The 72,089-nt window shown below is 43.0% G+C and overlaps 3 protein-coding genes across 3 annotated transcripts in view; all 3 read left to right on the forward strand.

Annotated features, from left to right (window-relative positions):
- The first annotated feature begins 4,642 nt into the window (after positions 1-4,642).
- On the forward strand, positions 4,643-40,721 carry LOC110520461 (follistatin-related protein 1). The gene is made up of 11 exons (XM_036975016.1): positions 4,643-4,801; positions 4,936-4,992; positions 22,243-22,344; positions 26,751-26,880; positions 27,462-27,494; positions 28,202-28,332; positions 34,150-34,268; positions 37,653-37,765; positions 38,467-38,577; positions 38,727-38,821; positions 39,320-40,721. Exons 2-11 carry the CDS (start codon positions 4,936-4,938, stop codon positions 39,359-39,361), a joined length of 933 nt encoding a protein of 310 aa, XP_036830911.1. The 5' UTR covers positions 4,643-4,801; the 3' UTR covers positions 39,362-40,721.
- Positions 40,722-42,095: 1,374 nt separating this feature from the next.
- Positions 42,096-49,706, forward strand: lrrc58b (leucine rich repeat containing 58b). Its single transcript, XM_021597797.2, has 4 exons — positions 42,096-42,834; positions 47,666-47,794; positions 48,042-48,319; positions 48,460-49,706. Exons 1-4 carry the CDS (start codon positions 42,374-42,376, stop codon positions 48,651-48,653), a joined length of 1,062 nt encoding a protein of 353 aa, XP_021453472.1. The 5' UTR covers positions 42,096-42,373; the 3' UTR covers positions 48,654-49,706.
- A 12,363-nt stretch (positions 49,707-62,069) lies between these two features.
- LOC110520463 (probable G-protein coupled receptor 156) overlaps positions 62,070-72,089 on the forward strand; it is a 35,652-nt gene continuing 25,632 nt past the window's right edge. Inside the window, exon 1 of the mRNA XM_021597798.2 lies at positions 62,070-62,339. The gene's annotated coding sequence lies outside the window, so the exon portion shown is untranslated. The remainder of the gene's footprint in view (positions 62,340-72,089) is intronic.

A 72,089-nucleotide genomic window follows, 5' to 3' on the forward strand; every position in this document is an offset into this window, starting at 1 on the left:
TCCTTTCTAATCACTATTTCATTTGTTTAAGCTTGAAGGACGCACTGAGGCTTCGTTATCTTGGATTATTTTAAAAACATGTAGGCATACATTTCTGAACACTTCCATTTCAGCAAGGGGTCCAATCTCATCCTAAGGGTGGAGGAAGGATGGAAAGCGAGAGAGTAGATTAGAAAGAACGCCACAGATAAAACCACTTTTTTGAAAATCACTGGTTATGAAAGTGATGTTTGTAGCTTCTTCTGGTAAAGACACACTTCTGGTAAAGACAACCTATGCAGAAATCGCTCCACCATTTCCTGGGTGCAAAAATGTGAATAGTTGGAAAAACAAGCAAGTATAGCGTAGAGAATCATTGTAACATCTAAACCACTGTGAAATATGTTTTACATAAGCAACATTATTGTATTTTCAGCTGTTTGAAGTTGGTGTACAAAACTGAAAGTAAAAATGAAACTTAAGACTGGGAAGCATAGAAATAGCACATATTGAACAGATCTACCACTTCTTAGATTTGCTTTTTATTTTTTTATTTTATTTCACCTTTATTTAACCAGGTTGGCCAGTTGAGAACACCTTTATTTAACCAGGTAGGCCAGTTGAGAACACCTTTATTTAACCAGGTTGGCCAGTTGAGAACACCTTTATTTAACCAGGTAGGCCAGTTGAGAACACCTTTATTTAACCAGGTTGGCCAGTTGAGAACACCTTTATTTAACCAGGTAGGCCAGTTGAGAACAAGTTCTCATTGACAACTGTGACCTGGCCAAGATAAAGCAAAGCAGTGCGACAAAAACAACACAGAGTTACACATAAACAAATGTACAGTCAATAACACAATAGAAAAAGTATATGTATAGTGTGTGTAAATGTAGTAAGATTAGAGAGGTAAGGCAATAAATAGGCCACAGTGAAATAATTACAATTTAGCATTTACACTGGAGTGATAGATGTGCAGATGATGATGTGCAAGTAGAGATACTGGGGTGCTGTCACGCCCTGGCCATAGCGAGGCTTTTATTTTCTATTTTGAGTAGGCCAGGGTGTGACTAGGGTGGGCATTCTAGTTTCTTTATTTCTATGTTTTCTGTTTTTATGTTTTGGCCGGGTGTGGTTCTCAATCAGGGACAGCTGTCTATCGTTGTCTCTGATTGGGAATCATACAGCCTTTTTTCCTTTGTATTTTGTGGGTAGTTATCTTTGTTAGTGGCACTATAGCCCTAGTAAGCTTCACGGCCGTTTCTGTGTTTCTTGTTTTGTTGACGACATTTATATAAATAAAGGAAAATGTACGCTCACCACGCCGCACCTTGGTCCAGTCATTTCCACGACGACGCCCGTGACAGAACTACCCACCACCAAAGGATCAAGCAGCGTGGCCAGAAGAGGCAGCCTCAAAAATTGTTAGGGAGGGGCCCACGGGACGGTCGGCGGAGCTGAGGTTGGAACCAGAGCCAGTCGGGGAGAAAAAGGTGAACTTGGAGGGGAGTGAAGGGAATGAAGCAGAGACAGTTAAGGAGTTGATTGGGAGATTGGAGGAGAGAGTTAGAAGAGAGCTGTTGTGTTGGTGCATGAGGCACGACATTCGCCCTACGGAGTGTGTCCTCAGTTTAATGTCACCTGAGTCAGCTCTCCATACTCGTCCTGAGGTGCGTGCTAGCCGTCTGGTGAAGACTGCGCCAGCCCCACGCACCACGCCTCCTGTGCGCCTCCCCAGCCCTGCACGTCTTGTGCCAGCTCTACGCTCCAGACCTCCAGTGCTCCTCCACAGACCGGTGAGTCCTGCGCCGGCTCTGCGCACTGTGTCTCTGGTGCGCTGTGACAGCCCGGTTCGTCCTATGCCTGCGCTCCGTACGTGCCGGGCTAAAGTGGGCATTCAGCCAAGAGGAACTGTGCAAGGTCTAAGCACCAGATCTCCAGTGCTCCCCCACAGCCCGGTTCGACCTGTGCCTGCACTCTGGAGGTGCCAGGCTAAAGTGGGCATTCAGCCTGGAAGAGTGGTGTAAAGGATACGCACCAGATCTCCAGTGCTCCCCCACAGCCTGGTTCGTCCTGTGCCTCCTCCAAGGACCAGGCCTTCAGTAGGTCTCCCCAGCCTGGTGAGTCCTCTGCCTGCTCCACGGACCCCATAAGCAGTCCCGGGCCCGCAATGAGGGTCCCCAGTCCGGGGCCGGCAGCGAGGGTCCCCAGTCCGGGGCCGGCAGAGAGGGTCCCCAGTCCGGCAGCGAGGGCCTCCAGTCCGGGGCCGGCAGCGAGGGCCTCCAGTCCGGGGCCGGCAGCGAGGGCCTCCAGTCCGGGGGGCAGCGAGGGCCTCCAGTTCGGGGCCGGCAGCGAGGGTCCCCAGTCTGGGGCCGGCAGAGAGGGTCCCCTGTCCGGGGCCGCCTGCTAGGGCCTCCAGTCCGGGGCCGGCAGCGAGGGTCCCCAGTCCGGGGCCGGCAGCGAGGGTCCCCAGTCCGGGGCCGGCAGAGAGGGTCCCCAGTCCGGGGCCGGCAGAGAGGGTCCCCAGTCCGGGGCCGGCAGAGAGGGTCCCCAGTCCGGGGCCGGCAGCAAGGGTCCCCAGTCCGGGGCCGGCAGCGAGGGTCCCCAGTCCGGGGCCCACCAAAGTGGGGGGAGCCAGAGGCGGAGGGGGACCTACGTCCCGCACCAGAGCCACCGCCATAAGGGATGCCCACCCGGACCCTCCCCTTTACAGTCATGTTTTGTGGCCGGAGTACGCACCTTTGGGGGGGGGGTCTCTTCCCAGTACTGTCACGCCCTGGCCATAGAGAGGCTTTAATTCTCTATTTTAGGTAGGCCAGGGTGTGACTAGGGTGGGCATTCTAGTTTCTTTATTTCTATATTTTCTGTTTCTATGTTTTGGCCGGGTATGGTTCTCAATCAGGGACAGCTGTCTATCGTTGTCTCTGATTGGGAATCATACTTAGGCAGCCTTTTTTCCTTTGTATTTTGTGGGTAGTTATCTTTGTTAGTGGCACTATAGCCCTAGTAAGCTTCACGGTCTTTTCTGTGTTTCTTGTTTTGTTGGCTACATTTACATAAATAAAGGAAAATGTACGCTCACCACGCTGCACCTTGGTCCGGTCATTTCCACGACGGCGACCCTGACAGGTGCAAAAGAGCAAAAAAATCAATAACAATATGGGGATGAGGTAGTTGGGTGTGCTATTTACAGATGGGATGTGTACAGGTACAGTGATCGGTAAGCTGCTTTGACAGCTGATGCTTAACATTAGAGAGTCTTCAGCTTTAGGGATTTTGGGAATTTGTTCCAGTCATTGGCAGCAGAGAACTGGAAGGAAAGGCGGCCAAAGGGGGAGTTGGCTTTGTGGATGACCAGTGAAATATACCTGCTGGAGCGCGTGCTACGGGTGGGTGTTGTTATGACAGAGTCGAAAGCCTTGGCCAGGTCGATGAAGACGGCTGCACAGTACTGTCTTTTATCGATGGCGGTTATGATATTGTTTAGGGCCTTGAGCGTGGCTGAGGTGCACCCATGACCAGCTTGGAAACCAGATTGCCTAGTGGAGAAGGTGCGGTGGGATGCATGGCCAGCCGTAGAAAAATGCTTACTGAAATGATTGTTGATTTATCGGTGGTGACAGTGTTTCCTATCCTCAGTGCAGTGGGCAGCTGGGAGGAGGTTCTCTTATTCTCCATGGACTTTAGTGTCCCAAAACATTTTGGAATTAGTGCTACAGGAAAAAGAAAAAAAAGTTGCATATCGGGGGGCTATTCGATGCTAATGCAGTACGCAACAGGATGTTTTTGTGCTGGTCAAGGGCAGTCAAGTCTGGGGTGAACCAAGGGCTATATCTGTTCTTAGTTCTATTATTTTTGAACGGCGCACGCTTATTTAAGATGGTGAGGAAAGCACGTTTAAAGAGCATCCAGGCATCCTTTACTGACTGTATGAGGTCAATATCCTACCAGGATACCCGGGCCAGGTTGATTAGAAAAGCCTGCTTGCTGAAATGTTTTAGGGAGTGTTTGACAGTGATGAGGGGTGGTCGTTTGTACGCGGACCCATTACGGACGCAGGCAATGAGGCAGTGATCACTGAGATCCTGGTTGAAGACAGCAGAGGTGTAGTTAGAGGGCAAGTTGGTCAGGATGATATCTCTGAGGGTGTCCATGTTTACAGATGTAGGGTTGTACTGTTCACTGAGAATGACAGATATAACTTACTATAACTATGTGAATTTGGTCAGGATGCCAAAAAAGTTACATATTGCAGTTAAGTAAACTGTTTTAGGTAACCATACCAAACATAACATGTCATAGTAATTTGAGGATGTAAAAAAATCGTTTACTATGTTATGTCTAGTCGATGAGACCAGGCTGCAATTATACATGCTGCAAACACTTTGTAATGTCTGCACAGCTATTTGCTCACCCGACAAACGGACAATAACCCGCAACCTTAAACCAGATAGTTCTAACTGTGAGGAAGTTCTCTCCTGTTCTCAAAAAAAGTAATGTACAGTATAATGAAGCGAATCCAGGTTTTAGAACATATGAACAAACTGCCATATTCTCTATTGCCATTACTGCCAACAGGGGTGAATTATTCGGGACCGCAAAATGTGCTTGTCCCCCTTGGATTGGGAATGTTCTGTCGGTAAACATTCCAGGGCTCAGGACATTTATTTTCAGTGGCCACGTCATAGCGGGGGGAGACTGTAGACCACGAATTCCTCAGCGCTCCTGAAATCACAGACCTCTCTCTCGCCTCTGTTACCGGCACACATTCATCGAACTCCTCCTCGCAGCAGCTGTTTGAACGAAGCCGCTTTCCAGAAGGGTATAGCATAATTGGCATAACAATATATGAAATATTGCTCTTTATTTCTTGATTATTTAACCATTTTACCTGGCATTAACCTATAACATTATTTCATTTTCCTTTCTCTCTTCCTTGCCTTTTTCTCTTCCCAGATGTTGCGAAGTGTCCCCTTCCTTGTACTGCTGGCCGTAGCGCTCTGTCAAACCGAGGTAAAAGTTGGACTCCAGATTGTTTTGTTAACTTGTGATCAATGCAAAACTTTATGTAATATTACGATTGTCATAGGTGAGGCTACTCCGATATTAAACAGGAAAGGCTGTGTTCCCTTTACGGGCTTTATGGTTTGGGGCGTTTATGCTATTCAGTCACATGACGGCACAGCTGAAGCACTTGAAATGTAGGCTAGTCTAGTTGTGTTTGTGATAAACGCAATAATTATAGTCTTTATAGATGTATTTTAGATGCACTACAGCACCAAAAGTATGTGGACACCCCTTCAAATGAGTGGATTCTGCTATTTCATCTACACCCGTTGCTGACAGGTTTATAAAATCGCGCACATTGCCATGCGATCTCTATAGACAAACATTGGCAGTAAAATGGCCTTACTGAAGAGCTCAGTGACTTTCAAAGTGGCACTGTCATAGGATGCCATCTTTCCAACAAGTCAGTTTGTCAAATTTCCACCCTGCTATAGCTGCCCAGGTCAACTGTAAGTGCTGTTATTGTGAAGTGGAAACATCTAGAAACAATAACTGCTCAGCTGCGAAGTGGTAGTCCACACAAGATCACAGAATGGGACCGCAGAGTGCTGTAGTGTGTACAAATAATTTGTCCTCAGTTGTGATACTCACTACGGAGTTCCAAACTGCCTCTGGAAGCAAAGTCAGCACAAGAACTGTTCGTCGGGAGCTTCATGAAATGGAGCCTAAGATCACCATGCGCAATGCCAAGCGCCGGCTGGAGTGCTGTAAAGCTCGCCACCATTGGACTCTGGAGCAGTGGAAACACCATTCTCTGGAGTGATGAATCATGCTTCACCATCTGGTAGTCCGACAGACAAATCTGGGTTTGAGAACTAATGTATAGTGCCAACTGTAAAGTTTGGTGGAGGAGAAACAATGCTCTGGAACTAGGCCCATTAGTTCCAGTGATAGGAAATCTTAACTCTACAGCATACAATTACATTCTAGACAATTCTGTGCTTCCAACTTTGTTGCACCAGTTTGGGGAAGGCCCTTTCCTGTTTCAGTATGACAATGCCCCGTGCACAAAGCGAGGACTTGCCTGGCCTGCACATAGCCCTGACCTCAATCCCTTCGAACACCTTTGGGATGAATTGGAACGCCGAATGCGAGCCAGGCCTAATCGCCCAACATCAGTGCCCGGCCTCACAAATGCTCCTGTGGCTGAATGGAAGCAAACAATGTTCCAACATCTAATATAAAACCTTCCCAGAAGAGTAGAGGCTGTTATAGCAGCAAAGGGGAGACCAACTCCATATTAATGCCATTGATTTTGGAAGGAGATGTTCGACAAGCGGTGTCCATACTTTTGGTCATGTAGTGTATATTCTTCATGATGGTTCAAAGGTTTTTTTTTTAATGGGAGAATTAAACGTGGCATTATCCAGGGCACATTTCACATTATGAGACTTAATTAGGGAGACAATTAGTCCTAGCCAGTTCAATTAAACTACAACAGGGACCATTACATTTGAATTGCAAGAGCATCTTCCAAATCCGTTTGTAGATTATGATGCCCACACAGCACATTATTTTATCATCATGATTTTTAGGCCAACTAAAACAAGCAGAGATATTTATCTTTGCTGATGTAGTTTAGCTATGTTCGTGTCTTCTATATTCCATGAATTTCCCCTCTCAGTGTTTGTTAAGTTGATTAAATGATAGTGTTGCATGTAGATGAGGATGCTCATTGTTTTCTTTGTCGCCATGGGTAACAAGCAGAGTTAATAGACAGCTGGGGTGTGTGTGTGTGTGTGTGTGTGTGTGTGTGTGTGTGTGTAATAACGCTCTCCCGGGTGGGTCTCACACACTGGTGCTAAGTAAACACTGAACTAAAGTGATGGGAGATGAGGTGTCTTGAAACTGCACACTGTTAGTACTGTCACACACAGGCATGCGCGCACACACACACACACACACACACCACAAACACACACCGGGTGTATGGGTCAGCACCGTACCTCATTTGGCAGCTTTTGAGCACCTGGTTTGATGTAATGTATTTGGGACGTTCTCATGTTGACCTGTTTTAAGTGGGTCTAGATGTCACGTGTCAGTAATGTATTTGTCAGTTGCTGTGTAAAGTAGGGCTAGGATTGGGTTGCATGTCATTGCAGATTATGGGGTTAGATTGTGGAAAAGACAGATTTTCAGGAGTTAGGCTATTCAGGATTACCATAGTGTTTGGAGTGAGATTATGGGGTTAGATTGTGGAAAAGACAGATTTTCAGGAGTTAGGCTACTTTGTCATTTATTTGCTCTTCAGGATTACCATAGTGTTTGGAGTGAGATTATGGGTCATGGTTTGGAAGGGGTTTGTTTTGGAGGTGATGTTTTTCAGGGTTGTAGTACTCTGTCTAGACCTTGGAGGTAGACTGCAGGGTTAAGTAAGTGAGCCTCTACTCTACATTGTCCTTACATGTCCAGACAGTCATCATCACTATCAGTACCACTGTCTGCCACATTACTCACAGTGGAAACTCTACCTCCAGGCCCTCTGCTGACCTCCTAGTGCTGCCCCTGTCATTGCCTGCTGAAATATGTCCTTTTGTGTGAGTCTTTATTGGATCTGTGACTTCTCTCATTGGTGAGCTCTCTCAGTGATGTGCTCTCTGATTGGTGAGCGCTCTCATTGATGTGCACTCTCATTGGTGTGCTCTCTCATTGATGTGCTCTCTCATTGATGTGCTCTCTCATTGGTGTGCTCTCTCATTGATGTGCTCTCTCATTGATGTGCTCTCTCATTGATGTGCTCTCTCATTGGTGTGCTCTCTCATTGATGTGCTCTCTCATTGGTGTGCTCTCATTGGTGTGCTCTCTCATTGGTGAGCTCTGGCATTGAGAAGACTGAGTACAAGCCAGAGTGTGTAGAATGTGGTTGTGGAGTATGCGGGGGAGGCATTATAAAGACATCTATTGTTTAAAGGTAATTGCCCTGGTAATATGCAGCCTGTTGACAGACCTCGGTGGGGAATGTTAAGGTGGGCCGCTAGTACACTGTTTTAAGGCGGTCTAGGGGATTGTTTAGTTATACAGTGTATTGGTATGGTGGTCTTCGGTGATCATTTCAAGTCTCAGTCCCTATTGTGTACTTAGTGGAGCAGCGTAGCAGCAGATACTGTACCTCAGGGTGTATGTGTGTATGTTTGTGTGTGTCTGCATGTGTGTGTGTGCGCCTGTGTGTGTGGCAGGGGACTGTGTGAGTGCTGTTGTTTGATGGCTTTTTATATTGCTGGCATGAGAATGCTAAGTTATTCAAATGTAGATGCGGACTTTAGATTTATTATGAAGGAGAGAATGCCCGGGTGCTTTCTGTGGCGAGACATTGCTGTGTTTGCAGATAAAAGGCTCAGAGACAGTACTTCTGAGCTCACAGCTATTCTCTGCATCTGTGTGGAGACTGAGGAGAGATATGCATCTGGTAAAAAAAATGTTGACGTATCCCCCCAAACGTTGACAGTGAGATGCCAAGGCTGTGTGGAAACACATAGGCACGCACACACATTTACAAAGCCAGATCCATAACACCCACACACTTCACCTTTCTCTTCTCCAGGCATCCTGTGTTAATGCGTTAACCATGGTGGCCGGTGTAATGACACAATAGATAATTCAGTCATCACAACCACGGCTGGATCTGGCTTTGAAAATATCAGGCTTCAGGAGAGAAACAGAATAATGGCCCTCAAGGACACAGTGTACAACCCCCCCCCCCCCCCCCCCCCCTCTCTACTCACACACAGTGGATAGATACTCTCTACTCACACACAGTGGATAGATACGCTCTACTCACACACAGTGGATAGATACGCTCTACTCACACACAGTGGATAGATACGCTCTACTCACACACAGTGGATAGATACTCTCTACTCACACACAGTGGATAGATACTCTCTACTCACACACAGTGGATAGATACTCTACTCACACACAGTGGATAGATACTCTCTACTCACACACAGTGGATAGATACGCTCTACTCACACACAGTGGATAGATACTCTCTACTCACACACAGTGGATAGATACTCTCTACTCACACACAGTGGATAGATACTCTCTACTCACACACAGTGGATAGATACTCTCTACTCACACACAGTGGATAGATACTCTCTACTCACACACAGTGGATAGATACTCTCTACTCACACACAGTGGATAGATACTCTCTACTCACACACAGTGGATAGATACTCTCTACTCACACACAGTGGATAGATACACTCTACTCACACACAGTGGATAGATACTCTCTACTCACACACAGTGGATAGATACTCTCTACTCACACACAGTGGATAGATACTCTCTACTCACACACAGTGGATAGATACTCTCTACTCACACACAGTGGATAGATACTCTCTACTCACACACAGTGGATAGATACTCTCTACTCACACACAGTGGATAGATACTCTCTACTCACACACAGTGGATAGATACTCTCTACTCACACACAGTGGATAGATACTCTCTACTCACACACAGTGGATAGATACTCTCTACTCACACACAGTGGATAGATACTCTCTACTCACACACAGTGGATAGATACTCTCTACTCACACACAGTGGATAGATACTCTCTACTCACACACAGTGGATAGATACTCTCTACTCACACACAGTGGATAGATACTCTCTACTCACACACAGTGGATAGATACGCTCTACTCACACACAGTGGATAGATACTCTCTACTCACACACAGTGGATGGAAACGCTCTGTGCTGAAGGAGATGAGGACGTAGGATTAAAATGTTAGAATCCTGACTGTTTGCAATTAGTTTTACACTTGTTCTACAGTGTAGCCAAATACAAATTCTTGCGTCTACACGTTTAACTATTGTTTGTAGAATGACAACCCTAATGTTGGCGAGTAACATTTTTAGCAATGTACAAAACTACATTTAGCAGACTACTTTAGAGTCCTTGTAGAGGAGCTGCCTCCCAGGCTGAGGTATATTAGCTGACTAGAGCTGACAGTGACAGAGTTGCTGTCTCCCAGGAACCATGCTCTGTAGCTGTTGATGACTGTTCTCTCATTGGTAGGTGCTGCCTGGCTATAAATACCAAACCCAGGTGGAGTGAATAGAGCAGGACCATGGGGGATTGAACAGCCTGTCCCCTGTCTCTATTAGTCAGGACTGTTCTAATTTTTCTAGCTCTAGACACACAAACACAGAGAGAGACAGGAGAGATAGCATAGATGTCTTCTAGGGTTGTTTTATAACACCATCCTCTCTCTTTCTAGCCTCTATTTTCTGTAGCTAACAACGTTAGCTCCATCTCTCATCATCTTGTGTGTGTTTATTTGTGTGTGTGTCAGGGGAATGGACCAGGCACAGAGATAGCACTTGGCAGCATGCCCAAACATCAGGCCAAAAATGTCAGGCAGTTAATACCAAGCAGATACACACACACACACACACACAGCCTAATTTCAGTGCAGCTTCAATACGAAACGGTTTATGACTCACAGTAATTGAATGTGGACAATAGGACATGGTTGTTTATGCCAGATGAAATGTCACGGACATATCTAACTCAGCAGAATACTTGAATTGACACCTTGATGATAAATGTGTTCTCCAACAATCATCTGAGCATTCCACTCCCTAAAATGGCTGTCCATTCTAAACATTACATCATATATTGTAGAGGTCTGCAAACAGGCACACTTCCTTCTCCAAACACACTTCCAGCCATTAGCCCTGACTATGGCCCCATGGAGGGAGTAGTCTGGGGCAGGGAAGCTACCCATTCCCTGGCCTGGGCCCTCCTACCCAGAGAGACTGAAGCACTGCCCAGAACAGGCTGGAAGAGAAGTGAGGGAGAGAGGATAGAAAGAGAAAGGAGTGAGAAAATAGGAAGAGAGGGATTGAGAAGGGAGATTAAGGGAGCGAGGGACCGGGTTTGGAGTTGAGAACAAGAGAGAAAATTGATCATTTACAACAGAATGAAAAGATTTAGGCACAATAAAGGAGACAATAAAGGGGAGGATATGGATATTGAAAGTGGGACAGCACGAGGGAGAGAGAGAGAGGGAAGCCTCCTCAGATTAAACAATGGAAGTGGGGGGACAGGGGTGTCATTGTCCTGCCTGTGAGACTGTGCCGTGTGCCCACAGGAGTAGAAAGGATGGCAGTGACACTCTGTTTTAGGTACTTTATTTTCTCAGTGACATTTTAACTTATAAGCTAACTTCCTGACTAATACCTTTCTTTGTCTCTCCATCTCTCTTTGTCTGTTTGTCTGTTGCATTTCGACACGTTCTTGAATCTCAAGGGCTTATGGAATATAAAATGTGGCAATGACATCACACTAACTGTCTTCCATTCCATACACGTATAAGAAAACAAAGTCTGGGTCCAAATACCCATACTTACATTTTAAATAGGCTTTTTCAGTAGGATAAATATAAACGTTTTATAGTACAAGGAATTTTGAAAATGAAGTATCCTTTAAATGCCAGGATGTCATACTCATTTCGGCTTTTCATCTAGTAGAATTCGCAGTGGAAGAGAATCGTCTTTTCGCACCTATGCTGAGGCATGAGAGCCTGACGAACCGGGGGAGGCAGGGGAGCCTGGAGATCTGTCTCAGGCATGAGAACCTGTAGCCGCTGACGTCATTCCCACCGAAACAAAAAAAAAAACACTCCCTGATGCTTCCCTTGGGTGAGGCGTCATTCTCTAGCGCTGCGAGTCGGGAAGCAAGTTCAGGGAGTGTTTTAATAAATAAACACAACATAATACAAAACAAGAAACACTAACAGCACACAGACAAGAAACAATAACACCTGGGGAAGGATCCAAAGGGAGTGAGAGATAGGGAAGGTAATCAGGGAAGTGATGGAGTCCAGGTGAGTCTGATGACACACAGGTGCGCGTAACGATGGTGGCATGTGTGCGCCATAACGAGCAGCCTGGTGACCTAGAGGCCGGAGAGCGAGCACACGTGACACAGATACCAGAGCATATACCACCAGAGAGTTTGTATATATGGATATTATATTTCTCTGTAACTCTCATATCCCTCTGACACTTCCTCCAGACTTACAGCCACGTTCACTCCTATCTCAATCTCACTCCAATAGAAATGCTTGGGACATGATCCAGGCATTTCAACAATGTTATGCTCTAGTCTGTAGACCTTATAGTGTGGTGTCTAATGCTCAGCAGGGGCTCCCTCCCCAACTCCTTTAACTGTAACTCAGTGGAGTGGAGTCTTTATCTTGAAAGCTCAGATTGCACTGTCTTGAAAGTGTGAGGATACATAAACAGTAGGATACTGGATATTTAAAAGTAGGAATTTAGAAATGGTGGTGCTGGCAACAGAAATGTTTAAACTCTAAAACTTTCTCTGGTTAACAGCAGTGATTCACTATACAGATAGCCACGCTAGCTTCACCCTCATGTTGGTGCTAGCAAGCAGGCTAGGTAGTGCTAGGTATCAACAGCCAATCCAGCAGGGGCTGGAAACTATAGTGAGCTTTGATTGGTCAATATACTGTATGTACTTTTATTTCCCTCTCTTTTTCACTTTGCCTCCCCTCTTGTCCTCCCTCCCCTTCTTTCCTCCCTCCCCTGTTGGAGCTTAATAAGAAATGTGTGTCTGAGAGCTATGAGGGGACCGTCTTCTCTCTGACTGTTTAATTGGGAGGGGGAGTATAGGCATGATGTCATCAATGGTGAGATGCAGAGCATCTGTGAGTCATTTGTTTAAAACTCCCCTTACACACTTCTATAGAGGGGTGTATGTGTATGGGCATTGGTCTGTTCATTCATAGTAGCACGGATTAACACTAATCTCACTGACCTTTCATTGTGGTTGTTGTTAGAAAAACTGTGGTCACAAAGGTAGCTACAGATTCTGCTGCAGGTGAAAAGAGAGGGAGCAGATTAAGTGATAGGAGTGAGGGATGGGTTTCATCCTTGCCTTTAATTGGCTACCTTGTGGGGCATTATCAGTCAATGCGTTGCGTCGCCATGTTAGCGTGTTTGTTTACTATCTCTAAATCAATGTTCTATATGCTAATGAGTTCAGTGGTACACTCTGGGAAGGGACTAATGGTGGTTGTAAAGTGACCCCTCAGCAGGAAGCATTGATCCAGCTGCTGACTCAGTGGATCACCACACACACACACACAGTTCTCATTTGACAGATTTAGCCCGGTGCTAAGGATGTGAAGGGGACTCTTATCGGCAGTGGAAAATGAATGAGGGATTTTCAGAGAAAGGCAGGAAAGAACAGAGCACCTTTTAACTCCAATCTGCTTCAGCATGAGGTCAATAAACCTGCGGCAGGAGTAAAATTGAGTTCAGACCTCCCTCCACCCATCCCCCCTTTTCTTACAGTCTGACTCATTTTCTGCAGCTCAATTCCTATCACTTCTCTCTCTCTCTCGGTCTCTGTCTTCTCCTGCCATCCCCCTTTTCTTGCAATCTCTGACTCTCACTACCCTTTTTCCCTCTTCTCCACTCTCCTCCTCTTCTTTCTCTATCACTTAGTGACTCTCTTCCCTTCTCTCTCTCTCCTCCAGGCAGCATTGCATGGCTGGCCTCAATTCACAGGGACATCTTACCCAGCCCTACATTTAAACAAGGAGAAGAAGAATAGAGACAGAAAGCAAGTTGTTGAGGACAGAGAAATAAGATGCGAGAGAAAGAAATGGGAAAGGGAGGTATAAATGAGTGACAGATACTTTTTTTAGATAAGCTGTGATGTCTGTCTTTCTTGGAACACCTGTTATTTTCCCATAATACACCTCTACCACCTGTAAAGGGAGAGAGAGAGAAGGATGGAGAGAGTATGAGATCACTGACTCACCAAGTTCCAGGCAAGAAGCAACTCTCCAGGGATTTTTCAATGTTTCCAGTCACAATTTTCATTTATACCTCATAGAATGACTTCCATCATATTAATAAAATGAAGCCTGGTTTGTTATAAGGTCACTTTAATACAGTAGCTAGTGTAAGCCTATAGGAGCTCCTATCTAGCTATGGTTCAGCTAAACAGTTTCTCTAGCTAGCTTTTAAATTTGAGATTCTTCGAAGTAGCCACCCTTTGCCTTGATGACAGCTTTGTACACTCTTGGCATTCTCTCAACCAGCCTCATGAGGTAGTCACCTGGAATGCATTTCAATTAACAGGTGTGCCTTGTTAAAAGTTAATTTGTGGAATTTCTTTCCTTAATGCGTTTGAGCCAATCAGTTGTGTTGTGACAAGGTAGGGGTGGTATACAGAATATTTGGTAAAATACCAAGTCCATATTATGGAAAGAACAGCTCAAATAAGCAAAGAGAAATGGCAGTCCATCATTACTGTAAGACATAAAGGTCATTCACTCTTGAAAATTTCAAGAACTTTCTTCAAGTGCATGTGCAAAAACCATCAAGCGCTATAATGAAACTGACTCTCATGAGGACCCCCACAGGAAAGGAAGAACCAGAGTTACCTCTGCTGCAGAAGATACGTTCATTAGAGTTACCAGCCTCAGAAATTGCAGCCCAAATAAATGCTTCACAGAGTTCAAGTAACAGACACATCTCAACATCAACTGTTGAGAGGAGACTGCGTCAATCAGGCCTTCATGTTTGAATTGCTGCAAAGATACCACTAACACCAATAAGAAGAAGAGACTTGCTTGGGCCAAGAAACACGAGCAATGGACATTAGACCATTAAATCTGTCCTTTGATCTGAAGAATCCCAATTTGAGATTTTTGGTTCCAACCACCGTGTCTTTGTGAGATGCAGAGTAGGTGAACGGATTATCTCCGCATGTGTGGTTCCCACCGTGGAGGAGGACTGTGGTGTGGGGGTGCTTTGCTAGCGACACTGTCAGGGATTTATTTAGAAATCAAGGCACACTTAACCAGCATGTCTACCACAGCATTCTGCAGCGATACGCCATCCCATTTCGTTTAAGCTTGGTGGGAAAATAATTGGTTTTCAACAGGACAATGACACAACACACCTCCAGGCTGTGTAAGGGCTATTTGACCAAGAAGGAGGGAGATGGAGTGCTGCATCAGATGACCTGGCCTCCACAATCACCCAACCTCAACCCAGTTGAGATGGTTTGTGATGAGTTGGACCGCAGAGTGAAGGAAAAGCAGCCAACAAGTGCTCAGTTTTGCAGGGCTTGCCACATACGACAAGAGTCAGAGCTGGTTTAGTACGACTTGATCTTAGTCCTGTATTGATGCTTTTGCCTGTTTGATGGTCCGTCAGAGGGCATAGTGGGATTTCTTGTAAGCTTCCAGGTTAGAGTCCTGCTCCTTGAAAGCAGCAGCTCTATCTTAGCTCAGTGCGGATGCTGCCTGTAATCCATGGCTTCTGGTTGGGGTATGTACGTACGGTCACTGTGGGGACGACGTCATCGATGCACTTATTGATGAAGCCAGTGACAGATGTGGTGTACTCCTCAATGCCATTTGAGGAATCCCGGAACATATTCCAATCTGTGCTAGCAAAACAGTCCTGTAGCTTAGCATCTGCTTCATCTGACCACTTTTTAATTTATTTGGTCACTGGTGCTTCCTGCTTTCATTTTTGCTTGTATGCAGGAATCAGGAGGATAGACTTATGGTCAGATTTGCCAAATGGAGTGCGAGGTAGAGCTTTGTATGCATCTCTGTGTGTGGAATATAGGTTGTCCAGAGTTCTTTTCCCTCTGCTTGCACATTTAACATGCTGATAGTAATTTGGTAAAACGGATTTAAGTTTCCCTGCATTAAAGCGTTTTCTTGTTTGCTTTTGGCGGGATACAGCTCATTCAATGCTGTCTTTAGTGCCAGCCTCTGACAGTGGTGGTATGTAAACATCTACAAAGAATATAGATGAGAACTCTCTCTGTAGGTAATGTGGTCTGCATCTTATCATGAGAAACTCTACCTCAGGTGAGCAATAGCTCGAGACTTCTTTAGATAGCTCGAGACTTCATTAGATTTCGTGCACCAGCTGTTGTTTACAAAAATACATCATCCTCCGCCCCTTGTCTTACCAGACGCCGCTGTTCTATCCTGCCGTATTACCAGCCATCTGTATGTTGATATTGTCGTCGTTTAGCCACGACTCCGTGAAGCATAAGATGTTTCAGTATTTAATGTCCCGTTGGTAGTTTAATCTTCACAATAACTCGCCCATTTTATTGTCCAAAGATTTCATGTTTGCTAGTAGAATTGAGGGGAGTGGCGGTTTATTTGATCGCCTCCGACTCCTCAGAAGGCAGCCCGCCCTCCAGCCTCTCTTTCTCCGCCACCTCTTCACGCAGATTACTTGGGTTGGGTTCCCAAGTGAGCCGTATATCCTCCGCCTCGGGCTCGTCAGAGTCGTGAAAGGAGAAAAAGGATTCTGCTTGTCCGTGGTGAGTAATCGCAGTCCTGATGTCTAGAAGTTATTTTCGGTCATAAGAGGCGGTAGCGACAACATTATGTACAAAACATTGACTCGCTACTTGTACCCCGTGTATATAGCCAAGTTATCGTTACGTATTGTGTATTTATTCCTTGTGTTATTACCTTTCTATTATTTGAAAATGTTTCTCTCTGCGTTGTTGAAAAGGGCCCATAAGTCCACTGTTAGTCTACATCTGTTGTTTACGAAGCATGTGACAAATACAATTTGATTTGATAAAAAGGACACTATGATAACGCTACTGTACTTTTATATTTATATGGGAGGAATAAACATTCATTGTTGAAATGCTAACATTACTTGATCATGAAGCATATTGTTAGTTAGCTAGCTAGCAAGAAAATAAACCCTTTAATTGTCTACACATGAGTGTAATATAGTTTGGTTGCTTTATTCAATACTGTAATATGTTTTAGAAAAAAGTTGCTATGATTGTTAAATAGTTTGTGCTTACTAGCTAGTGGCTACTGGGATATTTACGGTCAATTTGAGCTGCCAAGAACATCGCGTTGCCAGCCACAATGAAAGGGAAGGATGTAATGTGAATTGAATGGTAGAAATCTCTTTCACCACTCCACTCCTCATGCTCCCCTTCATGTCTCGTAGTGGAAATAGGATCTAAGCTGATTGATACCCATTCATAAGCCAATCATTAATCACACCCAGACAACTCTGAATCGCTATTGGCTCAGATGGGACAGAATGTGTTTTATCTTTTTGATTCAAATGAACAAAGATCATTACTTTACCAAAGATTTTAAGAGCCTCTGTGTGTTGTGTTGTGTGTGCGCGTGTGTGCAGTGGCATACTGCCATTTAACCAGGACTCTTGCTAGGTCTGAGCAATCCCCCCCACATGTCTCTCACTCTGAGCCTTGCATCTCCTGTCACCATAGCAACTCCACATTTGGAGCCGGGTGGAACATAAACTGCTCTCTCACTCTGAGCACTCATTAGCTAAATGTCAGGGTGGTTCTGCAGGCTTTAATTGGAGAGATGGTGCAGTGGCGCTGGAGCTAAGCTAAACTAAGGATAGCTAAGCTAAACTAAACTAAGCTTAGGGGGGGGGGGGGGGGGGGCTTTGAAGATGGATTACAGTATGACTCAAGCAATGGTGTGTGGGGTTGGGGGGTGTTAGTGTGTGTTTGTTTGTGCTTGTCTTTGTTTTTCTTCCACCAAACAAGGTTGTTTGTTAGTTTGTGTGTAGGGTGCATTTTAGTTTTTCCACCAAGCAGGGTTGTGTTTGTGTATATTTGTGTGTGGGTGGGTGTGTGTTTGCTTTTCAACCAAAATAACAAACTTGTAGTCTGGTTGGCAATGACATTCACCCAGGTTTCTTGCTCTATGTCCCCTTCCTCCTCTATCTCTCTAGTTAGTACAGTACAATATGCTGTGTAACCATGACCTCCATGGTAGCCTGGCATTAGATTCCTGAAAACTGATTGGACAGAGGGCAGGTCACAGGAGCCTCCAGGGAGTTCCAGTTGTGATCAGTGTGGGGAAGAGTTTTACTACATCTAGCAATCTGACTATACACCAGAGAACACACACAGGAGAGAGATGATTTAGTTAGAATCAATGTTGGAAGACATTCTGTTGTGTGTGTGCGCGTGTGTGTGTGCGCGTGTGTGTGCGCGTGTGTGTGTGCGCGCGCATGTGTGTGTGTGTGTGTGTGTGTGTGTTTAAAACAGGGTGTATCCACATCTGGAGTCTGAGCTGTATTTTCCTTTGAGCCTATTCACATGGTCTGTGTGATTCTCATTCCCTGCTGCTTTCTTTGCTTGCCTTCACTCTGCTCTGCTTTCCTCGCTTGTGTGTGTGTACATCTGTGAGTCATGGAATGTGGTGGTACCTGTTTGGTGGAAAAGCTAACACGGAACCCAAACCGGCTGCGCGCATGCGCCATCGTGCATACATTTATTTTATCTCCCTACACCAAACGCGATCACGACACGCAGGTTAAAATATCAAAACAAACTCTGAACCAATGACATTAAGGAGTTCTATTTTAGCCCTTGGCATCGCAGACGCTCGTTGGCGCGTGAGCAGTGTGGGTACAATAATTGAATAACATGGATTTCTACATTTATTTTTCGACACTCGCGCATGCGATGTGTCCGGTCTGGTCAGCATGTAAGACACTCCTACACAAGCAAATACACACTAACAAACAACCCTGTTTGGTGAAAGGCTAAGACACACCAACACAAACAAATACACACTAACAAACAACTCTGTTTGGTGGACAAGTAAAACATACACACACGCAAACACACACAGTTAGAACGAGAAGGGGTAGTTGGGAGGGCTGTGAAGCTACTCTCAGAGCTATGCTTGGCAGCTGGTAATTGGCTGGCCTGTTGCTCATGTGAACTACTTGGCAAGTGTACTACCCTTGTTTTAAGGGAGAGGAGGCAGAGATTTAAGGAAACAAAGAAAATAAAGAGCAACAGAAAAATAGAAAAGTATGGAGAGATTGAATGAAACCAATAAAATGAAATCAGACCGTTACTGTGTGTTCTGCATGACACCATATCTTTTCTACACAATACAGTTGGTAGAGTTCTACTGTTCACACACACTCACTTTTGCTCATACCATCCAAAACTGCCTCTATCACCACATTATGTTGGCCGGGTTCTTCCACTGATGAGAAGTCATGTTACACCCAGAAGTTGAGATTTACTCCTGGCCACTTCCTGTTTACACTCCTGCGTGTCCTCTCTTGAGGTGAGCTTAAGCATGGCTGGCATGGTAACTAACGCCTGCCACATACAGCAGTGAATGTGAGAGACCTTCACTTAAGTAGAGATAGAGAGAACTTGTCAGTACTCTATATAAAGGGAAATTACCCATTGTCATGGCAATGAAAGAGTGTCTTCTGGGAGTTTGTGGCGAAAGTTATGCTGCTCCAGTAAGACAGACATCAGCTCTCGACTCCATGGCCGATGTAAGTAATTTAATCTCACCAGCCCTATCCCACCTGGACAAGAGAAATACCTATGTAAGCATGATGTTCATCAACTACAGCTCAGCCTTCAACACCACAGTGCCCTCCAAGCTGATCACTAAGCTCAGGGCCCTGGGTTTGAACCCTTCCCTGTGCAACTGGATCTCGGACTTTCAGACGGGCTGCCCCCAAGTGGTGAAGGTAGGCAACAACACCTCTGCCACGCTGATTCTCAACAGGGGGGCCCCACAGGGGTGCGTGTTCAGCCCCCTCCTGTACTCCCTGTTCACCCATGACTGCGTGGCCACGCAGTGGTGCCAGGAAAATAACTTCTCCCTCAACGTCAACCAAACAAAGTAACTGATTGTGGACTACTGGAGACAGCAAAGAAAGCACGCCCACATCAACATTGACAGAGCCACGATGGAATGATTTTTATTAGGATCTCTTTTAGTCCTCATTTGGTCTCATCTTCCAAGAGTCCTTAAACATTCAAATACAATTTATGATACAATCATATGTCCACATATAACACACTGTTACAAACAACAGAGATAATACACTGCCATATTGACCAGATAAATAGTCATAAATATGACAGTCTGAAAATATAGATTGGTTCCTTCATCTACCACAGTGAAGTTCCTCGGCGTGCACATCACTGACAACCTGAAATGGTCCCTTCACACAGACAGTGTGGTGAAGAAATTTGGAGGCTGAAGAAATTAGTCTTTGCCCCTCATAATGTTCTACAGATGCACCTTTTGGGCTTTATCACCACCTGGTACGACAACTGCACCGTCTGCAACTGCAGGGCTCTCCAGTGGGTGGTGCCATCAGCCCAACACATCACCGGGAGCACTCTGCCTGCCCTCCAGGTCGTCTGCAGCACCCAGTGTCACAGGAAGGCCAAGAAGATCATCAAGGACCTCTGCCACCTGAGCCACGGCCTGTTCACCCCGCTACCATCTAGAAGGCAGAGACAGTACAGATGCATCAAAGCTTAGACCAAGAGACTGAAAAACAGCTTCTATCTCCAGGCCATCAGTTAAATAGTAACTACTAGCCGGCCTCCACACATAACCTTACCCTGAACCTTAGTCACTGTTACTAGCCAGCTACCAACGGGTACTCTACCCTGCACCTTAGAGACTGCTGTCGTATGTACATAGTCATTGAACACTGGTCACTTAAATAATGTTACATACTGTTTCATCCACTTCATATGCGTTGTATTCTAGCCATGGCTCATCCCATATACTGTAACACCATAGGGCGGGGCACAATTGGCCCAGCGTCATCCAGGTTAGGGGAGGGTTTGGCCGGGGTAGGCCGTCATTATAAAATAACAATTCGTTCTTGACTGACTAGCCTAGTTAAATAAAGGTTAAAAAAATAGTTAAAAAAATACTGTGATACACCTTTTCTATTCATATACGGTCCATGCTGTCTATACCTCATTCCATTATTTATATATTTATGTATATCAGTCGTGAAAAGGGCACGACAAAACCTATTCACCCTCAGGAGACTGAAAAGATTTGGCATGGGTCCTCAGATCCTCAAAAGGTTTTACAGCTGCACCATCGAGAGCATCCTGACTGGTTGCATCACTGCCTGGTATGGCAACTGCTCGGCCTCCGACTGCAAAGCACTACAGATGGTAGCGCATACGGCCCAGCTTCCTGCCATCCAGGACCTCTATACCAGGCTTGTCAAAGACATTAGCCACAGACTGTTCTACCACACGACAAGCGGTACCAGAGTTCCAAGTCTAGTTCCAAGAGGCTTCTAAATAGCTTCTACCCCCAAGCCATAAGACTCCTGAACATCTAATCAAATGGCCACCCAGACTATTTGCATTGCCCCCTGTTTTACACTGCTGCTTCTCTCAGTAATTATCTATGCATAGTCACTTTAATAACTCTACCTACATGAATATATTACCTAAATTACATGGACTAACCAGTGCCCCTGCACATTGATTCTGTACCAGTACCCCCTGTAGGCAAGTCAGTTAAGAACAAATTCTTATAAACAATGATAGCTTAGGAACAGTGGGTTAACTGCCTTGTTCAGGAGCAGATTTTTACCTTGTCAGCTCACGGATTTGATCTAGCAACCTTTCGGTTAATGGCCCAATGCTCTAACCACGAGGCTACCTGTCGCCCCACAAAAGATATGAAGATTTTTCCATTTTGCCAGCTCAGGGATTCGAACCAGTGACCTTTCAGTTACTGGCTCAATGCTCTTAACTACAAGGCTACCTGCTGCCACCATGTGAATATGACCAACAACGCAGTTTCAAGAGAAATAGCTCTTTAATTATTTGTTATTTATTTCTTCTTTCTTTAGGTACTTTTCTTAAATGCATTGTTGGTTAAGGGCCTGTAAGTAAGCATTTCACTGTAATACCTGTTGTTTTCGGCGCATGTGACAAATAACATTTGATTTGATACAACATCTGATTTGATTTGAGCTTGTATTCGCATGCGCACGACTATGTACGTGTGTGCGTTTGCTGGTTGTATTATTGTGGTTTCTGAGGGGTTGAGAGTGATGGTGTCATTTCCATGTGGTTTTGTAGTGAAACTGACAGTGTCGTGATGGAGAGTATTTTAGTAGCACACTGAACCTCACCCTTCTGTTTGAAACCACTGGCTCTGAGAATAGTGTAACAGTTCCACCTTGTGTCTGATATATGTTATCACAGTATTTTATCCAGGGCGTATATCCTTAGTGCTGACAGTGTGCTTACGTGTGAGTTTTAAATGCCAAAGCTGTGTGTGTGTTTTCAATACTAACAGTGTGTGTTTTCTCTTTACTCAGGAGGTGCAGACTAAGAGTAAGGTTTGTGCCAATGTGTTCTGTGGCGCAGGAAGAGAGTGTGCAGTCACTGAGAAGGGAGAACCCAGCTGCTTGTGTATAGAGGTGAGTCCAATCATGGTCATATGCACAGTAAACAGTGTAACCGGTGCTATGAAATGCTTACTAGAAAACTTCCTCACCATGCAATGTTAACAATAAGTACAAGACTAGAGCAATAGTACGTAAATAGTCAACACAAATACTACACTACTGTTCAAAGGTTTGGGGTCACTTAAACATTTCCTTGTTTCCCATGAAAACATACATGAAATTAGTTGCAAAATTAATAGGAAATATATTCAAGACGGGGGTAGAAGCTGTTTAGAAGCCTCTTGGACAAAGACTTGGCGCTACGGTACCGCTTGCCGTGCGGTAGCAGAGAGAACAGTCTATGAATATGGTGGCTGGACAGTTTATAGGGCTTTCTTCTGACACCGCCTGGTATAGAGGTCCTTGATGACAGGAAGCTTGGCCCCAGTGTTGTACTGGGCTGGTCGCACTACCCTCTGTAGTGCCTTGCGGTCGGAGGCCGAGCAGTTGCCATACCAGGCAGTGGTGCAACCAGTCAGGATGTTGTCGATGGTGCAGCTAAAGAACCTTGTGAGGATCTGAGGACCCATGCTGAATCTTTCAGTCTCCTGAGAGGGAATAGGCTTTGTCGTGCCCTCTTCACGACTGTCTTGATGTGCTTGGACGATGTTAGTTTGTTGGTGATGTGGACACCAAGGAACTTGAAGCTCTCAACCTGCTCCACTGCAGGTGGTCTTGATCACGTTGAGGGAGAGGTTGTTGTCCTGGCACCACACAGCCAGCTCTTTGACCTCCTCCCTATAGGCTGTCTCGTCTTTGTCGGTGATCAGGCCTACCACTGTTGTGTCATCAGCTAATTTAATGATGGTGTTGGAGTCATGCCTGGCCGTGCAGTCATGAGTGAACAGGAGGGGGCTAAGCACGCACTGCTGAGGGGACCCTGGGTTGAGGATCAACGTAGCGGATGTCTTGTTACCTACCCTTACCACCTGGGGGCGGCCCGTCAGGAAGTCCAGGATCCAGTTGCAGAGGTAGGTGTTTAGTCCCAGGGTCCTTAGCTTATTGATGAGCTTTGAGGGCACTATGGTGTTGAACGCTGAGCTGTTGTCAATGAATAGCATTCTCACATATGTGTTCCTTTTGTCCAGGTGGGAAAGGGCAATGTGGAGTGCAATAAAGATTCTTGCCAGTTGGTCAGCGCATGCTCGCAGTACACGTCCTGATAATCCGTCTGGCCTTGCGGCCTTGTGAATGTTGACACGTTTAAAAGTCTTTCTCACATCGGCTGCGGATAGCATGATCACACAGTCTTCCGGAACAGCTGGTGCAGTCATGCATGTTTCAGTGTTATGAGCACATAAGTAGTTTAGCTCGTCTGGTAGGCTCGGGTCACTGGGCAGCTCTCGGCTGTGCTTCCCTTTGTAGTCTGCAATGGTTTGCAAGCCCTGCCACATCGGACGAGCATCAGAGGCGGTGTAGTGCGATTCAATCTTAGTCCTGTATAACCTCTCTTGGGTAGGGTGCAGTATTTTCACGTCCGGATAAAAAGCGTGCCCAAAGTAAACTGCCTGTTACTCAGGCCCAGAAGCTAGGATATGCATATAATTGATAGAGTTGGATAGAAAATACTCTAAAACTGTTAAGATAATGTCTGTGAGTATAACACAACTGATATGGCAGGAGAAACCGCGAGGACAAACAATCCCCCCCCCCCCCCCAAAAAAAAACATTCAGCCTACCACTATTTTCAATGGCTGTCACTTTTATTATAAGGCGAAGTCCTCCCAGATTGTAGTTTCTAGGGCTTCCACTAGATGTCAACAATCTTTAGAAAGAGTTTCAGGCTGGTGTTTGGACATATGAGCCAGAAATTGTAGTTTTTCTAGGTGGCTCCCATTTTGGCTGTAGTGTTTCCAAGCGTGTAAATGAGAGCGCGTTCTTTGGTATTTTCCTCCGGTAAAAACAATAACGATTCTCCGTCTTAAATTGTATAGTTTAGTTATGTATTAGGGTACCTGAGGTTTGATTATAAACGTTGTTTGACTTGTTTGGAAAAGTTTATTAGTAACATTTGGGATTAATTTTGTATGCATTTTGATGGAGGGAAACTGGGTGGATTATTGACTGTAGCGCGCCAGCTAAACTGAGTTTTTATGGATATAAAGAAGGACATTATCGAACAAAAGGACCATTTGTGATGTAACTGGGACTTTTTGGAGTGCCAACAGAAGAAGATCATCAAAGGTAAGGCATATTATATCACTATTTCTGACCTTCGTGTCGCACCTTCCTGGTTGAAATGTCTTTCATGGTTTTGTATGCGGGGCGCTGTCCTCGGATAATCGCATGGTGTGCTTTCGCCATAAAGCCTTTTTGAAATCTGACAGCGGCTGGACTAACAAGAAGTTAGGCTTTATTTTGATGTATTACACCAGTGATTTTATGAAAGTTAAATATTTATAATTCTGTAGTTTGAATTTCGCGCTCTGCAATTTCACAGGATGTTGGCCAGGTGGGACGCTACCATCCCACCTGCCCATAAGAAGTTAACACTTTGCCTGTTTGATGGTTCATCAGAGGGCATAATGGGATTTCTTATAAGTTTCCGGGTTAGAGTCCCGCTCCTTGAAAGCGGCAGCTCTAGCCTTTAGCTCAGTGCGGATGCTGCCTGTAATCCATGTCTTCTGGTTGGGGTATGTACGTACGGTCACTGTGGGGACGACGTCATCGATGCACTTATTGATGAAGCCAATGACTGATGTGCTGGTGTATTTCTCAATGCCATTTGAGGAATCCCGGAACATATTCCAATCTGTGCTAGCAAAACAGTCCTGTAGCTTAGCATCTGCTTCATCTGACCACTTTTTAATTTATTTGATCACTGGTGCTTTCTGCTTTCATTTTTGCTTGTAAGCAGGAATCAGGAGGATAGACTTTTATGGTCAGATTTGCCAAATGGAGGGCAAGGGAGAGCTTTGTATGCGTCTCTGTGTGTGGAGTATAGGTTGTCCAGAGTTTTTTTCCCTCTGGTTGCACATTTATGTGCTGATGGAAAGAGATTGCACGTTTGCTAGCAGAATGGAAGGAAGTGGGGGTTAAATTCGATCGCCGGCAAATTCTCAGAAGGCAGCCCGCACTTTGGCCCCTTTTTCACCACCTCCTCTTCACACAAATCACGGGGATCTGGGCCTGTTCCCAAAAAAGCCGTATGTTATTCGCGTCGGGCTCGTCAGAGTCATGAAAGGGAGAAAAGGGTTCTGCTAGTCCGTGGTGAGTAATCGCAGTCCTGATGTCTAGTAGTTATTTTCGGTCATAAGAGACGGTAGTGGCAACATTATGTACAAAATAAGCTTTTTTTAAAAGTTACAAACAACGCAAATAAACCGAACAAAAAAACACAATAGGTTGTAAAACGTCTGCCTTCCTCTCCGGCGCCATCTTACAGCTTCTTCCTCTGTCCAGTGTCTGTGTTCTTTTTCCCATCTTAATCTTTTATTTGTATTGGCCAGTCTGAGATATGGCTTTTTCTTTGCAACTCTGCCTAGAAGGCCAGCATCCCGGAGTCGCCTCTTCACTGTTGACATTGAGACTGGTGTTTTGTGGGTACTATTTAATGAAGCTGTCAGTTGAGGACTTGTTCTGTGAAGGGAGTAGTACACATCGTTTTACAAGATCTTCAGTTTCTTGGCAATTTCTCGCATGGAATAGCCTTCATTTCTCAGAACAAGAATACACTGACAAGTTTCAGAAGAAAGTTCTTTGTTTCTGGCCACAAATGCTGATGCTCTAGATACTCAACTAGTCTAAAGATGGCCAGTTTTATATTGCTTCTTTAATTAGAACAACAGTTTTCAGCTGTGCTAACTAATTGCAAAAGGGCATTGTCATGATCAATTAGCCTTTTAGCTACATTAGTCATTTACAACATTAACAATGTCTACACTGTATTTCTGATAAATTTGATGTTATTTTAATGGACAAAAAAAATTGGAAATTTCTAAGTGACTCCAAACTTTTGAACGGTAGTGTATATCACTCAAATATTGTATAAAACAACAGGACGTGATATATTGAAGAAAAATACAAAACATACTGACTGTACTGTGAATATACAGTACTTGATAGTGAGCTTGTGCGTGCGTGTGTGTGACTATGCATGTGTGTGACTATGCATGTGTGTGCCTGCGTGTGTGTGAATAACAGAGTTTATCAGCATGTGAGTGTGTTGTGTGTCCAGGTATGCCACTTTTGGCATGATTTTTTTTATTCACGGTCATTAAGATGCCTGATCTTTTTATTCGGGGTCATTAAGACTCTCTCTCTTTCTCTCTCCTCCCACCCTCTCCCTTTATTGCTCTCTCTTTATCTCTCCCTCTCTCCTCCCACCCACCTTCTCCATCTCTCTCTGTCTCCCTCTCTTCCCTTCTCTCTGTCTCTAGAGCTGTAAGCCACACAAGCGTTCAGTGTGTGGCAGTAACGGTAAGACATACCGCAACCACTGTGAGCTCCACCGAGACGCATGTCTCACCGGCCTCAAGATCCAGGTGGCCCACGACAGACACTGCCAGGGTGGGGAAAAAACATGCACATACTTTCTTGTTAACTTTGTGTGTGTATAGCACATGACTGACCTCTATTGCTATCTGATGCCTATGTACTCAGGGGCATAATCTCTGGTTGTCATGACACAGTCAGTAATACGTGTGAGCTGTCAGGTCAGCTGTTGGCCATATAAGGCTATCCTATCATCATCCGACAGACAGGCAAAATATATGGTCCCAGGCTCATCTTCGATTTAGCTAGTGTTGAACTTTGAACCTATACGCCCAATGACCTCTTGTCTGTCTGTTGGCCTGGACATTGATCAGGTTGATGAATCCTCTCCTAGTGTCACAGAGAGGCCATCATGTCATGGTATCCATGGGCATTATTGGTTATTGTGGCAATGTGACAATGACATGATGAAAAACACTAGATGGGAAACAAACACTAGATATTGTAAAACAATTAAATAAAGCTGTTCTCTTTCTCTCTGTGTGTTCCTCTATTTTGTATCTCACTCTCTCTCACTCTCTCTCTCGCTCTCTCTCAATCTCTCTCACTCTCTCACTCTCTCTCTCGCTCTCGCTCTCTCTCTTTGTCGTCTGCAGAGAAGAAAGCAGAGCATGCAGCCGCCAGCCCGGGTGAGTGAGTGTGACTTGGGAGATCTGTGTGCTCAGCCAATAAGAGCTCTGTATCTCAGCTCTTATTTCCTCTAGTCCTTATGGAGCTTTATCAGACATAGTACACCTCTCTCATAGCAATATCAGTGTTCTACTGATCTCTTATTGCACTTGTGATAAGCACTCTTCAGTTAACTGATAGGGAGTGTGCAGGGTTAGGGCACAGGACTGTACATTTGGGCACATAATGAGCTGGGAGGTACTGGTGTGCTCTGGACAGAACAGGGATTGTGTGCATTCCCTTTACCATACTAGAGAGTGTCAAAATGGCTAGAGTACCTGTTAGATTGTGGATTTTGACTGTGTCACATCTCTCTCTCTCTCTCTCTCTCTCTCTCTCTCTCTCTCTCTCTCTCTCTCTCTCTCTCTCTCTCTCTCTTTCTCTATGGCTCTGTCCCCCCCTCTCTCTCTCACTCGCACACCCCTTCTCTCTCTCTCTCTTTCTCTCTCTATCTCTCTCTCTCTCTCTCTCTTTCTCTATGGCTCTGTCCCCCCCTCTCTCTCTCACTCGCACACCCCTTCTCTCTCTCTCTCTCTCTCTCTCTCTCTCTCACACCCTCTTTCCTTCTCTCTCTGTCTATCTCTCTCTCTCTCGCTCACACACACACACTCAACCCCCCCCCTCTCTCTCAACCCCCCTCTTTCCTTTTCTCCCTCGGTCTCTCCAGTGGTGTGTTATGTAGCAGATCGTAATGAGTTGAGGCACCGTGTGATCCAGTGGCTGCAGACTGAGGTGGTCCCAGACGGCTGGTTTGTCAAAGGCTCCAACTTCACTGAAATCCTGGTGAAATACTTCAAGGTGTGTGTGTGTGTGTGTGTGTGTGTGTGTGTGTGTGTGTGTGTGTGTGTGTGTGTGTGTGTGTGTGTGTGTGTGTGTGTGTGTGTGTGTGTGTGTGAAACAAGCGTTTCAGTTGTGATATCTGTTCTATGAAGTCCGAAACTATGATCTTGAGACATGTTTTATAGACACAGCTTCATATGTTTTGGACCATATGGAAAATGAATTAGTCATACTGATAAACGTTGTCTTCACCTTCCACATAGCACATAGCATTTGTCATCAGCTGTTACAACTAGGAGAGGTGACTGGAAACTAGAGGTCGACCGATTATGATTTTTCAACGCCGATACCGATTATTGGAGGACCAAACAAGCCGATACCGATTAATCGGCCGATTCTTTTTTTTATTTGTTGGTAATAATGACAATTACAACAATACTGAACGAACACTTATTTTAACTTAATATAATACATCAATAAAGTCAATTTAGCCTCAAGTAAATAATGAAACATGTTCCATTTGGTTTAAATAATGCAAAAACTAAGTGTTGGAGAAGAAAGTAAAAGTGCAATATGTGCCATGTAAGAAAGCTAATGTTTAAGTTCCTTGCTCAGAACATGAGAACATATGAAAGCTGGTGGTTCCTTTTAACATGAGTCTTCAATATTCCCAGGTAAGAAGTTTTAGGTTGTAGTTATTATAGGAATTATAGGACTATTTCCCTCTATACCATTTGTATTTCATATACCTTTGACTATTGGATGTTCTTATAGGCACTTTAGTATTGCCAGTTTAACAATATAGCCTCCGTCCCTCTCCTCGCTCCTCCCTGGGCTCGAACCAGCAACACAATGACAACAGCCACCATCGAAGCAGTGTTACCCATGCAGAGCAAGGGAAACAACCACCCCAAGGCTCAGAGCGAGTGAAGTTTGAAAGGCTATTAGCGCGCGCTAACTAGCCAGCCATTTCACTTCGGTCACACCAGCCTCATCTCGGGAGTTGATAGGTGTGAAGTCATAAACAGCGCAATGCTTGACGCTACTGGAAACTATTGGGTCTTCACAGGAGGGACACCCCTTAACCTTCAGCCCCTCTCTCACACTGGCCAGCCTATGGTCTCCTGTACCCACCACCCCATATCACAAATCACATACCACCCATCTTCATTCCCTTACACTCTCAGACTGGCAGTGTGCTGATCTAAACACTCAGAGGGGAACCTCTATCCCTCCATCCATCCCTTCATCCACCCTCTCTTCCTTTCCACCCTAAATCATCAAAGCTACCTCAGACACTGCCTGATCATTTATGTGACAGCCATCTCAGTCATGTTAGTGGACAGCCGTAACTCTCCTTAATGATCGTCCTCATCCTGTGGTGAAGGACCCCTGGCCCTGCCACTCTCCCATTGGCTCAGAGAGGGCCTTAAAGAGGAATTGCCGTCAATGTTCAGAAAATATTAATTTATCTCCACTGGTTACTGTTTCTTCTACACACATGGAAACATGAGAAAGATTCATGCGATATCAAAACACCATTGTTCTCCTGTCTCCTCCAGTCTCCTCATTTGTCTGAGAGTTCCATTAACTCTCCACAAAGACAGAGCACAGTGATATAATGGAGCTTTTAGTATACAGTGCGTTCGGAATGTATTCAGACCCCTTGACTTTTTCCACATTTTGTTACATTACAGCCTTATTCTAAAATGGATTGAATAAAATACATTTCTCAGCAATCTACACACAATACCTCATAATGACAAAGAGAATACAGCTTTTTTGAAATGTATTAAATGTATTTTAAAAAAAACAGAAACCTTATTTACACAAGTATTCAGACCCTTTGCTATGAGACTCGAAATTGAGCTCAGGTGCATCCTGTTTCCTTTCATCATCCTTGAGATGCTTCTACAACTTGATTGGAGTCCACCTGTGGTAAATAAAACCTGTCTATATAAGGTCCCACAGTTGACAGTGCATGTCAGAGCAAAAACCAAGCCATGATGTCGAAGGAATTGTCCGTAGAGCTCCGAAACAGGATTGTGTTGAGGCACGGATATGGGGAAGGGTACCAAAACATTTCTGCAGCATTGAAGGATCCCAAGAACACAGTGGCCTCCATCATTCTTAAATGGAAGAAGTTTGGAACCACCAAGAATCTTCCTAGAGCTGGCCGCTCGGCCAAACTGAGAAATCGGGGGAGAAGGGCCTTGGTCAGGGATGTGACCATTGTTCACTCTGACAGAGCTCCAGAGTTCCTCTGTGGAGATGAGAGAAACTTCCAGAAGAACAACCATCTCTGCAGCACCACCAATCAGGCATTTATGGTAGAGTGGCCGGACGGAAGCCACTCCTCAGTAAAAGGCACATGACAGCCCTCTTGGAGTTTGCCAAAAGGCACCTTAAGACTCTTAGACCATGATAAACAAGATTCTCTGGTCTGATGAAACCAAGATTGAACTCTTTGGCCTGAATGCCAAGCGTCACGTCTGGAGGACACCTGGCACCAACCGTACGATGAAGCATGTTGGTAGCAGCATCATGCTGTGGGGATATTTTTCAGCAACAGGGACTGGGAGATTAGTCAGAATCGAGGCAAAGATGAACGGCGCAAAGTACAGAGAGATCCTTGATGAAAACCTGCCCCAGAGCGCTCAGGACCTCTGACAGGGGCGAAGTTTCACCTTCCAACAGGACAATGACCCTAAGCACACAGCCAAGACAACGCAGGAGTGGCTTCGGGGAAAGTCTCTGAATGTCCTTGAGTGGCCCAGCCAGAGCCCGGACTTGAACATTGTGTTTAGATTGATCAGAGGGGGGGAAACTATACATTTTAGAATAAGGCTGTAATGTAACAAAATGTGTAAAAAGTCAAGAGGTCTGATAACTTTCCGAAGGCACTGTAGTCTCTCTCTCTCTCTATATATATATATATACATACATACATACATACATACATACAGTGGGGCAAAAAAGTATTTAGTCAGCCACCAATTGTGCAAGTTCTCCCACTTAAAAAAGATAAGAGAGGCCTGTAATTTTCATCATAGGTACACTTCAACTATGACAGACAAAATTAGGAAAAAAATCCAGAAAATCACATTGTAGTATTTTTAATGAATTTATTTGCAAATTATGGTGGAAATAAGTATTTGGTCACCTACAAGCAAGCAAGATTTCTGGCTCTCACATACCTGTAACTCCGTCTTTAAGAGGCTCCTATGTCCTCCACTCGTTACCTGTATTAATGGCACCTGTTTGAACTTGTTATCGGTATAAAAGACACATGTCCACAACCTCAAACAGTCACACACCAAACTCCACTATGGTCAAGACCAAAGAGCTGTCAAAGGACACCAGAAACAAAATTGTAGACCTGCACCAGACTGGGAAGACTGAATCTGCAATAGGTAAGCAGCTTGGTTTGAAGAAATCAACTGTGGGAGCAATTATTAGGAAATGGAAGACATACAAGACCACTGATAATCTCCCTCGATCTGGGGCTCCACGCAAGATCTCACCCCGTGGGGTCAAAATGATCACAAGAACGGTGAGCAAAAATCCCAGAACCACACGGGGGGGGGGGGGGGGGGGGGACTTAGTGAATGACCTGCAGAGAGCTGGGATCAAAGTAACAAAGCCTACCATCAGTAACACACTACGCCGCTAGGGACTCAAATCCTGCAGTGCCAGACGTGTCCCCCTGCTTAAGCCATTACATGTCCAGGCCCGTCTGAAGTTTGCTAAAGAGCGTTTGGATGATCCAGAAGAAGATTGGGAGAATGTCATATGGTCAGATGAAACCAAAATATAACTTTTTGGTAAAAACTCAACTCGTCGTGTTTGGAGGACAAAGAATGCAGAGTTGCATACAAAGAACACCATACCTACTGTGAAGCATGGGGGTGGAAACATCATGCTTTGGGGCTGTTTTTCTGCAAAGGGACCAGGACGACTGATCCGTGTAAAGGAAAGAATGAATGGGGCCATGTATCGTGAGATTTTGAGTGAAAACCTTCTTACATCAGCAAGGGCATTGAAGATGAAACGTGGCTGGGTCTTTCAGCATGACAATTATCCCAAACACACCACCCGGGCAATGAAGGAGTGGCTTCGTAAGAAGCATTTCAAGGTCCTGGAGTGAATTAGCCAGTCTCCAGATCTCAACCCCATAGAAAATCTTTGGAGGGAGTTGAAATTCCGTGTTGCCCAGCAACAGCCCCAAAACATCACTGCTCTAGAGGAGATCTGCATGGAGGAATGGGCCAAAATACCAGCAACAGTGTGTGAAAAACGTTGTGAAGACTTACAGAAAATGTTTGACCTCTGTCATTGCCAACAAAGGGTATATAACAAAGTATTGAGATAAACTTTTGTTATTGACCAAATACTTATTTTTCCACCATAATTTGCAAATAAATTCATAAAAAATCCTACAATGTGATTTTCTGGATTTTTTTTCTCATTTTGTCTGTCATAGTTGAAGTGTACCTATGATGAAAATTACACGCCTCTCTTGCACAATTGGTGGCTGACTAAATACTTTTTTTGCCCCACTGTTTATACTGTATATACAGTATGTCTGTCAATCTCTCTATAGAATATAACTCTGACTGTTAAAGATGTATCCCTTCAAGAAGCTTTAATTCGAGGATGGCTCTACACTGTAATGGAAAACTATAATTTATACTGTAATTCTGGGTATTATCAACTGTAAAATACTGTGAAAGCATTATACTGCAGCATACTGTAAAGTATGATGCATTGTGGGAAAATGTAGTGGGCGGGAAATAGTTTCTGTATTTCAAGTAGTACTGTAATTCCACCCCACAGAAAACAGTACTGTACCTTAATTTTGGAGCGCCAAGAACATTTTGATCACTAATGGGTATTGTTGTTTTTTGAGGTTCCCTTTGCAAGATGCCTTATTTGTTGAACCCGTTAATGTGAGTGCTGTACCAATGTAACTCATGTGTTTATAGTGCCCCATCAATTTAAAATGTAGAAGGGATAGAGTGCAGTGGCAAGTCTTAAACCTTTGGTCTGTTTTGCCAAGTAATTGCTGCCAGTTTGGACGCCTTTGTTACGGCCTCTTGTGGAAGTGATATAAATCACCAAATAATAAATGATATGCTGTACTGTGTAAATACATTACCTTGTAGACAACCTTTCACCAATTCCATGTAATTCCAGTAAAATACTGTGAAATCTCCCCCACAATTACTTTCATTCATTAGTTCATTAATTTATTCATTATGATTACATTAGCATTTACTTTTTTACATTGCAATACAGTACATTGGATGTATTCAACTATGTCATTACACAGTACTTGCTTTACTATTGTATTTAGATTACAGTAGGTATACTGCACTATGAAATACAGTGTCTTACTTACCGATAGCTGTCTGTAAGTTACTGTCAAATTCACTTCAACCCCTTTACAGTGTAGGGTTGTCAGGTGACCGATGACCACTGGTGATGACCGCCACAGACAGTCTCAAAGTGCAAAGTTCACTGTGGATTAGCAGTCTTGGAAGGAGAGTTTTTATCAGGTAGAGGGAGATATTTAGAAAATGATTGAGAGAGGAACTGATATGACCAGAAGAAAAGTGAGAGTGTGGGGGGGGTTATGCTTAAAGGCTAAAATATATGTATTATTATACCCAATCCCCCCCACTCTCACTTTTCTTCTGGTCATATCAGTTATTAGGTTTTCTGGTTATTATTCACTTTTATGATTTTATATTGGCCTACAGAGGCCCATGACACTCTTCTATTCTCCACTCCTACTAACTCTGCTAGTTTCTGTGTGCATGTGTGTGTGTACAGAACTACGACAATGGTGACTCCCTGCTGGACTCCTCAGAGCTCCTTAAGTTCATCCAACATAATGACTCCAACGTGGACATGCAGTCATATGCAGACCAGGAGAGCAACAAGCTGCTCAGGTCAGTGTGTGTGTGTACTTGTGTGCATGCTATTTCACCTTTATTTGTATATATACATACATTATCAGTCAAAGGTTTGGACACACCTACTCATTCAAGGGTTTTTCTTTATTTTTACTATTTTCCACATTGTAGAATAATAGTGAAGACATCAAAACTATGAAATAACACATATGGAATCATGTAGCAACCAAAAAAGTGCATTTTATATTTGAGATTCTTCAAAGTAGCCACTCTTGATGATAGCTTTGCACATTATTGGCATTCTCTCAACCAGCTTCATGAGGAAGTCACCTGGGATGCATCTCAATTAACAGGTGTGCCTTGTGGAAATGTTTTCCTTCTTAATGCGTTTGAGCCAATCAGTTGTGTTGTGACAAGGTAGGTGTGGTATACTGAAGTCCAAGTCCATATTATGGCAAGAACAGTTCGAAGAAACAAAGTGAAACGACAGTCCTTCATTCAAGTGCAGTCACAAAAACCATCAAGCGAAATAAATGCTTCGTAGAGTTCAAGTAACAGACACATCTCAACATCAACTGTTTAGAGGAGACTGCGTGAATCAGGCCTTCATGGTCGAATTGCTGCAAAGAAGCCAGTACTAATGGACACCATTAAGAAGAAGAGACTTGCTTGGCCAAGAAACACGAGCAATGGACATTAGACCGATGTAAATCTGTCCCTTGAGATTTTTGGTGTCTTTGTGAGATGTAGAGTAGGTGAACGGATGATCTTCACATGTGTGGTTCCCACCGTGAAGCATGGAGGAGGAGGTGTGATGGTGTGGGGTTGCTTTGCTGGTGACACTGTCAGTGATTTATTTAGAATTCAAGGCACACTCAATTAGCATGGCTACCACAGTATTCTGCAGCGATACACCATCCCATCTGGTTTACGCCAAGTGGGACTATCATTTATTTTTCAACAGGACAATGACCCAACACACCTCCAGGCTGTGTAAAGGCTATTTGACCAAGAAAGAGAGTGATGGAGTGCTGCATCAGATGACCTGGCCTCTACAATCACCTGACCTCAACCCAGTTGAGATGGTTTGGGATGAGTTGGATTGCAGAGTGAAGGAAAGGTCGCCAACAAGTGCTCAGCATATGTGGCAACTCCTTCAAGACTGTTGGAAAAGCATTTCAGGTGAAGCTGGTTGAGAGAATGCCAAGGGTGTGCAAAGCTGTCATCAAGGCAAAGGGTATCTACTTTGAAGAATCTCAAATATAAAAGATGTTTAGTTTGTTGAACACTTTTTTGATTACTACATAATTCCATATGTGTTATTTCATAGTTTGAATGTCTTCACTGTTATTCTACAATGTAGAACATTTTTAAAAATAAAGAAAAACCCTTAAATGAGTAGGTGTGTCCAAACTTTTGACTGGTGCTGTTTATATTTTTTATATATATATTTTTTAGCTCAGTAGACAGAAAAATATGACACTTTACAAAACAGGTAATTCACATTCTCATAGATCATCATATAATGTTTGCAGCCTGTCTAGGTGTGGTGTAAATTTGAGCCATTTACATAACATACCGTAAATGTATATACCTATAAAGTACCTATATCATATACAGTATCGATATCATATTCTCAGCTGTACAGTAGAGGGTTTCTGAGGAGCTGGTGCTATATTAAGCCCTACTGTCCCTCTCTCTGCATTGAACCCTGTGTGACCCAGGCCTCCTGTGGGTGATCTTAACCTCACCTGTTCTGTACATGATCAGAGCCTGGGTTTCCACTGTGCTGCTCACTTGAGAAGTGTTGCAATGCTTCTGCAGGTTTGGAGATAAGAAGCTGATGTAAGAAGCTGATGTAAGAAGCTGATGTAAGAAGCTGATGTAATCAGCCACTTCTATTGCCCACACATGAGTAGGGCCCTGAGTTTTTACAGGCCATGTGACTTGACCGGGAAAAACTCTTGGTCCTACAAATGAAGCATTGAAAATAATATTCTGTGGGCAAAACATTCCATTAACTTCACTTTATCAAACACCCAGCACAGTCAAACACTATGCCCAATAACCATCTCAACAGCTATACAGAGCATTCGCAACATATTCAGACCCCTTGAATTTTTCCACATTTTGTCATGTTAAATAAAGCCTTATTCTAAAATTGATTAAATTGTTTTTTTCCCCTCATCAATCTACACAAAATGCCCCATAATGACAAAGAAAAACTTGATTACATTTTTTTTTTAATATAATTTATATAATAAAAAACACTGAAATATCACATTTACATACTGTAAGTATTCAGAACCTTTGCCCCAGTCTGAGGTCATGTGCACTCTGGAGTGGGTTTTCATCAAGGATCTCACTGAACTTTGCTCCGTTCATGTTTCCCTCGATCCTGATTAGTCTCATGATACTGCCACCACCATGATTCACCGTAGGCATGGTGCCAGGTTTCCTCCAGATGTGACGCCTGGCATTCAGGCCAAAGAGTTCAATCTTAGTTTCATCAGACCAGAAAATCTTGTTTCTCATGGTCTGTGAGTCCTTTAGATGCCTTTTGGCAAACTCCAAGCAGGCTGTTATGTGCCTTTTACTGAGGAGGGGCTTCCGTCTGGCCAATCTACCATAAATGCCTGATTGGTGGAGTAATGCAGAGATGGTTGTCCTTCTGGAAGGTTATCCCATCTCCACAGAAGAACTCTGGAGCTCTGTCAGAGTGACCATCGGGCTCTTGGTCACCTCCCTGACCAAGGCCCTTCTCCCCTGATTTCTCAGTTTGGCCGGGCGGCCAGCTCTAGGAAGAGTCTTAGTAGTTCTAAACTTCTTCCATTTAAGAATGATGGAGGCCACTGTGTTCTTGGGGATCTTCAATACTGCAGAATATTTTTTGATTGATACCCTTCCCCAGATCTGTGCCTCGACACAATCCTGTCTCGGAGCTCTACGGACAATTCCTATGACCCGATGGCTTGGTTTTTGCTCCGAAATGTACTGTCAACTGTGGGACCTTATATAGACAGGTGTGTGCCTTTCCAAATCATGCCCAATCAATTGAATTTACCACAGGTAGACTCCAATCAAGGTGTAGAAAGATCTCATGATCAATAGAAACAGAATGCACCTGAGCTCAATTTCGAGTCTCACAGCAAAGGGTCTGAATACTTATGTAAATAAGGTATTTCTATTTATTTATTTGCAAAAAAAATCTAAACTGTTTTTGCCTTTGATATTATGGGATATTGTATGTAGATTGATGAGGGGAAAAATGTATTAAATCCATTTTAGAATATTGCTGTAACGTAAAGAAAATGTGGAAAAAGTCAAGGGGTCTGAATAATTTCCGAATGCACTGTACTTAGCTATGAGTACAGTCAGTGAATGTGAACCTGTGTGTGTGTTTCTCTCTGCTCTTCCCAGGAGCCTATGTGTGGACGCTCTGATCGAGATGTCCGATGAGAACACTGACTGGAAGCTGAGCTTCGATGAGTTCCTCAACTGCCTGAAGCCCGGCTTCAACCCACCTGAGAAGAGTGAGCTCCCAGACACATGACCGTTGACACACTGCACACCACTGCTGACACCACACATGTTTTTTTTCTCAGTACATTACACAAATACCTCTATATCAACCTCTTAGACACATGCAGTCAGCAGGCAGTATGTGTTTACAGTGCATGGGATTTACATATGTTAAATAGTAAATTCATTCACCACAACCATAGGCAAATCCACTGTAACTCACCCTAACATACTTGAAATTCACTGCAACAAAAACATCTCAATGTGATTTATTTACAGACAACTGTATTTTTTCTTGGTCTTTTGTACTGTACTAAGTTGATCAGAAGTTGTGCATTAATGATGTAGGGGAAAGTTCAGTGTGATAGGAAGAGCGGTTCTAGGAGAGAGCCCTATGACTTCCCTCACAGCTGCAGCACACATTCCAGTCCGGAACACAGAACCTACCCTGGGGCCTCACCAGAGCCAAAGTCATAGATAATAGAGTGCTTTAACATACTGTACACACAGTCTATATCCCTCTAGTGCTCTCTTTCTGCTGCGGACTACAGCACTACTCAACTGCACTAAATGTTTTATTTAGACATCTAGAACAAACCAACTCAAGTAAAACAGAGGATATTTAATCATTTCTGGTCACTTGAACAGACATTATTGTTAGATACGGTGTGTATGCGAGGCACAAAATTCTATGTGCCCCCCTCTTCTGCAGAGTGTGCCCTGGAGGATGAGACCTATAAGGATGGGGCTGAGACACAGGTGGAGTGTAACCGCTGTGTGTGTGCCTGCGGCAACTGGGTCTGCACCGCCATGACCTGCAATGGTGAGGATAGGCACACCAGTATAGACACCCTGGCTCATCTACAAGTCACCTGAACCACATACTGGGCTTACAAATAAGAACTCAACACCTGTCTTTCTCTCTCTCCAATTGATCCTGTAATTTTTTCTTCCTTTGCATCTCTTTCTTAGATAAGACAGCGGTCGTCGAGGAGACCGGGGAGGCAGGGCAGGAGATGACCGAGGAGGAATGGAGCCTCCGTGTGGCAGAGCTCAACAAGCACCAGGTCAGCAACGGGATGTCAAAGTTCAAGGGACAGACCGGGCCGCCCTCCAATCTCCCCAGACATATGGGGTAGCTCTGGAATCTGTCTATAAACAGTTGGGCGAGTTGTGTGTGTGTGTGTGTGTGTGTGTGTGTGTGTGTATTGCTTTAGTTAAATTCACGGGGGAGCAGTTCTGGCTCTCCACAATAGCAGAGTCAGCGAGTTCATGTACTCTGTCCTCAAACAGAATATCTTCCAACAACAACTTACAGCCCTGTGGGCTGAATGTATTAATACAAAAAAGTTATCCAATATTGCAGTTAAGAACCGGTAGAGATCCCTACACAAGAGGAACTAGGGGACAGTCATTCTCCACACTGTGTAGAGTAAAATGGGGTATTGAGTGTGGCTATTTATTTGTAACTATCTAACTAGGGCTACATGGCATACAATTATTATTATCATTACAATATTTAACTCTCCTCCCACATATGCTTTCTCTCTCTCTTACAAAAACAGGAAACAGTGGAGAAGATGAAGGTCAGCACAAAGGAGGCCTAAGATGCCTAAAGAAGGAGGGTGTGAAGGAAAGAGAGAGAGAGAAAAGACTTCACTCTTCTTCCATTGATAAGGCCCTGTGTTGTTCCTGAATTTACTCATATGTTAATTATTATAGCTTTTTGTTTATGTGTGTTAGATGCAGGGCAGTCAAGAGTATTATTTGGGGAGTTTCTTGAGTTATGTTCTATTGTTTTACTGCACCCCTGCACTAGGAATGGGGCCATTTTTACTGCTGACTTTTTAAATATTGTTTTTCTATCTACACATTATAAACACAGTATTTGTTGTTATGTTTTATTTTTTTTGTAAAATAGCAAGCGGTAAATAGTTGGCGATGAGAAACATTTGAGATGTTTGGAGTGAATTGTTGGGACACCTTTCTCCATCAAGGAAATAAACTCACCTTTAAAGTCCTTTCAGATGTGTTAGAGAAATGTTGAGCAAGACCATGATAGTGTCTCATTGTAGGGGAAGGGGATGTCTTACTATGATACTTGATACTACTTGACAAATGCACTTCTCCCTCCATGACTAGCAGCATAGTTTCAGGCCTTAGTGGATTGTCCCGTTTAGTTAGAATCCTTTGCTTTTTGGCAAATGTGTTTGCGTCTATGTACAATTTGTTATATGCTTGATTTGGAGATCATATGTGATTGCAATGGCTCCTGTGCTATATTCCGTCGGCTCTCTCTGGTGCTTGTTTTAGAAACATTAAAGCGTAGATTGTAGAATGAAAGCAACTAGCACCAAGCACAGAGCTGAGTACAGCATGGAGAGAACTAAAACCAAAGCCTGACGATGACTAGGATGTTGATGTATGAACCCCTCCAGGCAAAGCATTTCTCTGGACCCAGCAACAACACTATACCTGTGCTTGTCAAATATCAGTCATAAGGATTAGCCTCGCTGTCAGCTAATGTAGCTTAGATGCATCTCTAACTCAGAGTGCATGCTTAAATAAAATAATGTGTGTCTGTAATGAAGGAGTGTTTTTGAGAGAGTGTGTACTGCCTACAATTGTGTGGTGGTGTGTCATATTTGTTTTGTTATGTTTTATTTGTCAAAAGTCCCACTTATCTTGAGAATCGTTTCTGGTTATATCAGTGCCTTAAAACCCAAACATAGGCCTGCAGAGACACTGTAGAGGTCGCGTGTCCTGCAACCTTTAAACCACAATTGGAATGGGCAAGACTATTCTTGGCAGAATTTTGGTATAGATTTTGGAGCTATGTGGTTTAGTCCTTGTTAAATGTTTGTGTAAAAGTTGAATAGCTAGGTTAAAACTAGGTTTATATTCTAAAATGAATGCAGAGTCTATAATGAATATGTATGTCAATAAAATAAAACCCATACAGTACTACAAATGTCTCAACCTCTCGTAAATGTGTGTGTATGTGTGTAGTGATGGGGAGGAAATGTATGTTACATACATATTGGGATATTTTTGGCGATATATCGTATCATATAAATTGGACAATTTCACAATATTATTATTTTTAGCTAGTTTGCTGTACCTGCACAAAAAGTCCAGTATTTCTCCTTCATAGCTTTGTTCCCCATCATATTTTGTTCAATAAGGAGCCTATTTGATTTCACCAGTTTTATTTCCATGACTCATCAAAACTTGTTTTCTCGTGGCTCTATATTGTCCCTGTGCAGTCAGATGGTGAGCAATATGTTTGGAACATTAAATTGCAATAAAATCACAGTATAGAATCGCAGTACATATAGAATCCAAAGTATTGTGAGACTCGAGGGACATATCGTATCGGCACCTAAGTATTGGGATAATATCGTATAGTGAGGTCTCTGTCAGTGTTGTGTGAGTGCTTGTGTGTCTGTCTGTCTGTGATCCTTCATATCCAGACACTTCAATTACTCACATTCATGCGTCAGAGCTCAGTCTATACGAGAAGTGCTGCTGTTGTGGTTTTCTACAGAAACTCTGGCCTACATTCCATTGATATTGCTCCAAGAGGCAGTGTTCCAATGTCATCTGGTCCATACAGTGGCTGTAATTTGAGAACACCTTTTAAGTCCCTTAACATTCAAGCCTCTTGTGGTTTAATATGTGAACAAATGCCAAGTTTGTATAAAGTGCAAGGGCAGTGTGTTCCCAGGATAGTAAAAAAAACAATGTTATCTGGAAAAAGTCTGATAATTTCTCATGTCATGTGTTTACCTTGAGACAAGTCTGCCAGTGTTATCTTAGCACAGGTCACAGTGACCTACTGAAGATCAATTCATTCTTCCATTCGGTTATCTGGTCCGTACAGTGGCTGTAATATGAACATAGCTTTTAAGACACTTAACATTGTATTCTGCTAGGCAGCATTGTGTTTTATGATGGATATGGGTGACGTGAGATTGCTTTTATAACCAGGTTGTGCAAGTCACATTTTTTTTTTAATCTACACACTCGTGGGCGTTCTTGCACAATGTAATACTACTGGATGATTGCATAATATCCAAGGGCAAGGGGACCAGGGGACCAGGGAGCAGACTGCAAATTGAGTGAATTACCACCGTCAACTTTTTCCCAGTTTTACTTAGTTAGGCACCAAGTACAACATTTATGCACCACGATTATTCTGTTTACTAGTAAACGGTGACAAACGTCGTACTCTATAACTAGATCAGATCCAACTTAGATAATGCATGTAAACCAATGAAAGGGTTAAATTAGGGCGGAACTACTACTGGCCAACCCCGAAACATGTACTATATATACACTAAACAGTTGCTTTGTTGTACCAGCCAGGTTCTGACAAATCACAGTGAGCTATTCTACACAATCATCTTTTCCCGACACAGGTTTATTTCTTTTCTGTCAGATGCAGTTGTAGCCCACTGCTTAGGAATACATTCTTAGCGACAATGTGGGTCGCCACCGTTCGGCTACTTCAAGGAATATTGATTTGAAACAGACGGAAACTCGGGGCCATTGGACTCCCATAAAGAGTTTGCAACCCCACGTTGTTCAGAATATTGAACAGTATCCTACACTGCGAAATGGATTTGCATGAAGGAGCCGCAAACGGTCATTGTGAGGGTGTTTTAGACCTGTCACGTCGGAATTTGAACAGTTTGAGCTTGGTCAATATCAGCGAGGGGCGAAAGAGGGACACCAAGCAGTTGTATCTAAGCTTCAATCGATTGGCCTCGCTGTCCGGATCAGTTTGCATGTTTTCCAACCTCGAGTTTCTGGACATTAGCAACAACGGACTATCGGTCATCTGTGAAGACATTACTCGGTTAACCAAGCTCAGAACACTAATATCCAAGAACAACCGTCTGGACGAATTCTCGCTGCCTAAGGAGTTTGGATCTTTGCCGTTGGAGGTGTTGAATCTAAGTGGCAATCGATTTGAGGAGATGCCAGCGCAGTTCATGAAGTTGCAGCGGCTACAATCACTTTCCCTTGGGGGAAACAGATTACAAAGTATTCCTGCAGAAATAGAAAACTTAACCAGGTATGTGGACTACATAACTTGACGTGCACGGCCTCGCCAGCTGCAAAAGGAAGTGATGGGTCGTTCGCAAACGAACGGATCTTCTTGTTGAACGTCGAGGACCGAATCGTATTAGTGAAAGAGCTGTCCATTTGACTCGCCGAGTTGCATACTCCGTTTGAGCACAAAACGTTTTTCTGCAAAGTTTCAAACGAAGTATCTAGAGGGTGACACAAATAGTGGTGAGAGCGCGTGAGTCTGGTCCACGCAGTAGTTGTTTTTTTCAGTGCATTTTTGGGGGGCAACTTCCTTTTCAGGCTATCTAACAGTGTGGCCAGTTAAACGTGTATTTCAATGCGAATTTCACAATCCGACATAATGGTAGCCTACTTGGCTTTACATTGGCGATTTGCATTTGTTTCGTGGTTCCAGGTCGATTTAAGCATTTTGAACAAAGAGCCGTCTGGGAGCCAAATGAATCGGCTCTTCTACGTGAACGGAGCCAAATGAGCTGGCTCACGGAAACCGTTGAATGCCCATCACTATATAGCTACAGCGTGGTCTCATTAGCTTGTTACAATGTTGCAGTTCACCGTGGTTTCCACTAGATAGGCCCATAGCCAAATGTGACTGTGCGATCATAAAAGTTCAGGAAAACCAAACTTTGCTGCTTTTTTGTTGCTTAATTTAAGGTTTGGGTTATGCATAAAGTTAGCAGTGTGGCTAAGTTTAGGGTTAGGTTTAAATGCAAGCATTTTAAAATAGGCTGGGTTTATGATTGTGTGGCTGTAGTAACAAGTTACTATCGTTCCACAGTGATTGCATCACAACCTTTCACATAGTATCAGGCAGTTGACAATTTTGCTAACTATCACAATGACCAGCTTAGGCCTAGTGTGATAAGGTTTACGGGCGAAGAGTGAGTTCAGTGGGTACAGACCATTTCAACTGCCATTGCTGCTGGGAGTTTGGGTTGTTGTGAAGGCTTAAGTGATGCCATTACAACAATGCAGAGAGGTGGGAGCAAGCTGTGCTGTCTTGTAGCCTAATTCCATGGATGCTTACCTTTACAAAAACAATGCGCCCCCTTGATTGCCAGGACTATGGTTAAATGGATTTTAACATATCCTCACTCCTCCAGTAGGCTACTGTATCAGTACACTGAAGCAGACTTTAAATCCTAACCTGTAGGTTTTTCAGGAAATGAAAACGGTATACTATCACATCATGCAGATAATCACAATTACCATGCAATCAGGCCTTGACCAACACTGGGCCTGGGTTAGCCAGAATAGATTTTGACCCTATGCTTGCTTACAGCTGCACTGGGGGTCAGACAGGCTTCCTGTATAGATTAAAAGACAGCGGTGCCAGATCAGGCTCTGAAAATGTACCTCAATCCAGGGATGAGAAATGCATTGAACTAACTCTTGAATTGTCCCATTATCCCAACTGTTACATCGAGAACATCTGTAAAAATAAAAAAACAAGCCGTCATTAATTCTTCTCTCTCCTAATGGGAACTTGGAATACAACACATTTCTTATCCCTGGATTGTGGTACGTTTTCTGAACCATATCTCACACCAGCTCCGCAGTGTCTTAATCTAAACAGGAAGCCTGTCCGACCCCAGTGCAACTGTTATCAAGCTTAGGGTCAGGATCTATTCTGGCTAGGGTTGGGGCATGACTGACTGCCTAAGTTGCTCAGAGGAGGACATTAATATGGTTCATGTGGTGGGGTACACATTGCGCAGTATACACAGTAACAGCCTCTGGGATGACTAACTCTTACTCATCAATTACACACACACTCACTTCCACATAGTCAAGTCACACATGTATGCAGAGATGTCATGACACACATTCAAGCCTCTCGTGGTTTAATCTGTGAAGAAATGCCAAGTTTGTATAAACTGCAAGGACAGTGTGTTTCCAGATAATTGTTTTTTACTATCCTGGGAACAGTCTGTATTTCTCATGTCATGTGTTTACCCTGAGACAAGTCTGCCAGTGGTATCTTAGCACAGGTCACAGTGACCTACTGAAGATCAATTCATTCTTCTATCTACCCCAGCCCCCATACAGGTCACATTCTTCTGATATCAGTGAGCACAGTTTAGGATCTGACTATATAGCCAATTAACATTATAAAAGAGAAGGCATTGTAAAGTCAGATCAGTGGAACTGGGATGTGGGTCATGTCAAGCAGTATTAAACAGTAGTCTATTTATAGACTAACCAAAGATAAGTGTGTAAGTACTTTGACTTCAGCTGCAATAGATCCTGATTGGCTTTAATAGTTCACTAACCCTGACCCTATTGGCTGACTGTCATCAACTGATTTGATCATTGCTTTTTAGTGACATAACATACTTTTTATATGGGCAAATAAAACTACTAGGAAGATGTAAAACTTTCCTTTTTGTTCTACGCCTGAGGGTGGTTTTAACCTTCCAGACTTGTATCAACTCACCACCCAGGGCTGTTACTTGGGACATATAGTTAAATACACTGAAGAGCAATGGGTACATATTGAAGAGGAGCATGTTCATACCCAGAATCCTTTGTCTATTTTCAAAGGATAAAGCAAAGAACATTAACAACTTCATAGTTATGAATACTATAACAATATGAAATTAAATTACAGGTTTTCTATCATAATTTAAATTTGAAATATTTTGGACATTAGAGCAAACTTGAGGGAATCTTATTTGGGTCAGAAGTATATTCCAATAATGGGTAAGCTATACAAAACCTTGCAGAGAGCCTCATTTATTCACAGTCTCTTAGAGGAAAAATAAACTATTGGAACCAAGACTTTTAAAAATAAGATATTGGCACAAGATGGAGGGAATGTTGGAACATAATTAACTAAATGAATTAATGATGAAATGTATGCTTATTCCAGTATAAACTAGAATTTATTATACAATTGCCAAAATTCCCAAATTCCACAGCACAACGTGTACAACTACAATGACTAAGTAATCCATGCCTTCTGGGAATGGTCTAAAGTCCAAACGGTATGGGTGGAGTTAGAAATGTGGCTGTCAGAACTATTAGTCTGCAAATTTCAAGCCATGGCATATGAGGATGCAGTAAGATACTTCTTCTTGTTAATCATCTTGAAATATGTTTTTACTTTAACACTGGAAATCAACCAATCCTCCGTTAACACAATGAAAAGGTCATGCATCATTATCTAAATGCTGAAAGTGCTTGGGCGTTGGAGAAAAACAAAATGGTGCAGTTTGAGGCCATGTGGCGGAGAGTGGGGTGTGAGCATGAGGGTCTGGGCAGATGTGATGTAGTTGATGTTTGTGTGATGTCATTTTGTAGGTGTCTGGTTTTTGTATTTTTTTATTTTTTATTTTTTATCCTACAAAGGAAAAAGTGGACTCATAGCTTCAAAATTGTATATTTCTACTGCTTTGAAAGTTGAAGGTGTAACCCCACTTGAGAAGAAAAAGGCCCAGTACATACAAAATGTATATTTAAAAGAAGAAAAAAAGTTAAAATGCAATGTGACACTGAGGTTGGAATACTACAGTAAACTTGTGAAAATGATGTTAATGCCTTTTTTATTGTAAGAGCTTTTTGAAAGGACTGCCTGAAATCTCGGCCAATTTTGGTGGGGGGGAGTTTTGGCCTTCCATGGTGACCTTCCATGGTGATGTCACCATGTGGTATATTTTGTTAATAGACCAATAAGAAAGTTTCAAATAAGGGTGGACAGTATCCAGATTTTTATACCATTTCTGTACCGTGCTGGGGAATACTGTATTACCAGAAGTGCACACAGGGGGCACTATAAAAATACTAATAATTATTCATATTTTTTTGGAGGGGTGTGCATAACAATTTAGGCATCAGGGATCTTGATCCAGGATGGGATTGAATGTCTCTGCTGTAACCCCAGGTCTCTAGTGATGCAGTGCCTTAGACCTCTATGCCACTCGGGAGGCCCCTTTCTGATCATTTTAATTGAAAATAATCAGTTATTTAATTGTTACCCAGAAACAGAACTCCAGGGGCCCCAGGGCTTGACTTCCAGGGGCCCCACCCGCCCGTGTGGGTTAACTGTACAGAGGAGGCCTTTATGCGCCAATTACACAGAATGGCCTCCTCTGTCCCAGTTGCTGCTGTGTCATCATTTCTGCTGATGGATCACTCCCTGCATCTCCCTGTTTCTCTTTGCCTGCTGCTCCCTCTGTTCCTCTCTCTCTCTCCATTTTCCCAGTGTCCAGCTGTCCTTTCACTCGTTCTTCCTTTCAGAGAGAATGTGATAATGTGATAACACTTGAATGTGTACATTTCCGTTTTGAGATTTGTGGATAATACATTTATCTGATATTTTTCAAACTGCCTCAGTCAGTCATCTGTTTTGGATGGGACTACCCCACATGGTTGTGGTGTAGGCTAAGCAGCAGACATTTGATTACACTCGACCTAAACTTCACTCTAGCTATGAGAGAATGTTTTGGACTCATGCAGGCTAAAGACAGAGCTAGAAATTCCGGCACTTCTCTGTGGTATGTGTACAGTGTGTGTGTCTAGTGTCTTCCCTTTCAAACTGTTTGTTCAGCAGCTCCACTGCTCGAGCCCTTTGATGCCTTTCACTCACTCTGTTAACACATCGCTGTCACATACATGTCAACATGTGGGAACCCCAATGTAGTACTGATGTGGCAAAACATGGCTAGCCACATATGCACTTGGAACTGCCCAGTAAACAGTATGTTATGGTGTTTTTGATGTCCCAAAGACCATCTGGGTTCATGCTGTACTTGTTACTGTCATGTTAATTGTCACTTGATATGATGCTAAACATATTTAAACCTCTCTGTCAGTCTGGAGCTTCTGTATTTGGGTGGTAACCTGATCACATCTATTCCTCCTGAGCTGGCCAACCTGCCCTACCTCAGCTACCTGGTCCTGTGTGACAACCGCATCCAGGGTGTACCCCCGCAGCTCACCAGGTAACCATAACACTAACCCCATCTGGCGCATACTGCCACAGCTCACCAGTTAACCACAACACAACTGTAATATAACCCTAACACAATAATACTGCCACAAGACTGTGAGAACCCAACCATATTCAAAGCATACCTCCACAACTGGTTAACAGAACCACATCCATCGTGGACTATCATAACCTAAACAAAGTCTAGATTTTTGTCTATAATACTCATAACAATGACCATGCCCCCTCTCTCCCCTCAGGCTCCACTCCCTGCGTTCCCTCAGTCTCCATAACAACCTGCTGACCTACCTGCCCCGGGAGATTCTCAGCCTGGTCCACCTGCAGGAGCTCAGTCTCCGTGGCAACCCCCTAGTTGTGCGCTTCGTCAAGGAAATGACGTATGACCCTCCGTCGCTGCTGGAGCTGGCGGGACGTACCATCAAGAGCCGGAACGTTCCATACTCGCCCTGCGACATGCCCTGCCACCTGCTGCACTACCTAGACCTGGCCAGCAAGTGCCCCAATCCTAAGTGTGCCGGTACGTTTACTACACACTAGCTTCTCATTGGACTGTGTGTCTGTATTTCTGTACCTGTCTTTGTCTTGTCTGTATATAATGTATTGCGTGTCCTATTTTAGTGTGCTTATTTGATATTGTTCTGCTTTCTCTCTCCACAGGTGTGTACTTTGACTCATGCGTGCGCCACATCAAGTTTGTGGACTTCTGTGGGAAGTACCGGCTGCCCCTCATGCACTACCTGTGCTCCCCAGAATGCACCTCACCCTGCAGCTCCAACCCCCAGAGTGACGCAGAGTCAGAGGATGAGATCAGTGTGCCTGCTGACCGCCTGCAGAAGGTGCTGCTGGGATAGCAGAAAGTGGAGAGTCCTCTGGTCGTAACCATGATAAAGGAATGAAATCTGACCCCTCTGGTCTCTCGTGTGTGTGACGCTAGACTCACAGACACAAACACACATATGAGAGATGTCTTTAGAGGTGTGTGTCCCCGGGAACCTATTGACTGTCAGTAGCAATCTAAAATTGGGGGACAAATTGTGAGGGATCTCCTGGATAAGCATAGGAGGGCAGTAGAAAACATAACTATTGCCAACTCGCTATGTTAACCATTGAAAGGGGTTTTCATGATTTTCAAACACCATCACGCCTTTCCTGAGAACCAGGATATGAACAATGTGAGATTTCCAAGTGCCGGAAAAGTGTGACCCAGTACTCTGTGAAAGCTTTGTTTTCTCTCACACACAGGAAGTCGAGCTAGGTTGGCAGAGTGTGTATGGACACCTCACAGCACAATACACACATTTACTGTGAAAGGAGAAGACCTAACTAATCTGACAAGACACAATGAAAGTTGGTATTTCCAGCCCTGGGTTTTCTCTGAATATAGACCGTTATAGATGTATTTTGATCTGTGTGGGAACATTTACACAATGTCCCCAGAAGGTACATGTTCAAGGTGAACAGGTACTACAGTAGTTGGCCTTTAAAACATTATTAAGACTAAAAATGCTGGTCTATTGTTACAATACTATGAAGAAGTGAAATTAAATGGAAGGAACAGCAACAAAAAAAACCATTACCTTTTGCACCCTGAAATATGTGACAATTCACCATTTGAGTTTGTCTTTTGTTTCCTGGAAGTGATTTTCTATTCGTGATCCTAAACCAATGTGAAAAAATCATATTTTTTTTGTAGCCTGTACTGCGCTTATACAAATCCATCGTTCTACTGTCTGACACACATTGGCTCACACTATTACAGTGCTTTTAATGAAGATAACTTATGGAATATAATATAGTACTCATACAGGTCGACGATCTGTACTAAAGTATGTGCACTTTTCCCCTTTAATATAGATTGTACAGTATATAATATCACTAATAAAGTTTGATTTGGATATGTAAAATGTGTGGGATATCTGAATGGTCACCTGCTATGGTGAGGTATAACGTGCAACATCAGCTGATCTGTCTAGTTAGCTTATAGTCCACATCCCGTATCTGCTGAAGCAATAATGACTTCTCCTCAGCTTCTGACGTCATCTTTTGCTATGTAGACTAAACTGTGTGGAAGAAGAATCAGTGAGCCTGTCATGCCAAATAGTTTTGTTTGACCACAAGTGTTCAGAGTTCAAAGTTCTGTGTCTGTCTGTCCTGCCCTCCTCATTCAGGCCTGGGATCGCTTTAACTCTGACCCCTTTATCTGTTCTCTCTGACACACTCATTTCACTGTGAGAAGCTGATGTGCTGACAGGGTTGTGCTCCGAGTGCTCTCAGTATCTGCTGGATATGAGTGTGATATGTATTTGAGATTTTATCCACCCCCATGATTCCTTCTCCCAACAGCAGGTATTTCAGAGCAGCTTACTTACTGTATGTTACATCAGCCAGGTGTGTGTGGAGCTGTTACATCTATTTCCTATGTCAGAGTGTGTGTGCGCTTGTGTGTGTGTCAGCTGCAATCCGAGACAGAGACGCTGAAGCGGCCATGACGAAACAGCCAGAGTGAATTAAACAAGGAGAGGAGATGAGCACTCTCACCAGCCAACACAGGTCAGGAGTGGACACTCACAGATCACAAGTCACAACTCTGATACTTTGAATACAAAACAGGGTAGTCTAAATCTTGAACTCAGAATTCCGAGCATAACTAAGAGCTTGGGACGAGTTGGATCTCTTCCATCAGCACAGCTGTGACGACTCTTGTCTGTCAGCAGTAAATGGAAGAGAAAGACCCAAGATCCACAGAGTACCAATACTCTGGACAACTGAACTGCCTGCTGAAGGTAAAGACAGATTGTGTGTGTGTGTACGTATAGTATGTACTGTATGCAGGCTAATTCCATCTGATGTCTGACATTAGGGTTTTTGCTCTGCATAGAGTCTATGCACAGTAGAGGTGATCTGTGGCTTAAAGAACAGTGGTTTGACAAGGCGGATTTTGATACCGTAAGCCTCATCACCTTTACTACACCATTCATTCAAATCAGCTCACCCTCAACACTATGACTTGGCTGCGTGTGCCTCAACTGACGAACATTCCTGACCTCACACGTGACGAACTTCATGTCTGTGCGTACGCACAAACACACGCATGCCCACTCACAAACACACACGCGCACACTCCACTCAACACATGACGCCACACACTCCAGACCCTGACAATTGGACAATTGTCCTGGGATTAGCAGGGGACTGCTAATCTGCCGCCTCCGGGTTTCCTGGGGGAGGGGAGGTGGTGATGGAGGCACGAGGAGGGAGGGGCGTGATTGTCCACTGTTATGTAACCATGTTAGATCACCATGGTGATGAATAAATCATAGAAAAACATCTAAGATCACACCCCTCATCTCACTTCTGTCTGCACTCCTTTATCCTCCCACCTTTCTCTCTTGTTGCTTCTGCCTGCAAACTTCTTGTTCTACTCCTCTCTCCTAATCCATATTTTCTCTCTCCTTATGTCTTTTCCAGCACCTCTCAAACCTCTCCATGCTGTTCTAATTTATTATAACCTCTCTCCAATCACCTCTGGCTCTATCTGCCTCTGTTTGATGTGGGTCACGTTGGGCATTCTGGATCTGTGTGTCAATCCCCTTCATGTGGCCAGAAGCCCACTGCGAGAGAGGCCTCAATTGCCCCTTTAGTGGAGGCAATTCAGTTGCAGCATCAAGGAATAATATACACAACAGAGTGCAGGTCATCTAGGAACCTGGCAAAGCATGGAAGGGTTTCAGTGTTCCAGAGCCGGATTTGGGATCTGGGTTGCAAACAGGAAGCGTACATTATCAGGCAGATCTGGACATGCCACAGGGAATGGTCATGATCCCTGTTTGGGGAAGGTCAGGGCGGGGCTGGAGTGGAGAGGGGGTTGGTGGAAGTATGTGATGCCACATTCTGAAGAACAATCCATTTCCGCCTATCAAAGGCGGTGGATTAGGAATAGAGAGTGGAACTCAGCGGAAACCTGGCGCACTCTGGAATCAATGCAGCACAGGAAAGGGTTTATGATATGGCAGGAAATGGGCCTCAGGATTTCAAATCACAAAAACAAAGAATTTAGCACTGTCTTTTCTCACTTTATTTTGTCTTTGGCCCATTCATATACAGTAGCTCAGTTCTGGTTTACATTCAATGTAATGAGAAGTTGTGTTTTAGAACAGTTACAGAGACTGCCCAAGCACAGGGAGTTTCTCCAAGGACAGTGTTTCTAATTTTCTCATGATCTCTTTAGTCAAGTTCAATCTCTCACTGCTCTCCAATAACATTATTCTCTCCTCCCCACCCACCTTCCCCTCCCTCTCATACCCATCAACCCTCCCTCTCATACTCCTCCCATCCACCTGCTCCTCCTTAAAAGAAAATCAAGTTTTCAAAATATAGAAATCATCATCATGTTGCATTTTGCATTATATGATGGAAAACGAAGCATCATACGGGAAAGATTTCTGTATTTTGAAGTAAAGGAAATATATTGAAACAAATACTAAAAAATACACTATATGTATAAAAGTATGTGGACACCCCTTCAAATTAGTGGATTTGCCTATTTCAGCCACACCCGTTGCTGACAGGTGTATAAAATTGAGCACACAGCCACAGTCAAACTTTGGCAGTAGAATGGCCCGTACTGAAGAGCTCAGTGACTCTCAACATGGCACCGTCATAGGATGCCACCTTTCCAACAAGTCAGTTTGTAAAATGTCTGCCCTGCTAGAGCTGCCCCGGTCAACTGTAAGTGCTGTTATTGTGAAGTGGAAACATCTAGGAGCAACAACGGCTCAGCCGTGAAGTGGTAGTCCACACAAGATCACAGAATGACAGCCGAATCTGGGTTTGGCGGATGCCAGGTGAACCCTACCTGCCCGAATGCATAGTGGTGGAAGAGGAATAATGGTCTGGGGCTGTTTTTCATAGTTTGTGCTAGGCCTCTTCGCTCCAGTGAAGATACATTTATTTATATTTTTTTACCCCTTTTTCTCCCCAATTTCATGATATCCAATTGCTAGTTACAGTCCTGTCCCATCACTGCAACTCCCGTACGGACTCAAGAGAGGCGAAGGTCGAGAGCGCGATGGGACAAGAACATCCCTGCTGCCAAACCCTCCTCTAACCCAGACGACGCTAGGCCAATTGTGCGCCGCCACATGGGTCTCCCGGTTGCAGCCGGCTGCAACAGAGCCTGGACTTGAACCAGGTTTTCTAGTCGCACAGCTTGCATTGCGATGCAGTGCCACTCAGGAGGCCGAAGGGAAATCTTAATGCTACAGCATACAATCACATTCTAGATAACTCTGTGCTTCCAACTTTGTGGCAACAGTTTGGGGAAGGCCCTTTCCTGTTTCAGCATGACAATGCCCCGATGCACAAAGCGAGGTCCACATAGAAATTATTTGTTGAGATCGTTGTGGAAGAACTTGATTGGCTTGCACAGAGCCCTGACCTCAACCCCATCGAACACCTTTGGTGAATTGGAACGCCGACTGCGAGCCAACCATAATCGCCCAACATCAATGCCCAACCTCACTAATGCTCTTGTGGCTGAATGGAAGCAAGTCCGTGCAGCTATGTTCCGACATCTAGTTGAAAACCTTCCCAGAAGAGTGGAGGCTGTTATAGCAGCAAATAGTGGACCAACTCCATATTAATGCCCATGATTTTGGAATGACATGTTCGACAAACAGGTGTCCACATACATTTGGCCATGTAGTGTAGTTTTTAGGTGGAGTTTTCCTTTAACTCAAGCTGTCTCAAACTGCTCTGGTGCTGTTTCTCTATAAAATATTTAAACTCCTGGTAACCCGAGTATTGGTGCAATCAACCTGCTTTTATGGAACAACCCACCATCAACCTTCTTGGGGGAATCCGATAGTGATCTCTAAACAATGACTGAAACAGAGATGACTTCATCACTAGTGAGCTTCAATGGGGGGACTAACGTTGCGATAGTTGATCTGAGTGTTGAGGTCAAGACATTGATCTCAGAGGTTTTTGTCTGTTTGTGTTAGGATTCGCCTACTGCATTTCATCATTATGTGTCCAGTTGATGAATGGTCCACCCTCAGGAATTTGTTGGATAACTTGGCCATGCATCACAGATTACTGCCCACCCAACCCCTCTTTTTAAGCTGCTGCTACTCTTCTGTTTATCATATATGCATAGTCACTTTAACTATACATTCATGTACATACTACCTCAATTGGGCCGACCAACCAGTGCTCCCGCACATTGGCTAACCGAGCTATCTGCATTGTGTCCCACCCACCACCCACCAACCCCTCTTTTACACTACTGCTACTCTCTGTTCATCATATATGCACAGTCACTTTAACCATATCTACATGTACATACTACCTCAATCAGCTTGACTAACCGATGTCTGTATGTAGCCTTGCTACTCTTATAGCCTTGCTACTGTATATAGCCTGTCTTTTTACTGTTGTTTTATTTCTTTACTTACCTATTGTTCACCTGATACCTTTTTTACACTATTGGTTAGATCCTGCAAGTAAGCATTTCACTGTAGGGTCTACACCTGTTGTATACGGCGCACGTGACAAATTAACTTTGATTTGATTTGATTTGAGTAATGCAGAGTTGATCAAGGATCCACCCTCAGGAATTTGTTGGATAACTTGGCCATGCATCACAGCAATGCAGAGTTGATGAAGGATCCACCCTCAGGAATTTGTTGGATAACTTGGCCAGGAATTACAGTCATGCAGAGTTGATGAGATCATGTTGCAGCTTGTCTGTTAAGTGCATGGTAACCAGCAACCATGTGACCCTCCATTAGTAGAGGTGTCACTATTAGATGGTCCACTAGCGTCAGCAGTCCCATGTTATATGCCCGATGGTCAGGTCAGCATGTACAGTGTAAAAACATTTCCCTGAAAACAGGGGCGGCAGTAAGGAGTCATTGATGTCAGTGAACAGCTCCACCTACTGTCCTACTGGACAGACACAATAGATGTGTTATTTGAGCAACACAGGATAACAGGAACACAGGATAACAGGAACACAGGATAACAGGAACACTGGATAACAGGAACACATGATAATAAGAACACAGGATAACAGAAACACTGGATAACAGGATAACAGGAACACAGGATAACAGGAACACTGGATAACAGGATAACAGGAACACTGGATAACAGGAACACTGGATAACAGGAACACAGGATAACAAGAACACAGGATAACAGGAACACAGGATAACAGGAACACTGGATAACAGGAACACAGGATGTTCTGATCTGACCAGATGTCACCAGTTCCTCTTAAAGCTGGGATCTCACAATATCACTCTAACTGCTTTCTGTCACACACACACACACACGCACACACACACACACACACACACACACACACACACACACACACACACACACACACACACACACACACACACACACACACACACACACACACACACACACACACACACACACACACACACACACACACACACATACACACACACACAAACACACACACACACACAGGTCATATCAGTTTAAATAGGCCTGATGGTCCCTCAGATAGCTGGGGATCTGCCCAGGCTACCAATATGTTTCCAGTCCTCCTGACAATGACCACACACCTAGCACTGCAGGGAGGGAGGAAGGCAATAGAAGGAAACTGTGTGTGTCTGTGTGTGTCAGAGAAAGATAGAGAGAGAGACTTTTGGGTGATATGGGTCATCTTGGATGGCATGCTTTGCATGTGGTTGAAGATAAACCTTACATTTAAACGTTGTCTCTCTCAATTAAATTCAATTTAACTGGCTTAATTTGAAATGTTTACATTGCCAAAGCAAGTGAAATAGATAATAAACAAAAGTGAAACAAAAAAATGTAATATGAACAGTAAACATTGCACTCACAAAAGTTCCCAAATAATAAATATATTATATATTTGTCACATGCACAGAATACAACAGGTGTAGGTAGACCTTACAGTGAAATGCTTGCTTACAATCCCTTAAGAAAATACCTAAAAAAAAAGGACGGTTGAGCTAACGTAGGCTAATGTGATTAGCATGAGGTTGTAAGAAACAAAACAAAAATCCCAGGACATAGACATGTCTGATATGGGCAGAAAGCCTAAATTCTTGTTAATCTAACTGTCCAGTGTACAGTAGCTATTACAATGAAAGTATACCATGCTATTGTTTGAGGAAAGTGCACAGTTATGAACTTGAAAAGGTTTTAAAGAGCAGCAGTAAATCACAATAGCGGGGCTATATTCAGGGGGTACTGGTACAGAGTCAATGTGGAGGCTATATTCAGGGGGTACTGGTACAGAGTCAATGTGGAGGCTATATTCAGGGGGTACTGGTACAGAGTCAATGTGGAGGCTATATTCAGGGGGTACTGGTACAGAGTCAATGTGCGGGGGCACCGGTGTCAAGGTAATCGAGGTAATATGTGATATGTAGGGAGAGTTATTTAAGTGACTATAAATAGATAACAACAGAGAGTAGCAGCAGCATTCTGGGGGATGGGGTTAGGCAATGCAAATAGTCTAGGTGATGCAACCCGTCAGGATGCTCTCGATGGTGCAGCTGTAGAACCTTTTGAGGATTGGAGGACCCATGCCAAATCTTTTCAGTCTCCTGAGTGAGAATAGATTTTGTCATGCCCTCTTCACCACTGTCATGGTGTGCTTGGACCTTGTTAATTTGCTGGTGATGTGGACGCCAAGGAACTTGAAGCTCTCATCCTGCTCCACTACAGCCTCGTCGATAAGTGCTCGGTCCTCCTTTTCCTGTTGTCTACAATCATCTCCTTTGTCTTGCACCACAAGGTCAGGTCTCTGATCTCCTCCCTATAGGCTGTCTCATCGTTGTCGGTGATCAGGCTGCTGATCACTGTTGTGTCATCAGCATACTTAATGATGGTTTTGGAGTTGTGCCTGGCAGTGCAGTTATGAGTGAACAGGGAGTACAGGAGGGAGCTGAGCACGCACCCCTGAGGGGCTCCCGTGTTGAGGATCAGCGTGGCGGGTGTGTTGTTACCTACCCTTACCACGTCGGGGCGGCCCGTCAAGAAGTCCAGGATCCAGTTGCAGAGGAAGGTGTTTAGTCCCATGGTCCTTAGCTTAGTGATGAGCTATGAGGACACTATGGTGTTGAACGCTGAGCTGTAGTCATTGAATAGCATTCTCACATTGGTGTTCCTTTTGTCCAGGTGTGAAAGGGCAGTGTGGAGTGCAATAGAGATTGCATCATCTGTGGGTCTGTTGGTGCGGTATGCAAATTGGAGTAGGTCTCTGGGATAATGGTGTTGATGTGAGCTGTGACCAGCCTGTCAAAGCATTTCATGGATACAGACATGAGTGATACGGGTCGGTTGTCATTTAGGCAGGTTACCTTAGTGTTCTTGGGCACAGGGTCTATGGTGGTCTGCTTGGTATTACCAACTCAGACAGGGAGCCAGTTGGTCAGCGCATGCTCGAAGTACACGTCCTGGTAATCCGTCTGGCCCTGCGACCTTGTGAATGTTGACTTGTTTAAAGGTCTTACTCACATCGGCTGCAGAGAGTGTGATCACACAGTCACCTGGAACAGCTGATGCTCTCATGCATGTTTCAGTGTTACTTGCCTCGAAGCGAGCATAGAAGTCATTTAGCTCATCTGGTAGGCTTGTGTCCCTGGGCAGCTCTCAACTGTGCTTCCCTTTGTAGTCTGTAATAGTTTGCAAGCCCTGCCACATCCGACGAGCGTCAGAGCCGGTGTAGTACGATTCAATCTTCGTCATGTATTGATGTTTTGCCTGTTTGATGGTTCGTCGGAGGGCATAGCGGGATTTCTTGTAAGTTTCTGTGTGTGTCCCTTCTTGAAAGCAGCAGCTCTATCTTTTAGCTCAGTGCGAATGTTGCCTGTAATCCATGGCTTCTGATTGGGGTATGTACGTACAGTCACTGTGGGGATGACGTCCTCAATTAACTTATTGATAAAGCGAGTGACTGATGTGCTGTACTCCTCAAGAATCCCAGAACATATTCCAGTCTGTGCCAGCAAAGCAGTCCTGTAGTTTAGCATCTGCTTCACCTGGCCACTTTTTTATAGACCGAGTCATTGGTGCATCCTGCTTTCATTTTTGCTTGTAAGCAGGAATCAGGAGGATAGAATTATTGTCAGATTTGCCAAATGGAGGGCGAGGGACAGCTCTGCATGCATCTCTGTGTGTGGAGTACAGGTGGTCTAGATTTTTTTTCCTCTGGTCTCACATTTAACATCAACATCATAGCTTAGGCAGTAGGACGCTCTCTCATCCATTTATATGCAGATGATACAGTCTTATACTCCGCTGGACCCTCCCCAGATTTTGTGTTAAATGCTCTATAACAAAGCTTTCTTAGTGTCCAACAAGCTTTCTCTACCCTTAACCTCGTTCTGATCACCCCCAAAACAAAGGTCATGTGGTTTGGTAAGAAGAATGCCCCTCTTCCCACAGGTGTTATTACTGCCTCTGAGGGTTTAGAGTTTGAGGTAGTCACCTCATACAAGTACTTGGGAGTATGGCTAGATGGTGAACTGTCCTTCTCTCAGCACATATCAGAGCTGCAGGCTAAAGTTAAATCTAGACTTGGTTTTCTCTATCGTTCCTCTTTTGCCCCAGCTGCCAAACTAACCATGATTCAGATGACCATCCATGCTAGATCACGGAGACATAATTTATCGATCGGCAGGTAAGGGTGCTCTTGAGCGGCTAGATGTTCTTTACCATTTGGCCATCAGATTTGCCACCAATGCTCCTTATAGGACATATCACTCCACTGTAAACTGGTCATGTCTGTACACCCGTCACAAAACCCACTTTTTGATGCTTATTTATAAAACCCTCTTTGGCCTCACTCCCCCCTATCTGAGATATCTACTGCAGCCCTCATCCTCCACATACAACACCTGTTCTGCCAGTCACATTCTGTTGAAGGTCTCCGAAGCACACACATCCCTGGGTCGCTCTTTTCAGTTCGCTGCAGCTTGTGGCTGGAACGAGCTGCAACAAACACTCAAACTGGACAGTTTTATCTCAATCTCTTCATTCAAAGACTCAATCATGGACACTCTTACTGACAGTTGTGGCTGCTTTGTGTGATGTATTGTTGTCTCTACCTTCTTGCCCTTTGTGCTGTTGTCTGTGCCCAATAATATTTGTACCATGTTTTTTGCTGCTACCATATTGTGTTGCTACCATGTTGTTGTTATGTTGTGTTGCTACAATGCTGTTTTGTCATGTGTTGCTGCCTTGCTGTGTTGTTGTCTTAGGTCTCTCTTTATGTAGTGTTGTGTTGTCTCTCTTGCTGTGATATGTGTTTTGTCCTACATTTATATTGTATTTATTTATTTATTTTAATCCCAGGCCCCCATCCCCGCAGGAGGCCTTTTGCCTTTTGGTAGGTCATCATTGTAAATAAGAATTTGTTATTAACTGACTTGCCTAGTTAAATAAAAGTTAAATAAAAAATAAAAACATGCTGATAGAAATTAGGTAAAACTGATTTAAGTTTCCCTGCATTAAAGTTCCCGGCCACCGGGAGCGCCGCCTCTGGATGAGCATTTTCCTGTTTGCTTATGGCAATATACAGCTCATTGAGCGTGGTTTTAATTCCAGCATCGGTCTGTGGTGGTATGTAGACAAATACAGATAAAAACTCTCTAGGTAGATAGTGTGGTCTACAGATTATCATGAGATACTCTACCTCAGGTGAGCAAAACTTTGAGACTTCCTTAGATATCGTGCACCAGCTGTTGTTCACATATATGCATAGGCCCCCGCCCCATGTCTTACCAGAGGCGGATGTTCTGTCCTGCTGATGGAGTGCATAACCCTCCAGCTGTATGTTCTTAATGTAGTTTCCCACTAAATCTCAGTTTCCTTCTCCAGCAAATCACAGAGATCTGGGCCTGGTTGGGTGTCTGTAGTTGTATATCCCTCCCGTCCGACTCATTGAAGAAGAACTCTTTGTCCAGTTTGAGGTGAGCAATCGCAGTTCTGATGTCCAGAAGCTCTTTTCAGTCATAAGAGACTGTAGCAGCATCATTATGTACAAACCAAGTTATGAACAACACGAACAAACAAACAAAATAGCATGGTTGGTTGAGAGCCGAGAAGACGGCAGCCCCCCCCTCCGGCGCCATTGTATTATGTCTATATACAGTGTTGTAAAGATGTACAAATAGTTAAAGTACAAAAGGGAAAATAAATAAACATAAATATAAAAAAAAAGCATTAAGCATTCTATGTGGTGTTCTTTGTTTTTGTATTTCTGTGTTTGGCCTGGTATGGTTCCCAATCAGAGGCAGCTGTTTATCGCTGTCTCTGATTGAGAACCATATTTAGGCAGCCTATTTTCCCACTTTGATTTGTGGGTAGTTGTTTTCTGTTTTGAGTTGCTGCACCTTACAGGACTGTTTAGTTTCGTTTACTCTCTTTGTTATTTTGTTTAGTGTTTCTGTTCTAATAAATATAACATGAACACTTACCACGCTGCGCATTGGTCCGATCCATCCTATTCCTCATCAGAAAAGGAAGAGAACCGTTACATATGGGTTGTATTTACAATGGTGTTTGTTCTTCACTGTTTGCCCATATCTTGTGTCTCTCTCTTGCTGTGTGTTTCTCTCTCAACTCTCTCTCTCCCCCAAAACATAGCTGTCAGTAGTCTACATGTGACAGTCCCTTGTCAGGAAGGACCCCGCATGCAGGCTCACACCGTAAATCCCTGTGATGTTCTAATAACACCTTTATGCCTAGGTTGGCTGATGTAACAAGCGCTGAATTATTTACATGGGGTTCGGCTGCAGAGCGAGCTGGAAGGAGATGTTTTTTTTCTGGAACTTTGTTCTCTCTCTTTATATATATATATATATATTTTACTTTCATTTGTTCATCCCTTTGCAGTAGGCCTACAAACCTAATCGCCATCTGCCCTCTCCATAGTAATGGAGTGATATTGTTTTAAATACATCTGTGTTTCTTTCCACTGTATTGTGGGTTATTCCAATAATATGTATTGGTACAGTAAGGGGATGCCCAAGCCTGTCCCATGCACCACTCAGTCCCATGTGACTGTTCAGTGTCACCTGCTGCCCATCAAAGTGAAACAATGGTGAACACATGCATTATTTGGCAGCCTGGTATCAACCATTTGGACATAGCGTGTACGTGGTGCGATTTTTAGCACGGAACTCCCATTCAGATGGTACAGAAGTAATGTAATTTGAGACATGAAAGCAAACTGTAGCCTATAAGCAACACAGCCATGGGCCTAACCCTCACATAACCATTCATAACCACTCCCTTTGATCATGGTAAAATTTTTTTCTTTTGGAAAAGTTGTATAATTACATTTCCTTTAAAACAGCTCATATATATTTTTGTACATCATTTTATACACATAAAAACGTCATAAAAGCATAAAACACAGCATACGAATATTACATTTAAATGTGTTAAAAAGTACATGTTTAAACCAATAGAAACAACCGTAAATAAAAGTAATTTTCTTTATAAATACATCACATCTGTAAAAGCCATTTAAAATGTGTACAAATGATTTAACAAAAGTAAAACATTTTTAAGACACGAAAACATCTAAAAAAAGTAACTTTGTTAAAAAGCTGTCTTCGGTCCTTTGTAACGTAACAGGGTGAGTGAGTCCTTATCAAACTCGCCTCCTCCTGCTCTTCCGAATCAATCACTGTCCCGTCCTTCGGGGCCCAGAGGATATCCCTCCCCTAGATGCATCGTCCTAGGCGCCGCAGCACTGTCTGGACGTGAACGCCGTGTTGTGGGGGACTCTGGGGGGTTGTGGGGGGTTTGATCATGTTAATACTTCACTTCAACGGTTAGTTTTGAGTAACATTTGGTTGAGAAGTCAAATGACGTGAAATCAACGTGTCACCATGTCATCAGATATATATTTGTTGTTTAAATGACGCGGAAACAACGCTGATGTAACCACGTGTTGCCCACTGGGAGGCGACACAGGCAATTTCAATTTCCGTGCGTTTCTCGGCTGGGGAACTCAGTCAAAAAGAAACAAACGGTAGTGTGTTTGGTGAAACTGCATTGTCAAATACCCCCTGTGCTCCCATGTTCTCTATTTGCAAACAATATGTGCCCGCGAGTTGGCTACAACTTCCGCGCTACCCACTAACGTTAATTACAGCGACACACACACTCCCTTCCTCAATATCTCACCCCCCCCCCCCCCCCCCCCCCCACCCCCTGCTCATGAAAACTTGTTGCAATTCTGAATGTACTTTTTCTTACTGACACCAGGGCACATTTTGGGATAGGATTTAGGATAGTTCTCATTTGTCATAAAAAGGATTATCAAAGAAGTCTTCGAATTGGATTATTGGGAGTGTTTCACAATGGGTCGCAGTGGAGTTGGAGCTAAACTTCACTGGACAGTTGGTTTTACTTGGTGAGACGCCAGCGATGGAGCGAGGACAGCGGCGAGGCGCCGGGACACTGTACGCACCATACGGACATTATTACCGGGAAGTTAGCTACTCCGTCAGGTTCGTCTGCATACGTTATCTTTCTGTTTCGTCTTCTCTCTGTTAATAAATTGATCCTTTATTATCGAGAGACGGAATCATAGACCATAACACCGAAACTAGTTGCTAATATGTGTGATTGTGCTATTGCAAAAATACCCACCCGATGTATCTATTTTTTTTAATCAAATACAGTTTGAAGATGTGCGATAGAATCACAGCTTTTGAAATGGAATGTGATTTTAAATGAGATTTTCATGAAAACCTATATGATAAACCAGTGCAGGAAAGTATGCCATTCATTGAGTTGGTGGTAGACTTTTGAGGTTGAAAATTAGGATTTGAACCCTGTACGTTTTTTTAAATTAAAGGCCCAGTGCAGTAAAAACGTGAAATTTCTGTGTTTTATATATATATATATTTCCACTCTATTCGGGTTGGAATAATACTGTGAAATTCCAGTAATGCCTGTCCTACTAGATTCATTATTTTATATTAATTCAATTTAAAAAATGTATCAGCAAATTAAAAGAGAACAAATATCCAGGGAATGATGGCCTTGTTAGTGAATTCTATAAATATTTTCAGGAGGATATTGTTTAATTTTTATTTAATGTTTTTAAGGAGGCAATTGATTTAGGAGTCCTGTCTGTTTTTATGGCACAAGGACTCATTTCTGTAATACCCAAACCAAACAAAGATCCTATGATAGAAAATTGGAGACCAATCACATTAATGAACAATGATGGAAAGCTACTTGCATCCATCTTTACAGAAATACTTAAAAAGGTCTTGGCCAAATCATTGATGATACCCAGTCTGGTTTTATGAAGGGGAGACATATATGTAATAATATTCGACTAGTACAGGACTTGATAGACTACAATGGAAGATAGCTTTATTTTATTTGTAGACTTTTACAAGGCTTTTGATACAGTTGAACATTATTTTATTTTTGAGACTCTTCAATTTTTTTGGTTTTGGTCAATATTTTCAAAGTGTAATTAAGGCATTTTACAATAATAGTAACAGCTCTGTTAAATTATCCCATGGAACTTCGCATTAGACGCGGAATTAAAGAAGGATGCCCAATTTCTCCTTTCTTATTTCTATTGTTTACACAAGTTATGGCACTTCATATAAATAAGGATTGTTTTAGGGGTAATCAGATACAAGATAAAGAGAGAAAATGTTCACAATTGTTTTTGAAAGATCATAATGAAGTCAGGAAAGCTATTGAGGGTATGACAGTTTTCTCAGTCGCTTTGGTGCATTTTTCACATCATCACTAACATGTGCAAAATAATAAGTGCATTTCTCAGAACAATTTATACAAACTGCAATATACAATAGATATGTTTCTAAAGCTAGTCAGTCACTAAAAATCCTTAGTACATCTCTCAAAAGTAAATATTCATGCCAATGATCATGTCAGTGTCATCAGAATGATAAGTCATTGAGTCATTGTTCACGAACAAGGTCGCCAAAATGTTTAGGCATGTTGTCAATGTAACTGTGTACTTTGACAGTATTACCTGATATAAACTTAGGCTACAGTTTGGATGACAGCTACTGTATTGAAAATGCACAAGGCTGCACTTCTATGGCATATATCAATTTCAACAGTACTATTTACATATGACTGTATGTGGGTTATTGATTGAAAGAGACTGGACAACCCAAGGGGCACAAATGAAAAAAAACTAAATTAGAAAGAAACACAGGAAACCACCCCTAAGGCACAACTTTGCCCGCAGCACTGTTGTGCTGTCTCTACACATCCAGACGTTCCTGTCTGTCGGCCCACATATTCTCATCCACATCACACCGGATATTTTCCCTTCCAATGCAACGTGGAAAGAATCTTTTGGAATGCCTTATCCATCCTCTGCAGGCGTCTACATGCTGCATCCATTGCAGCCAGCAGGGTAATCTGTGTGTGTGGCTGACGATCGTACACCTTCCACCTCCATGCTGAAAAGAACTCCTCAATTGGGTTAAGGAATGGTGAATAAGGTGGGAGGAATTCTATGAGCATCCTCGGGTGGGTCACAAACCATTGCCTTATGATGTTTGATCAATGGAAACTCACATTATCACAAATGACCACATACTTTGGCAAATCCTCTCTAAACAGACCCCTCTCATCATCAGGGATGAGAGTCTCTAAAAAGTTGAGTAGATGCTGGGTGTTGTATGGCCCTATAAGGGGGATATGGGTTAGGACACCATGCTCCGAAATAGCAGCACACATGGTGATATTTCCTCCCCGTTGGCCTGGCAAATCCACAGTAGCTCTGTGACCGATGATATCCCGACCCCACCTTCTGCATTTGGTCAGGTTGAAGCCAGCCTCATCCACGTATACAAAGTTGTGAGAGGGTTCACTTGATTCCAACTCCATTATACGCTATATCCCAGAACACACAGTTGAATTTGTTTTGGTAAGGAAGAGTGACATAAAATGTACATATATTGCATGTTCCTTCCACAGCAATGGAAATGTGTGCAGTTTATGCTTACTGTAGTATGTATCACTATAAAATGTTGCTGTAAAGTAGTTACATATATATATGTTTTACCTGTACATACTGGTACCGTAGCTCCTTAACTCTGTCCTCATTCCTTTGGAATGGTACACGGTACAGCTGTTTCATACTCATCTGGTTTCTATGCAGCACCCTGTCGATGGTTGAGATGCTAACCGTATGGATGTTTTCAAAGACATCGTTGTCTTCTATAATGGTCCTTTGTATTTCCCTGAGTCTCATGGCATTGTTTGCTCGGACCATGGTGCAAATAGCCTCCTCCTGTTGAGGTGTGAAAAGGCGTCCTCTGCCACTGGTTTGAGGTAATCTTGCAGTCCTATGTGGGGAAAAATGCAGTGATGCATCGCACACTTTCACAGAGACAAAAACTATGCGAACACACATTTTACTGTAAAACATACAGGTGGGTGTATGTAAGGTGCAGTATGTATCTGCATAGAGTATATTTCTGTATGCTGTGATATACAAGTGGACTACTGTAAGATTAAGCATTGTAGGAAGTATACAGTATACTGCTTATATACAGTAACAGTGCACTGTACATTGGTGGACATAACTGTTCTCTCTTCGAAACGTTTGAACTATTGAGGACACGGTTGATCTCCCAATATTCGGCTGCACCCTTCAACCCGCCTCAGCCATTGTAAGGCCGTGATTGACAACATGGTCTACAATAGTGGCCCTTATGTCATCAGATAGTCGCCTATGTCCTCTTCTGCCTCTTCCTCTGTTTTGCTTTCCACCACACATCCTTGCTCCTCTTCTTCCTCCTCTTGGCTGTTGACCCTGTTCGTTTCCTGGTCCATCCATTATTGGTAAATTGCAACTCTGTGTTGTGGTCTGTCTATATATGCTTGCCAATTGATTATTCATGAGATGCACCTTTGAGCAATTTAGACAACTGGTTGATTGTTGGTTGAACTAACACTTTACATTCCTTCATGAGTGAGGGTCAATTTCACCTGCACGATTCATCAATTCACATTTTTGTACAAAAGGTCTAATAGAAATGTGTAAAACTATGCTTGACAGCTTATGACAAATAGTTCAACAATTGTGCATGTAATGGCTTATGCAAGGAACTAATGCCTAGATGTTTTGAGGGGTAAGACTATTCAATAGAGAACCATCTACAATATTTTGATCAACATGACATGAGCAATTGATAATGTGGAAAAAAGCTGACACTTGTACATTATCAATTGCAATTTGTTCAAAGGAATAAGAAATTGCTTTAATGATGTGCACAAGTGACTAGATGATTTGGAATTTGTACAAGTAGTATCAAGAATTGCACTTTTGATCTAAGAAATGCACCAAAGCGACTGAGAAAAACTGTAATGCCTCTTCACGTGTCTTGTTTATCTCTGTATATTAGGAAATGTGACTTAAACTCAGTATGTAATATCCCTGTAAAAAATGTGATCACATATCTTGCTATTAATGTACGCAAAGATCAGAAAGAAAGGGCCAACTTAAATGTCTCTCCTATTGTAGAGAAAATTGTAAAGAGATTTAACTCCTGGTTATTAAGAGATCTTCATCTGGACGTGTACTTTTATCACAATCTGAAGGTCCAGATTATTTTTTTTTTTTTTTTTTTTTTTTTTTACCTTTATTTAACCAGGCAAGTCAGTTAAGAACAAATTCTTATTTTCAATGACGGCCTGGGAACAGTGGGTTAACTGCCTGTTCAGGGGCAGAACGACAGATTTGTACCTTGTCAGCTCGGGGGTTTGAACTCACAACCTTCCGGTTACTAGTTCAACGCTCTAACCACTAGGCTACCCTGCCGCCCCATTAGTTTATACCTCCCTTGCCTTGGATGTTCCTCTGTCAGTAACTAAAATGGTTTATACCAAACCTCATTATTTAATAAAAGCGGTAATATGTAGCACCCAAAGTGAGGGAGGGTTGAATGCTCTGGATTTTAAAACCTCTAATATAATCTTTAAGATCAAATGGATAAAACACTATTTAAGAAATAAGGATTACATTTGGCATATAATCCCTAATTTAATAATCCAACAGTTTTGGGGTATAGAATTCTTACTCAAATGCAACTTTGAAGTGGGTAAAATCCCTATTAATCTTGCTAACTTTCATAAACAAGTACTTCTAACTTGGAACCTCATGTACAAACATAATTTTTTATCCACATAGATATACAATTTGGAATAATAAAGACATAAAATATAAAAACAAGTCTTTTTTTTCCAGAACTGGTTTGACAACAGCATTATCTCGGTTAAACAATTATTGAATAATGGACAACTATATGATTATCCAGAATTCAGGAGAACACACAATGTTACATTCTCTCCTGAGGACTATCAAATTGTTGTTAGAGCTGTCCCTAAAGGTGCTATTCTTCTTTTAGGAGAATATATCATTACTCCAAGTGCAACTGTTGAGCATTTTGTAGCCTCAATACAACTAGAAGGAATTGACATTTTAAACTATAAATGTAATAACATGTATATAAGAAACTATGTCAAGATTGTACTATTCCCTCTGCTAGAATATACTGGAATGCAGCCCTAGGACAAGTGAACTGGAACAAAGTCTCGTTGTTGTCTGGTAAATATTGTATATCTAATAAGGTGAAAGAAGTATCATACACACTCATTCATAGAATCCACCCTGTGAAGAACTTTATTATAAACAGATTCAAAATAGCTTTTGATAATAAATGTGTATTTTGTGGTTGTGACCCAGAAACTCCCATTTATTTTGGGATTGTTATGTCATAAGATTTTGGAGTGAGTTAAACTATTTTATCTTAAAAGAAACAACTATTAATGTTAATCTGAGAGACTCTGATATTCTGTTTTATTTTGAACCAAATGATATCGACTCTGATTTAGCTTTTATAAATACAAAAATGATACAATTGTACAATTATCTGCTGCAAAGGATACGTTAATTAGAGTTACCAGCCTCAGAAATTTCAACCAAAACAAATCCTTCACGGAGTTCAAGTAACAGACACATCTCAACATCAACTGTTCAGAGGTTAAATTGGTTAAATTGCTGCAAGGAAACCACTACTAAAAGACACCAATAATAAGACAAAAATTGCTTTGGCCAAGAAACATGAGCAATGGACATTAGACTGGTGGAAATATGTCCTTTTGTCTGATGAGTCCAAATTTGCGATTTTTGGTTCACACCCCCATGTCTTTGTGAGACGCAGAGTAGGTGAACAGATGATTTCCGAATGTGTGGCTCCCACCGTGAAGCATGGAGGAGGAGGTGTGATGGTGTGGGGTTGCTTTGCTGGTGACATTGTCAGTGATTTATTTATTCAAGGCACACTTAACCAGCATGGCTACCACAGCATTCTGCAGCGATATGACACCCCATCTGGTTTGCGCTATATGGGACTATCTTTTGTTTTTCAACAGGACAATGACCCAAAACACACCTCCAGGCTGTGTAAGGGCTATTTGACCAAAGAGAGTGATGGAGTGCTGCATCAGATGACCTGGCTTCCATAATCACTTGACCTCAACCCAATTGAGATGGTTTGGGATGAGTTGGACCGCAGAGTAAAGGAAAAGCAGCCAACAAGTGCTCATCATATGTGGGAACTCCTTCAATACTGTTTGAAAAGCATTCCTCATGAAGCTGATTGAGAGATTGCCATGAGTGTGCAAAGCTGTCATCAAGGCAAAGGTTGGCTACTTTGAAGAATCTCAAATATAATTATAATTTTTTTGGTTACTACATGATTCCATATGTGTTATTTCATAGTTTTAAAGTCTTCACTATTATTTTATAATGTATAAAATAGTAAAAATAAAGAAATACCCATGAATGAGTAGGTGTGTCCTAACTTTTGATTGGTACTGTACATATTATTCAATATTTTCATCCAAACTGCTTGCGGGGTCTGCATAGCTGTCACGCCTGCTGCCTCTCTCCCTCTCAGGTGCTTGAGGGCGCCAGGTTGCATTTCATTACGCACACCTGTCACCATCATTACGCACTTCTGCGCTCATTGGACTCAGCTGGACTCCTTCACGTTTTAATTGCCTTCCCTATCTGTCTGTTTCCTCTGTTTCATCCCCGTGTCAGCATTATTGTCGTTTCTGTTTCCCCTACCAGACGCTGTCCATATTCTGTTCCTGTCCATGGTGATTAAATGTTCACTCCCTGTACCTGCTTCTCGTCTCCAGCGTCCATCCTTACAACAGCCAGGCGCTAAAATAGAACTTGGTTCTAGTTTAGATACTTAACTTGCTGAAAGTCTCATCCTCCCTTCTACTCATTGATTTTTACAAGCATATACCCACGTGGGTGATTACAAGATGTGAGAGCTGAGCGAGGTTAAAGTTGGTTGCCAACCACCATAAAAAATCCACAGAAGAGAAGAAGAAGAAAGAAAGATGATTGAGGAGAGATTCATCAAGTTTATCATGTTTATCTCACATGACAAATTAGCTAGCAACAGCAAGCTAGCTAAATGTCCAAGAATGCTTCATGTGTGTTTCGACCTGTCCCCAAATGAATATAGTTGGTTTTGGTATTTTAACCTGTGTGTCATGAACGCGTCTGGTGGGGATAAACTAAATCTAAATGCGCACAATGGCAGATTCATGCGCGGAGACGGTTCGATCAGCATGTAAGAGCTGTTTGAAAAGAATGCCTGTAATTTCAGCCTGTTTTGGTGACATCACCAGGCAGTAAATTAGTTAATAAACCAATAAGAGAGTTCCAAACCTCTCTGCCAATAACAGCTATTTTTCATTTTCCCCCTCCCAACTCAGACCACTCCCAGAGAGTTCTGCCAACATTTTTGCTTGCGAAATTGCTCTTTATTAAGAAGCCATTTGTGTTTATTTTTGACCATTTTATCACAGTAAGGTTACCCAGAAATGATTTTATATTGAGATAAAAAAAAAAGGCTGCATTGAACATTTAATTGTTTTAATGTGAGATTTTAATATTTTTCACTCATTTTATTTTCTCAAATATTTTTTATCAGAGACAAAGCAGACTGTTTGAAACATGCTTATTTTCAAGCTGTTTAATGTAAAACACATTCTGGAATTTATTTAATGTTTATGGGTATGGGAGACCAGGGATGAAGTTAACACTTTCAATATCTACAAGCAGAGATAAGCTAGACTAACTCTGCACCAGCTATGATCTAAGCCCACATCATGTAGAGAAGGTGCTAAACCAAGGTAGGATGATTTTATTAGAAAAAATGTGTTTTCGAAGAGGGAAAGCAGAAAACCTAAACAAAAATTATCACATCTATACATTTTCACCCCGTTGGCTTTAAGCAAGGGCAAGCAATGCCAATAACTGCATTCTTACACTTGATCATCTTTAGAATAAATTGCTAAATGGATTACAACGTGAGGTGTAAGGTTTCAATATTGCCCCTCAGAACACTGGCCGCGCTTTGTCCAGCCGTGCTGACCGCATGCAGTTCACCCACTGCTCCCGCGCCACCCGTCTTAAATGGAGAGAGGGGATTGGGTCAGGCAAACTGACAGGGACAATAAATGGATGAAACATAATTTCTCTATTTAAAGGGTGGACAATAGTAGAAACATAGCCACCTATCACTGACAGTCCTACTGGCCATTGATCTCTGACTATACATCATCTAACAGGTGAACATAATGGATGAAGCCGAGTGAGGTGACTAGTGAAAGTTGTCACGAGGCTAACTATAAGCTCTTACAGTAAAGTTGTCTTCTCCGCCCGAGACCAGTACAAATGTAGACAGAGACACACCTTATAACCATTATGCAGTGTACTGTCAAAACATGTCCGTCACCTTGCAGCCGGGGCTGGAATCGGGTTTCATGTGCGTTGCTCATGCTGAACTCCGTGTTAGGTGTTAACTGACCTTTGTTGACCTCGTCAAGGTGGCATACTTTTCAACGTGGTTGAAACTGATGGAGAGGATTTTGAAAAACCGGTGGAAAGCCTCTTTGGCCCGGTTGTGTCTGCAGGAATGTCCAACGCTGTGATCTAAACTGGGAAAATTATGAAAGAATACAAGGAAGGAAACTACAGGCAATTCCCAGACCCCCAGAAAAGAAACGGAAGAAGTCATTATTCATTGGACAAGACAACTACAATTCATATCATCTTAATCGGCCTAATTACGACTTATACCATATGCTGTCTGATATATGGCATGGTTGTTTGTATGCTTACAGGCTTTGGTGGCATTATAGTAACTTGTGTCTTTTAACTGGTAGTTGTTGAGGGTTGTTGGCCAGAGAGGAAGCATGTACATTCTGATGATCCTTGTTTTAGTCGATAACTTATTTACCCACTGAAATTGAAAAACAATCCTGGCACTAGACCTCTGATTATAGATCCAATGCAGGCACTTTTAAAAAATCTCAATATCAAATCATTTCTGAGTAACAATTAAGTACCTTATTGTGATTGTTTAGAATTAAAATGGTCAAAAATGAACAAAAATAGCTTCTTAGCAAAGATACATTTTTCAATCAAGAATTTTGCTAGTACTGTCTGTGGTCTGAGTGGGGAGAACTGAAAAGTAGCTGTTATTGGCAGAGAGGTTTGGAACTCTCTTTCGTATTGGTCTAGTAACCCCTATACTCGTGGGAATTGGCCTATATGGATCGGGATAAGTTGAAATGTTTCTTACAGAAGAAATATGGAAAGCATACAGTATGCATAACCATGGAAGCAATTAAAGGGAACAGTTTGGAGATTATGGGATTTTTTTTAAACTAAAGGTGAGAACACAACAGTTCACCTGACACACGACTGAATCCAAACGTTACACTGTTCATTTTATGTGCATTTTACATTTACTGTACTTTTTGACACATTTGTTGATAATGCAGTCTGAAAATACTCTGGAGACATTCACTAACATGAGAATATTCCTGGAGAATGTGGGGTAGGTACAACATAAGACAAACAAATAACAAAGGTTTGAGTAAGGCCTAGTTTCACGCTTTTAATGTCACATGCACAAAGTACAGTGAAATGCCTTTCTTGTAAACTCAAAACCCAACCATGCAGTAATCAATAACAATGTAATATTAAAAATAACAAAGTAGAACAAAAACACGAGAAATAAAAATAATAAGAACATGATAAAGTAAGTAAGCATGCTATATACAGGGTCAGTCAGTTTCAGTATTTACAATGGTCAGGGATACTGGAGTGGTAGAGGTAGATATGTATAGGGGAAACATGACTAGGCAGGATATAT

The sequence above is a fragment of the Oncorhynchus mykiss genome, chromosome 3 (assembly GCF_013265735.2).
Source record: "Oncorhynchus mykiss isolate Arlee chromosome 3, USDA_OmykA_1.1, whole genome shotgun sequence".
NCBI classification, from domain to species: Eukaryota; Metazoa; Chordata; class Actinopteri; order Salmoniformes; family Salmonidae; genus Oncorhynchus; species Oncorhynchus mykiss.

What these genes read in the sequence shown, in the direction of transcription:
- LOC110520461 (XM_036975016.1), top strand. Translation starts at nt 4,936, where the DNA reads ATGTTGCGAAGTGTCCCCTTCCTTGTACTGCTGGCCGTAGCGCTCTGT. An exon ending in TAGCGCTCTGTCAAACCGAG is followed by an intron (nt 4,993 to 22,242) that starts GTAAAAGTTGGA and finishes CTCTTTACTCAG; the next exon opens with GAGGTGCAGACTAAGAGTAA. An exon ending in GAGAGCAACAAGCTGCTCAG is followed by an intron (nt 34,269 to 37,652) that starts GTCAGTGTGTGT and finishes TGCTCTTCCCAG; the next exon opens with GAGCCTATGTGTGGACGCTC.
- lrrc58b (XM_021597797.2), top strand. Translation starts at nt 42,374, where the DNA reads ATGGATTTGCATGAAGGAGCCGCAAACGGTCATTGTGAGGGTGTTTTA. An exon ending in GAAATAGAAAACTTAACCAG is followed by an intron (nt 42,835 to 47,665) that starts GTATGTGGACTA and finishes CCTCTCTGTCAG; the next exon opens with TCTGGAGCTTCTGTATTTGG. An exon ending in GTACCCCCGCAGCTCACCAG is followed by an intron (nt 47,795 to 48,041) that starts GTAACCATAACA and finishes CTCTCCCCTCAG; the next exon opens with GCTCCACTCCCTGCGTTCCC.